We start from the raw sequence: 72,089 nt of genomic DNA on the forward strand, positions 1-72,089 counted from the left end.
TAAGTATTTAGAATAAATAATGTTCTCGAGATTGAATAGAAACTATCCAATTTTTAGAGGGAGAGATTTAAGTGTTAGAAAACTCAAATTTCAAATTTGCCTTTTGAGAGTAATCGTTTAGTGATTCTATGGTTACCAAAATTTCATATTGAAAAATCCTCCCTGGTTATGGGAGGAGGGGATAGAAGAAAACCATGCCCCCATAGTACATCCGTATTTTGTTGTCAAAATTGTATGCACCTGCAGGAGCATATCTTAGAACCTTAAAAAGTTAAAACCACCTCCTATGGAGACCATTGAATTTTTTAACTCTTTTCAAAAACTCATAATCTTTTTGAAACATATGGGATTCAAAAGTTGACCCTAAAATTTGATATAGGAAGAAACCTCCATCTTTCGCCGGAGGGGGCAAGTGTACAATTGGGTCCCGCGGAGCTATTTCTTTTATTTGTTTGGAATTCCATTGACTGTACTGACCCATGCTTTGTCGTACTCTGAGTGGACAGACCTCGCGTGGCCTTTTTCCATTGGATAGAAAAGCCTTTTCGTTGCTGTTTATTTAAATTTGTTCTACCATATTGTCTCTCTTTTCAAACTACCCTTCCTTTTCAAAATAATTGAAACAATAGCCATGCCCAGAAGAATAACGAAAGTACCCCTGCCGTTGAAATTGACAAAAATATCCTTGATGCTAATGTTTTGGGTGTGGTTTGCACGACCTTAAAAAATCAATTTGATGTGCACCTCTAAATTTTGTCACGAGATGTAATTTTAGTGTGAAAAATTCTCAAGATAGTGTGAGAATTTACTTTTATCTCTATTATAAGTTTTTAATTTTTTTATAAGGTTTCATTTAGGTATCAGAATATTAATAGGATTTATATTTTAGTAAGAAGATGATAGAACTTCCACGATGTGCGGGAAGCTTATAAATCTTTTCCTAAGCAAAAAACTAGCAGCACAATTTATTGGATCCACTTAACATCTATTGGATTATACTTGTAATACAAGAAAATATAAGGGAAATGTTTCTATGCTTCCCCTACATCGTAGAGGTTCTATCCTCCCTCTACCATCCAGCCGTCCAATTTTAATCAAGAGAGACACTCACCGTTTTATCTTAGATCCAACGTCTCAAAGTATTTTATTTTTAGTTTTTTTTACACAAATTGCATGAATATGAAATTTGATACGTGTCATCTTCTCATTGGGGCGCACCTATACAAAATTTTAAAAATAATTTTTCGATAAAATATAATGATCAAAATACCCTTTGAAAGTTTCAAAGATATTTTAGTCATTTTATTTCACTGAGAATATTGTTTTTATATTTTTTGCTAGTGCGAGTTTAATAGAGGAATGGACATCCAAAATTTAGCATCAAAATAGTTTATAGAAAAAAATTAAAAATAAAATAGTGTAGAGGCGTGACATTGTGATTGGAGCAATCTTAGCCCTCCATTCAGAATGGACGGTTGGATGAGGGGGAGGATAGAACTTCTATGCGGTAGGCAAAACCTTTTTTCTTATCCACCATTGGACCACGGCCATAGTATGGTCCACATGCTTTAAAAAGTGATGGACCCTGTGTGGGCCCCTTGGAAAATTTGACCTTCCTCGTATCGGAATGGGGCCAAATTTTGCAAATAGGCCATTTGAAGAAGTGCCTACCCTTGTACAAACTTTCACCAATTTCTAGGGCTGTGCTCCCTAAGTAATCTTCAACTTTACAAGCCCATATCTGAGTCAGGATGACTTTATTTTTGGAGGACACCTTTGGGGCACCTCAAATTAAAATTTACTTGAGCTTCAAATTTGACCATGTGTTCATTAGTTTGACGACGGCTTATTAACTTGTTCATCTTCATCCAGGGGGTCCCACATCCCATGCTGGTTATGTGGATCTCAATAGCCTGAGCTGAGTTTGTGGTCATTTTTTATAAGTTGTAGCAATTTCAACACATTTCCAATAGGTATGGCAGTGACATCACTAGTCAACTCTTGAGTTCCTCTTTTGACGGCCATCACATTCCCCACATTTATAGGGTAATATTTTTGTTTTTTACTATATACATGCAAGAAGTTTCATATTTCATGTATTTACAGACAATATGAAGCCTCTTGGATGTAAGGATCTCTAGGGTCAAAGCCCATCGGAGTGAAGCGGGACGTAGTCCATTTATATACTTCTTGCCTAGTGAAAATATTATACGCGTGATTTTCTTTAGACAAAAATATACCCAAACAATAAACTTAGAGGGAATTGAAATGTTGGTCCATTAGGACATTTCAAGATATATAATCATTAACATGGCTTTTTTCTAATTGATTGGGATCGTCTACACGAATTTTGGCACGCCATTCTGTTTTATTAAATGTCATATTATTAGTGAGGTCATAAGTCCTTGTATATTTTCAAATTACTTCCAACCACGTCTTTTTTGGCCTACTCCTTGCTCTTTTTTTATCATTCCATTTGAACTAACTCGCACTTCCTAACAGTTGTTGTACTGGATCTACACCATACATGGCTAACCCAGCTAAATCTAGTCTCTCTCATCTTATCGCCTATGAGTGCTATACCTAAATCTCCTGAATTGATTCATTTCAAATTATATCTTTTACTGTCTTGCTACTCATTCATCTCAGCATTCTCATCTTCGTTACACTTATTCTATGGGTATGTTGTTTTTTGTCTGTCCAACAATTCGCCCCATAAAGCAAAGCTGGTCTCATAACTATTATATAGAACTTGCCTTTCAACTTCATTGTTATGCGATGATCACATAAAATTCTAGTTGCACATCTCCATTTTGTCCACCCAGCTCTAATTCTATGTGCGACATCTTCTTTAATATTTTTATTTTCCTGGATTGTCGACCCAAGATATATAAAATACGGTATTTTTTTTACTTTATAGTTGTCAATCTCAACGATTTCTTTGTCTATAGTCTTATTATTACTAAATATGCATTTCATTTATTATGTCTTAGTTTGGCTAATTTTAAAATATTTAAATTTTAGAGCGTCCCTCCAAAGTTATAACTTTGTGTTGATGCTATTTTGGGTCTCATCGATCAAAATTATGTCATATGTGAACAACATGCATCACAATACCTCATCTTGTAGATGCCTAGTTAAGTCATCCATAACTGTGAACTAGAGGTACGGATTCAATGCTAATCGTTGATGTAGACCTATTGTCATTGAAACTCACATATTTCACCATTAGCTAACACTTCATTGCATATACCTCTCACCAAATCGATATAATGCCTGAAGACTTATTTTTTTTTTTCAACACCCACCAAATCAAATCTCGATGTATTCTATCATAAGTTTTTTCTAGATCAATAAACTACCACATGGAGGTATTTTCTCTTCGTCTTAAACTTCTCAATCAGTTCTCTAAGTAGGAAAATAGCCTCGGCTGTTGACCTTCCTGGCATAAAACCAAATTGATTTTCAGATACACACAATTCATGCCTCAGTTGTTATTCAATCACTCTCTCTCAGAGCTTCATAGTATGCTCATAAGCTTGATCCCTCAACTGTTCCCACATTCGAATATATATATATACATCTATTAATTTCCCATTGAAGCTTTAGATTTTATAGTTTTAATGTTTTCAATTATTTGTAGATTTACTCAATTTAAACCACTTTGAAGCTTTAGATTTTATAATTAGAAATAAAAATAAACTTTTAGGCATCACAACAATTTTTGTTACTGAAAAATCATCTTTTGACCCTATATAGAGGTACACCTCATTTTGATTATTTAGGGCCACAACCTTATACAAACCACAACATTTTTTATATTTTAAAATAAAAAAAGTTCTTTTATGAATGGGTGTGCCTTAAAAAATCAAATTAAGGTGAACCCCCAAACTTTATCATGATATGTAATTTTAATATAAAAAATTATTAAGATGGTATAAGAATCTATTTTTATCTCTATTTATAAAATATTAAAAATTTAAAATAGTCCAAATCACGTACATTTATAAATACATAAAAAACTCCTAAAAATAGATGGTCTAGATAATGTACTGCAAGATGTATTATTTTAAAGATTTAAAATCACGTTTTTATTTATACCTATACATCTGGATATTGAGATGATCAATTACATGTTTTTCCCACATTAAAACAACCTTTGTCGGAGGGCTTTTAGAGGTGCACCTTAATTCTATACTAATGTCTTTTCTATGTACAGTAAAAGACAAAGGTGCGGTTTGTGTAGAGCCGAGGCTCAAAACAATCAAATTAGAGCCTACCTTCAAATAGTATGGAGAAACATAGTTTCAATACTTAATATCTTTGTGATAGCCTTTAAATATATTTTCATCTTTAATTATAAAATTTAAGGGTGCAGTTTGTATAGAGCCGAGGCTCTAAACAATCAAATTAGAGCCCACATTCAAATAGTATCGATAAATACAGTTTCAATATTAGAAATCTTTGACTAGCCTTAAAATATATTTTCATCTTTAATTATAAAATTTAAAGCTTCAAAAATAATATAGATCGAGCAAATCTATGAAAACTTGGAAAATCTTGAAAATTGATGGTAAAAAAATGTGTTACAAGATGCACTATTTTCAAAATTTAAAATCCATTTTTTCTCATATCCATGCATCTTGATGTCGAGATGATCAATTTGAAGATATTTGGGCATCAAAACAACTTTCTCTAGTGAAACTCTAATTTGATTGTTTAGAGCCTCGGCTCTATATAAACTTTTTCGAAAGATAAAAAAAATTAAAATATAGGACTTTTGAGGAGATTGGGAATTCGTTTCTTTTTTTGTAGAAAATTTGTTGACCTTCGTCACCTTCATTTTGTGCTTTGACTTTTAAAGGGCAGAATACTCATAATCTAAAAAATGAGCACGAGGCAAGGTAGGTTAAGGGCAGAATGGTCATCTTTTCAAAATAAACCAAGGAGGCAAAGCATTAGTGCGATACTTATCGAATAACATTGGGGTAGTTTATGTCATTTCTCCTCAAAATCGGAGGGTATTTTCGTCACCCTCTACTAATAGGGGCATCTTCGCTAGTCAGTGTTAACAATCGGGCTATTTTAGAAATTCACTCGGATTCAAGATCCGAATTTCAAGCCGATCGCTCTCACGCATTTTGATTTTTCATCCGAGGAGAGAGAGGGCAGAACTTAGAGAGAGAAAGAGAGGAGTCGGCATTGGGTAGAGAGAGAAAGCGAGGGCGTACAAAGAGGAGAGAGCGAAGGGCCGGGCATCTAGAGAGAGAAAGGGAAGGGAGAGAGAATGTAGAGAGAGAAAGAGAAGGGAGAGCAGATAAAGATGAGATAGAAAGCGAGGGTCGGGCATCTAGAGAGAGAACGCGTGAGGGGTTTGCCATTTGGGCGAATAGAAGCAGAGGAGACGGCATTGGATAGAGAGAGAGTGAGAGGTCAGCCAAAGGGGAGAGGGGAGAGAGGAGAGAGGAGAGAGAAAGAGACTGGTTCGATTTTAGTGCATCTAAAGAGAAAGAGGAGTGAAAGAGGGTTTAGGGGAATATGAAACATTGAACAATTGTTTCATGCGGGTTGGACCGCATTTCTACAATACGTGCTCTAAAGGTATAAAGCATATATTTTAATGAGGGACGTAAATAGGTGATTTTTTTTTTTTAAAAAAAAAAACTTGTAAAAGTTTAAATATTTTTTTAAGAGAATTATTATTTTTAACTTTTGAAATTTATTTATTTTTTATGTTCATGATTTTTATGTTAAAAAATTATATATTACCTTAAAATTAAGATCAAATTATATTTAAAATAAAATTTTTTTTTAAGCTCGCATTTGTACATATTCGGCTTGGGCCACATGGTAACGGCGTCCTTTTCTATTTGTTTAGAGAGAGAGAGGGTTCAAGTATATATATAGAGAAAGGAGTTTCTGGCACGGAAAGCAACAGAGTATATATATTGAGTTCGGTATTTTGCCCTTCGAGGTTTAAGTTTTAAGTTTTAATCCTTGAGAGAGAGAGAGAGAGAGAGAGAAAGAGAGAGTTTGGTAGTTTTGCCCTTGCTTTGCTCCACTTTCCTATCATTTTCGGATCGATTACGTCAGTTTTCGCCTGAAAATTCACTCTCTCTGTTTAAAACTTGGCCTCTGCGGTGCTTTCCTGCAACTGTCGACCTCTGAATTCATGTCGAAATGTCACCGAAAAGTTGGGTTTTGGCAGGAGAAGGGTTTGTCTCTTAACTTCATAGAGAACGGTGCGTTGAAGCTATGAACCCTCCCATGCTTGGAAGATTTAGGGTTTCTGTGATCGACAGCCCTGATTTCGTCTCCATATGGAGCCAGGTAAGATCTCTGCCCCCTTTTACACATCTTCATATGCTTTTTATCTCAAAAACTAGCTCAAATGCAGTTCATTCTTTTCTCTTTCTAGGTTTTGGTCTTTATCGTCATGTTATGCTGGTTATTCTTTTCATTATCTTCACTGGTGTTGTTGTTAGTGATATTAGTGTTGTATATACTGATATTAGTATTATCATGTTGTGAATGGTGATATTCGAGTTTTTGCTTTGTATCACGCCTTATCTGGTAGTGTTTGAGTGGAAATTAAGTATATTGATATTGTGATTGAAAAATTGATTTTTTTGGAAGGAAATTAGGTTTTTTTTTAGAAGAAACACTTGTGTTATATTTGGGTTTCTGTGCTTTTTCCCTTTTTCTGAGAAGTGTAGAATACGTTATTTTACTTTGAAATATTTTAAAATGGGGTTTTGGTGTTATTTAATTATGGGTAAAAAAATGGGTTTTGTCTGTTGTAATTATGTACTATTTTAACTTATTTATTGATATGTATTTATTGTTTAACATTGTTCTTCTTTGTTGGTTATGTTTATCTACGTTCCATCAGTTTGTTATTTAATAGATGATTTGGGTATTTTCTACTTTTTATTAAATTCTTTTGCCTTCTTTCTTTCATTATAATGAAATTTTGTTTTTTTTTTTATTTGTTAGTTTTGGGAGTTTTCCCTTTCTTGTGACTGTAATGGTGCATGAAATGGGGAATAAATGAATGTACATCAGATAGAGTTAAGTATGATGTAAAGGAGTATACTTATTTATTTGTTAGAAAAGTTCTTCAGTTATTTAGTCTTCTCGTTACACTCTTTGTTTGATCTCTCTCTCTCTCTCTCTCTCTCTCTCTCTCTCTCTCCCCCCTCTCCCTCCCCCTCCCTCCCTCCTTCCCTTCCTCCTGCACAGCAGGCCCCCCCCCCTCTTCTTCTCTCTATCCCATTGGATAATTTGTTGTTTATTTTATTGCTGTACATGGCTTATATGTATATGAAATTTTTGGGGACAAGGATAGTTTTTCATAGCACCAACACATGCAATATAGAGGTGGTTATAACTTTCTATTTCTTCTAGTAATTGATTTATAATATTCAACAAGAAATATATTTGGCAATGTCTTAGAGACATTTCCATGAAATCTAAAATTCTTGCTATCACGTAATAATATCTGATTTAATTTACCTGGCTTATAACTTTATTATTATTATTATTTTCTTTTCTTTTCTATGGTATAACTTATGGATTAGTGAAAGGCCTTAAATATGAAAATTGTGTGTATGTGTGTGTCTATATATATAAGGCCTAGGCTATATGAAAACAAAGTAAAGTGTCACCTCAAATCCTCCTCCATAAAGTACTTTGGGTGTTGGAGACCTTCATTATGGCTCTAAAATCAATTTCAAAAACTGACAATGAAATTTGAAGTGCGAAAAATGGTATAGATCTTGCGGATTTGTGAACACTTATTTTTAGGGAAATAGGCGGTTTAGATAATGTGTTACAATATACACTATATGTAGGCTTGAAATCCTAATTTGTTCTCCCAACCATAATGGTCAAGGCCAAGATGATCGATTTCAAGGTTTTCCGATGCCTTTCTATGAGTTTTAAGGTGAGACTTTACTTTTTTTGATAGGCTGCAGCCCTATCAATATATTTGTCATATATATATGTATGTATGTATGTATGTATGTATGTATGTATGTATGTATGTATGTATGTATGTATGTATGTATGTATATATATTTGTATGCGTGTATGTTTGTGTGCAAGTATATATGTATGTATACCATGAAATGGAGATAGAGATGGAGATGGAGAGATAACTCTTTGGCTGTCCTGGAGAGGGTTTTGCTTGCTAGGCTGGCTCTAGACTTCCACAGGCTTTTGGTCTTTGAGTGCTTATGATAGGGTGAAGACATGAGGCGGGCAATGTGGGGAGGGAGCAGAGTGACTGCAGCAGTGTATTTTTTTTTTTTTTGTCCTTATGATTTCGGCCTGATGTGTGGTTGAGGTGGTGGGCCAGGGAAAATTCTACTCTTTCAGTTGTTTCTTTTATGCATGAACTTTTGATGCCTATTCTTTTCTATGATTACTTAAGCATTATTTGGAGCCCTTTTTATTATTCTCAAAGTTTTGTACTAGAAGTGCTGGTTGGAGAAGTTGACAAACTTGGATACAATATGTGTCTTGTTGAAGAGGGTGTGATGGAAATGGTTTTTTTTCCCGTTTCTTTTTGATACAGTTCTGGATTTTTTAAGAGTGAGTAATGAGTAATGTGCATGGTTTTTCTTTTCTCATCCTTTCCTGTTCGTTAATCAATTCTTTCCCGCATAGTTTCATGCTTCTTACTTTATATTTTCTATGTGCTGATAGTATGAGGGGCTTTGTCTTGTCCAATTTATTTTTGCTAATATTGTCTTAAGGTAGAGGATGCATTTGATGCTGTCTCATTTCATCTGATAGCCCTAAATGCCCATCTGGCTGTAAGGAGCATAACTGGGGGAAGCTCTATGTGATCCAATGATGTTCTTTTTTTCAGCAACATTTATTCATTTGCAGCACATGTTCGCATATATGCATGCACAAACGCACGAAGTAGTTATGGCTACATTGATACCAAAAGTTTTATGGGTGTTTTACTTATATTGTAGGGATACACTCATGGATTATGATGACAATGAATTTCAAAGCCAGGACATTGAACCTTTGAGTGACGATAACACCAAATTCCCTTCAGGCCTAAGATCTTATACTCTTCCTAAGTTTGATTTGGATGAGCCTCTTCATGTAAGATTTGATAGTCTTGGGGAAGCTGGTGTTCTTCTTGGTATTCAGAATCAGACAGAGGATCATTGGATTGAGGCTTTTCCTAGGGGGAATAGTGGCATTGTTCTTGATCCTGTTTCCCAAGGCATAGAGTTTAGTTCAGGCACCGCTGAATCTTGCCCCATTTCCAGGCATAACGATGTTTGGTCAGAGGCCACATCCTCAGAATCTGTTGAAATGCTATTGAACTCTGTTAAACAAGACGAGGTAATCACTAAAACACATATCGTCGACGAGTCAGATGCCTGTGATAAGCTTGGAATTTTAGAAAATAAAATGGATACTACTTTGAGCTGTGATGACTCCTCGCCCTCTAATCTCGGGGTTGTCTTGGATGCTGATCCCACTGATGGTGGGAAACATCCAAAAATGATTGCGGTAGACACTTTAGAAAATGCAGCTCATTTTGGAAGTTTGATGGAAACATGTAATGAGGAAAAATTTAAGGATGAAACTTCTACAGGAGAGGGTACAACATATGATTGTAAAAATGGTGACCATTTTGAAAATGTTAGAACTGTGGGTGAGAGTTCCGTGAAGAATGTTCAACCAGATAGTCTATACCCAAATTTAACAGATGTTCATGGTGAAATTGGAACTAAAGAGCAACAGAAGGATGATGTACCAAAAGATGACCAGAGGGAAAAACCCACCGGAATTCATAGTGTTGATAGCGCTAATGGTGCTGGAACTTCTTGTTTGGTGTCAAAAGCAGATTCTCCTAATAAACAAAAGACCCAAGAAGAGGAGGTACCCGTGTGCTTGAACGATAGTCATACAAGCACTTCAAATGATATAGTGGTGCGAGAGCAAATGAGAAGTGAGTGCTTAGAGAATATCAGTGGTGCTGATTTTATCCCAAATATACCTGAAACTATTGTGACAGGACATTCTTTGAGGTCATCTGAGATGCATGACTTGAGTGGTGTGGCAGTGGATGTATCAAACTCCATGCATGAGAAAGCTTTAGAAATGTTTGATAGAAGAGAAGCTGATGTAGGAATTGGAGCTGTTGTGGGTATTACTCATTTGGATGCTGTTGTCCGGGAAAGGGGGAGTGCACTGATGTCATCAAAAGTAATTGAGGGGGTTGATGATGATGGTGGGAGAGCTTACAATGAGGGGAGATCAGGCCAATGTGAAATCGAAATGGCGAATCCCCTAATTTCACAGAAGTCGGAGACTGATATCATTTCAACAGTATCGGGAAGAGTTATAGATGGTTTTATTTCCAAATCTTCAGGAGCCGTTGGTGGCTTATCAGAGACTGCAAGGGACTCAGCTACTGATAAAACCTCAGAGGAAGTTCAGCTGATGGTTCCTGAAAAAATCAACATCTCAGATAAGGATCCGTTGGAAAAGCAAGAGGTGGGATCTAGTCGCTCTCATAATGTTGGGAAAGAAATAAATGGAAAAGCCCAAGAAAGTTCTCCAATACCAGGACCTCCCAATTTGCAAGGCGATGATGTGAGACAGCAGATACAGCACTGTGATGGTACCGAGCCACCTGATTCAGTGGCTGCTCAGTTTTCATGTCCTGTACAGAATTCATCTATTATTGAATGCCAAAGTGAATTCAAGAGTACAGAAGCTAACACTGATACACAAGAAAACGAATCAGAAAAACAGGGGGCATCAGTTATTAATGCTGAAATTGTGGAAGAAAAAGATGGCCCAAGGATATCTGCAGAGTCTAGTTTGGGGCTTCATGAAGAAACGTCCCCAGAACCTCTAGGTAGTAAGCATTAGGGAAGTTTACCAAAAAAAAGAGAAGAGAATCCCATTTTATTTTCAAAATTTGAAACTAGTCCACTATATTTTATTCTTTACTCTCAAGTCCCATTTTTGAAGAGGGCATATTGCGTTTTAATATTATTTATATTCTACACATCTGATTGGGTTCAAATTTTGGGAGTTGGTGTATATCACCTTCTCACATTTGTAAAAATAGAAAAATAAAAAAATATTTTAAAATAAGGGAAATTTATCTAAATATCCATGAGAGATGAACTATTTAACGTACTACCCATATCTTTTGATTTAATTTCAAAATACCTATCAAAAGACATATGATCATTACTTGGAATAGTTAGAAATGGGTAAAATGTTAAATAATTCGGCTCTTGGGGATATTTTGATAAATTTCCCTTTCCAATAAATAAAATAACCAAAATACCCCTAAATTTTTGAAGTTTGTAGGGGAATTTTGGTCATTTATATTTAACTGAATTATATTTTTAATATTTTCCAAGTGCGTTATGGCATGAAGGATAGATGTCCAAAATTTGAGCTTAATCATATATATAGAAAAATGAAAAAAATTAAAATACAATATCCACTATAAAGACTGAAGTGAAAAATATAAAATATATGGAACTATTTTTAAATTTCCAAAATAAAAAGGTTGTTTCTGTTAATTTCCCAAAATATTATTATCCCCTAGTCTAATATCATTTGTGTTACGTGGTTAAAAAATAGTTACTTCTATTTTGTGGTACTACTTTTCCTTCTTGTTTTGTTTATGCAATTCATTTTGTGTATGTTGGATCCTTATTTCTTATTTGAGGAAATTTTTTCCAATTATACTTGGGAAAACCACAGTCCATTGGGTCATCACCATCCTCTGAAATCACAGATGATGATGGAGAAGGAGCAGGACCCATCGCTGCTGTGATTTCCTGTTCTTTTGGGCCCCACTCTTTCCATCATTGTCGATCACTTCAATGGACTGTGCTACCTTGAGAAACATGGGATGATCCACTGATAGTAATCCTCTTTGTTGAGTCTTTCTAGATGAACGGAAGTTTAACATGTCCCATCTTTCAGGGAAGGCAACTACTTGTGCAGAAGTGAGTGATAAAGGCCAAGGCATACATGAGAAACATGAATCCAACCCTACAGTGGCAAAATACAGCAATTTTTCTATCCTTAGTACAAGCACAGAGGGTAATGTGGTTTCTGCCACCTGTTCTGCGGTTGTTGAAGCACAAAGTGAGTTACAGGTTGAATCAGGAGGCTCTTCTGGAGCAGGTCTGACAAACCTAGTCCTGGCTGCAGGTAATCCAATAGAGAATTGTGCTGATTCTAGGGCTTAAGAGCGATGCTATGTGATTTCCTTCTCGTATGTCGAATTGGCCAAAGTCTATGGCTTTAACCTCCAAACTGCCGTGGAGTGAAGCAAACATCTATATTTTGGAAATATAGGTGACATTTCCAAAAAAATTGATATTATTTGAATATCATTAAATTTGAGAAATATTTTTAAAGATTGTATTTATACATTTTTTGAATTATTTTAGTTTTAAAAATAACTGAAGGCTTCCTTAAATCAGCAAAACGGCTAATTCAAATAGGCTCCAAAGCAATCTGATAAGACTGCATGACAAGTTCCTATTCTTTTGGAGAGGTGTACTATAATCGCATTGCCCATGGTTCTGCAGTGCATTCTACTATATTATAGTGTTGCATATTAATGATCCCCATGATCATGGGTCAGCTATTTTTGTGGCCTTTTGCTGTTTTCCCATGGAAATTTTTCATTTTCAGTCCTATGATTGATGAATGATGATGATTCCTGAATTGTTTCATTTCCATTGTTGAAGGGGTTAAGCCTACTGATGTCAAAGCACGATCTTCTGAACCTGATAATGCAATGAACGCTGAAGCAAAGGAATTGGAAGATGGTATAGACATCGGGGCTTCTCTTGAACGAGATTGCGGCTCCCCTATAGTTATTAGTTCCAATGAGCCTTGTCATAGTGAAATGGAGTGCCAAGAAGGTGACAAGGAATATTTAGATCAGAATGCTCGTCTCTCTGGGGATACCCCCGGGGTTTCAAATCGTGTTGATAGACAGGGCAGTAAAAATGAATTAAATTCGCAAAATGCAGGAGAAAACGATGCCTTGGAAACTGATAAAAGTTTCACATTCGAGTTGGGTTCATTGGCTTCACGGGAGACTAATAGTCCCATGAGTATTTCAGGTTCATTTGTGACTGATACAAATGGTAAAGGCTGGAAACCTTTTCCAAGTGTCCAACCAGTTGATTCTTATCAGGTATTGCCCCTTTGCTACCATAGTTCATTCTTATTAATGAAGCCGTACCTTTATACTTGGGCCAGCCATTAAAAATGAAAAGGAACTATTTCACTCTCAATCATATTTCCTTTTTGCCTATTTATCTGTATTTTTTACTGCAAATTAGTGGTAAAACAGCCATCTGAAAAAATTGACTGGTCCTGTCTACTTTGATATTCAAAATTTTGGACCACCTATGTGGTTTATGCAGTTGTTCCACAACTTTCCTGATGTTTTCCATTTTTTATTTGTATTTTGAAAATGTCCTTGTCCTTGACATTTCAAATTTCTGGACCACCTGTGTGGTTGATGCAAGTGTTCCAACTACTGTCCTGATGTTTTCTTTTTTTATTTGTATTTTGAAAATGTTATTAGTTATTAATATAAGAAAATCATGGAATACTTCTTTATATTATGATCTTTTTTTTCTCCCTTTTCCGATTGGATGGTGTTATATGCATCAGACTGAAAAAGTTTCGCAGGTAACACCTTTACCATCCCAAACCGAGCACAAAGTTTCGGATGGGAATTCTCGTGGGAAGCTTCCAATATCAGAAGGGCAGAAGGGGTCTAAAGTTAGTAAAGAATCAAATGTCACTGTAGATGGATCAGCTCTTAGAAGCAAAATTGAGAAGTCTGAAGGGCAACCTGTCAAGAGCACCACCACCTTAAAGAAGGCCCCACCAAGTACACCTGCCAAATCAGTGGGTGAGGCTTTCAGTAGAAGCGTGCAAGTTGAGGAGGTGCCTCGGCATGCTTCTCTAGAAGGTAGCAGTACAAAACTATCCTGTGTTACTACTGTCCAGGCATCTAATCTACCGGATTTGAATGCTTTAGCTGTTCCTGCATCAGCATTGTTTCAGCAGCCATTCACAGATTCCCAGCAAGTACAATTGCGTGCACAGATTTTTGTTTATGGGTCTCTCATGTGAGTGGAGTTTGTCATGTTCATCAATCCGTTTGTTTTTGTCGTTCTTTATTATTTTGATCTTCTTTGTGTTGTTGTTCATTGTTAGATTTGCGGGCCTTAATATTTTTTTTTTTTGGTGTGTCTATGCTTTAGTCAAGGCTTAGCACCAGATGAGGCATGTATGATATCTGCTTTTGCAGACTCCGGACGTGGTTTGTACACATCTCTGTCTATTTATTTAAGTACTTCTTTCGACTGTTTGCTCACTAAAGAGTTGATATTGTTTTGCTATGGAACATGCCAAAATGGCCAGCCAATAACCTTCATGCTCAATTTTCATTTGAGTTTTCTGTTTTCTTTTGGTTTTGCTCTCTGAAAGTTTAATCTTGTTGAAATGTGTTTGCTGTTGAGGAATCAGATGGTGGAAGGGGTGTATGGGAGAATGTATGGCGCACTGCTGTAGAAAGGTGTCAAAATCAGAAGTCACCTTCTAATAACCTTGAGACCCCTCTCAGCGCTCGTTCAGGTATGATATCACTATCTTTAATCTTATTAGGTTACGAGTAAGCAAGATTTTGAGTGGAATATTATGTTTGGGATAACTTTGGAGTTTGGACTTGAGCACACTAAATATGCTTTTTCGTTAGTATACACCTAATTATTCCTTTGGTGCTTATCCTCTTCCTGTTGAACTTGTGACATTTTTGGGTCCTCCACAATTCAAAACAAAAAGAAATCTGCCACTCCATACAAACTTTGACATCTTAGAGCTCCCATTTCATATAGGGAAAGCATATTTTAATCTATTAGAGTTCTTTCTTTCATCCTTTCATGCAACAATGGTCAAGATCTATTCATATGCAACAATGGGCAAGATATATGCTTATGCTGCATTGGCACATGATAAAAAAATGGATAGTAATGGATAGAGTGGTACCCTTCAGGACATGACAGAACCCCAGTGATGAGGGCTACTCTTCAGCACCATCTGCTGTTTTATTGGATGATGATGACCCCAAAGGGCAATGGTTTTCCATAGTCCTTTGGGTTGTAGTTTGCTGTCCCTTTTCTTTTGGTACTTTTGGCAACTATAGTTTGAGCTTTGGATTGTTTTAAAAAGAAAAAGAAATAAACTTTGAACTGATCTGAAGAATTGTATCATCGAAGGGTTTCGACCTAATGAACTCGTGTCGAGGTCCCCTATCCTCCAGAATAAAGCCTTGGGAACTCCAGCTGGAAGAAGCACTAGCAAGAGCAGCCCCCCATCTTCTATTTTAACCCCTTCAGTTTCCTTGTCTTCACCAGTTTGGAATATTTCTGCCCCTTCACGTGAAGGGCTTCAGGCTACTAATTTGCCAAGGGCCCAACACATGGACCCAATCCAAACAATTCCAGCAATGCATCTCTACCAATCTCCCCACATAAGGCATTTTGTTGGAAGCCCTTCTCCATGGTCCACACAGTCCCCATCTCCTGGTTCTTGGCTTGTACCCTCACAAACAAGCAATGTTGATTGTGCTGTGCAATACCCAACAGTGGAATCCATACAAATGACACCACCTAGAGATTTGCCATCTGGGGCTCGCTCCCAAGCCGTTCATCTTGCCCCACCTAGTCCACTGGGACCTACTGCTGCTTCTGCTCTTGTTACTTCGACTACAAGTATCTCAAGCGAAGCTCGAAGAAAAACAGCAAACTCACTCAAGAATACACCCCAAGAACCAAAGTCCAGAAAGAAGAAGAAGGGTTCGGTCCCTGATAGTCCCATTCAAGTTTCTATTGCTGAGTTGGGGGCTGATACAAGTGTCACCAAACAGTTACCATTTGCTATGGCATCACCACCTCTTCCATCAATAGTATCGACCAAGCCCCCTGTTTCTAAAGCTTCTTGTGCTCCGACAAGTTCTCCTGTACTCCCAACTAATTTTCAGGTGCTCTCTGGAGGGAATAATGAGCAGAGGGTTACCCTTTCGGAAGAGACGAGCACTCGACTTGAACAAGCCAAGCAACAGGCTGAAGAAGCTTCTGCTCAAGCTGCTTCAGCTGTGAGGCATAGCCAAGGCATATGGAATCAATTGGGTGTCCAAAAAAGCTTGGCATTGGTCTCAGATGCTGAAGTGAAAGTGGCTTCAGCAGCTGTTGCAGCAGCTGCCGCAGCTTCAGTTGCTAAGGCAGCAGCTGCAGCTGCAAAGGTTGCTTGTGAAGCTGCTCTCCAAGCAAAACTCATGGCTGATGAAGCTTTGACTGCTAATAAGACAGGTAATGTTGAAATTGGATTGCCTGAAAGTAAGAAGAATTCGAAGGGGAAGAAGGCAAGCACTTCTAGTTCAATTATTGCCCTTGCACGAGAGGCGGCTAGGAAGAGGGTGGAAGCAGCTTCTGCTGCTGCTAAGAGGGCAGAGAATTTGGATGCAGTGGTAAAGGCTGCAGAGCTAGCAGCTGAGGCTGTGTCACAAGCAGGGGCTGTTATTGCAATGGGAGACCCGATTCCATTGACATTGAGGGAATTGTTTGAAGCTGGGCCTGATGGGTATTGGAAGTTACAAAACCCAAGTGGGGATTTTACTAAGAAAGCAGCTAATTTACAAATAGAGTGTGGTGGCTCCGCTGAAATTTTGAATGAGCAGGTTTCTGGTAAGGATGGACTGGGTCAAGATAAAGAAGGAAGTGCACCTTCTGGGGAAGAGTTATCAGGGCAAGCAGTTGAGAAACAAGGTGAGGTAGGAAATGGGGTGCATCAAAATGCAGCAACTGTTGAAAATGGGTTTGGAGGGCAATGGCGACGTAAGAATTTGGATGTGTCTAAAACTCTCAGGGTTGCTCCTGAATTACAATCTGATTCCAGAGTTGTTTCTTCTGCCATGAAGAGTGCTGATGCTGAGAGGCCTCTAAAGTTGCCAGCTCTGAAGGAAAATAACATTAAGGAGGGATCTCTTGTTGAGGTTGGTGGCTTCTCTCTCATCTCATTCTCTCTCTCACCCCCCTCTCCCTTGCTACACATGGATATAATTGCTGATTATGTCAGTATCATGCAATACCATTATCCAACTCATGTGTCTAAATCCTCAATCAATACGCCAAAAAAAAGAAGAAAAGCTATTCTTTTCATCCTAGTGGTAAATGTCTATTTCTTTCTGTAATTGAGGGTCCTCTTTTTCTGCCAATCTTTTTTTCTTGTTTGCAGAAGTTAACGGGCTTCTTAATGATTTTCTCTTACCATTTCTCTTATGTTTTACTCATACCATTTCGCTAAATTTAGTTTGTTTTATATTTTTCGTGAATGTAATCTGAATATGTGTTTCCTCTCTCCCTCTCAAGAAATCAATATATATATATATATATATATATATATACTACTGTCTGTAATTGAAGGTCCTCTTGTTCTGCCAATCTTTGCTTCTTGTTTGTAGAAGTTAACAGGCTTATTAATGATTCTCCTTCTCAAGAAATCAATATATATATATATATATATATATATATATATATATATATACTACTTTCTGTAATTGAAGGTCCTCTTGTTCTGCCAATCTTTGCTTCTTGTTTGTAGAAGTTAACAGGCTTATTAATGATTGTCTCTTACCATTTCTCTTATATCTCACTCAAACCATTTCACTAAATTTTGTTTGTTTTATATTTTTTGCAAACGTAATCTGAATATGTATTTCCTCTCTCTTTCTCATAAAAAAAAAAAAAAATGTATATATATATATATATATATATATATATATAGGAGAAGTCTTCCTAATGCCTATAAGAAAAAATGAATAGTGATTTCGCCTATGTTCATCACCGTCTAAACTTCATCGCACGGTCACTATTGTCTGGTAGTGTTTGAATTTTCATTTTTTTTCTATAAATTGGTATGATCTGAAATTTGGAGTGCGTGTACATCTTAGCGAGGCCAACCGAATAAAAATATGAAAAAAAATATTTTGCAAAATATAAATTGACCAAAATACCCCCACAAATTTTAGGGGAATTTTTGTCAATTTATATTTTGCGAATTATTTGTTTTATATTTTTATTAGATTCTCCTATTTTTGCTGAACACACGCTCCAAATTTTAGATCATTCCGATTTGTAGAAAAAAAATGAAAGTTGAAACACTACCGGACAACCGTTTACTATGCGATAAACTTTAGACAATGATGAGCATAGGCGAAATCACTGTTCATTTTTGTCTATAGGCGTTGCGTAGTGTTTTCCACATATATATATATATTTGTTGCCTTTTTCTGTGTGATGTTTAAAATAGATTCTACATTGACACATTTGAAATAAGCAGGTTGTTTCTGACGAAGAGGGCCTTAGAGGGGTCTGGTTTTCTGCCAAGGTACAGAGCATAAAGGATGGAAAAGCTTTTATCTGCTACACTGAACTGCTTAATGATGAAGGTAAAATGTTAGACCTTAAATTGGTTCCCAAGTTCTCTGGCTGATTTACAAGTAAAACCAATCAAAAGGGGAATGCATGCGTTAATCGTTTGGTCAGAGGAAAACCATAGGGGTCATTAATGTGCAATAAATGATGGAAACTGGAGAGCAAATGGGATGGACCATTGGGTTCACATCCTTCCTTAAATGGGTCTCACTCTCTCATTCCATGGTCATCCATCATTTCATTGAGCAGTAATGAACCGAAGGAACTATAGTTTTTCATGTCCATTGGATTGTCATGCATTTTCCCTTAGGGATGGTATAGCATCCACATGATGTGAACACTTTAAGTGTGCACAAACACCCTTCAATGGCTTAGATTGAACCTGGTTTATCCAAGGGCCACAAAATGATTTTATTTTTTTATTTTTATTCTTTTTTAAGCTTCTATTTATATAAAAATTGGGGTATCCATACATCTAAAAATGACTGCATTAAAGATTAAAGAAATATCTGAATAAGAAAAAGCCAAAATCCCCCGAAACATTTTGGAGTATTTTGGTCAAAAATTTGTTTAAAATATCTTTTATTGGTGCGATCTTGGCCTTTTTTCAGGTAAATAGAATTCTACCAAAATAAAACATAAGAAATGACATTAATTTGTAGCCCTTGAATATTTCCAGATTAAATCTCAACCATTGGAAGGGTGCTTGTGCACCTGTCAAGCGTCTACATACCTTTCCTTCCCCCAAAAATATCTTTAAAAGAACTTGTTAGCTCACAGCCCAATTTAATGAGTAGTCCACTATTTGACACTTCTCTTATAAAATTATATACCATTCGATTTCAAAGTTTGAAAAAGTACACGACCTTTCTTTCTATACTCCAGTATTTATTGGGTGTTTTTTCTTTGAATTCTCTATTCTTTTCATTTTTAGCATATGAATACTTTTTAGGTTCTGATCATCTTAAGGAGTGGATAACTCTTGAAAGCGAAAGTGATAAACCTCCTAGAGTACGACTTGCCCATCCTGTGACTGCCTTGAAATTTGAGGGTACAAGGAAGAGGCGTCGAGCAGCAATGGGTAACTATGTCTGGACTGTTGGTGATCGGGTAGATGTATGGATGCGTGATGGGTGAGGATTTCTTCTTACATCATCTTTATTTTCCTTTCGTTACTTGTTTGGTAAATAACATGTATATATTTCTATTGAAATCGGAGTGTGGCTGTACCTGCAGCATGACCATAATGAGATGAAACACTTCATTCTAATGTTGTTTTCCTTCCACAAGAGACATCAAAATATCAGGAAAATAATGTAGTTTTCTCATTTTTTGTTGATTAGTTATCATATCCTTTGATGAAACTGGCTTTATCAAGCTTCATATGGATTGCACTACAGAGGAATGAAATTAGTTCTGTTTCCATTTTTTGCAGTTCCTGTGGCTTTATCATTCTTGATACTACCATTGTATGTTGTGATTTGGCCTCATTGCCTGAAAATATCCAGTCTTAGGTTTTCTTATCTGATTAAGAAATCTAGTCTTGGCTTGTTAGTGATTGGTACATCCCCATTCCTTAGGCATCCTGAAGCTTCATTATTGACAAAGAAAATTTTGGGGATTTGAGTGCAATATGCATTTTGTCAATGTCTCAGATGTTAGGAATTACATCCATCTTTTGTTAAAGGAGCAGGAAGACTGTTGAGTGCTTTGACATTGCTGCCACTGCTGATACTTGTTACTTGCCTTGCAACTACAGTGAGTAAAGTTATCACCTCTACTGTACTGTGGCCTTTGTCAATGTGTTACAAGGCTCCAGTCTTTGATTTCACCATTACTTTAGTTAAGGATCTGGGCAACGGAAAATGCAATGCACCTGGTGCAAATTGGTTTCAGTTATTCATCATCTAACAACAAGAATGGAGGGTCCTACTTCTCCATTAAAATGTCTTTATTCCTATGGTGGTTTTGTTGACGAACTTGTCTTGGGCTAACTACCCTGACCAATAAGGAAGCCTTGTCATTGTTGGGTGCCCTGCTTGAGTGTCAGATGCAATCGCCTGCCCTGTCCTCGGCCACAATGCTAATTTAATTGGATGAGGCTAGTTCAAGTTTGGATGCCATGACTCCAGAGAGCTTGCCATGAACAGTGGTCCATCCCATCAAAGAACGACCAACATGTCCTTAACGCCCCCCGCCCCCCCTCTCAAGCGCCTTTACACCTTCTCTTGACCCTAAATACATCTCAGAAAACCTGATCCCAAATCCTTAACAACTGAAAAAATCATTGAACACTGTAGCCCTATATTTTTATTTCATTCATTAAGCTTGTATCTGGCACCCACAAAAGCCCACCAGTACTTGAATTTCTGTAAAACTCAAACAAAAACCTTGGTTCTGGATGGCAAACTTTAGATTTCAGTTGGGGAAGACATCAGTACCAAAAGAGTGTCTTCATTTTGAGCAACCCTGGTGGAAGAGTTCAAGCCACCAAGAAAAGATATTAAAGGAATTACAAACCACAAATCGATTCTTTAATATTTATTTTTTTCGTTAATTTTAAACTTCATTTGGGTGTGCTTTGTTTAATCATGCTTTAGATATACTTTTCATATTTTATTAGATTTTTTTTGTATTTTCTTAACGCTCTTTGACTGCCCGGTTACCGGTTATACCGGTTGAACCGCTTTCGGTGTGTTGTCTGGTTGACCGTTCCGGTTTGATTTTTCCTACACTACTGCAGACACATTGTTGAGTCTTAAGTATTTTTTTCTCCCTTCCTCCTCAAAATGAAGCTTAGATAGTCCTCAGGCTGACAGAGTTAAGATTCATGGAACCATACTCAATTACAGGTCTTGGTCTCAATGTTTTGAAGTGAGAAAATCAAAGAAGCTTTGGGTTCAAGCTCATGGCGTTCTACTGCATTCATGGCTTCAGGGAAGTGTTTAGGGGGGCCAGTAATATGTGCAATGGCTTTATCAAGGTAGAGTTGAACTCTTTGGAAATCTTCTTCCCTTTTCCACCTACAAATGCTGGTTGAAAGTCTTGATCGTTCAGCAATTTCTGAAATCATCTCTCTTGGGGTCCCAATACCTGATTCAGGTTGTTAAGGAGTAGGCCACCCTCAAACCCAGTTGGAAGGATCACATATTGGATTACCCAACTTCAATGGATTTCCCAGACCACGAAAAGATTAAAAAACATGACTCTGATGGCTGAAAAATGGCAGTTCGCTAGAAAAATCGATGGAAAATAAAAAATTGAGTGTGTGCAGTGGAAATTGTAAAATGACAAGTTTCGGGAAAAGGGTGGACCCTGGCAAGCTCATCAGATCATCCACTTCTTCACATGGAAACTGTAGGACATGTGAGAATCAAATTATTGGGACCTCTTGAAGAACATGATTCAAAAGCTAAATTCAAATCCAATCCATATTCCAAATTGAAAATTTGAATTTTGAGAACCTTTTCACTTGCTGTACCCACTCGATCTCCATCCAATCAAGCCCCTACCATATCCTTGGCTATACATGTACCCACCAAAGCCAAGGCTCAAAGGCCTCCGCGTTGCCCAGAAACCCCTTCACGACTGGCTTTACAGCCAGTGGATAACACATGCCCACGTTGCCCATTACCATTTCCACCATGCATCTGATTGTCCATCTTTCGACAACTATGATCCAAGGTCAACACATTGGGGCGCAAGATCAAGTGATGGGGGAAGTTCAAGCCCATTCAATGGATCTGATATCAGATGTCAATCTGGATATTGCATGCCAAGCCTTATCAATGGCAGAGATTTCTTCCAATTTGATGGCCATTATCCCATCATAAAACCTTAAGTCTCTATCCCAAACAACTCACCTCCTTCAAACGGTTGATGGCAGGGACTGGTCACATGTCCTCCTGCCTTCATCCCTAATACAGTGATGGAAAGCACCTCAGCTCTCTCTCCTCTATCCTCTCTAGAAGCATACTGTTCTTATCTGGCCTTTTTTCTCTCCAGTCTCCAGTCTCCAGTCTCCACTCTCATTCTCCCCTTTCCTCTCTCTTTCCCTCTAAACCCCCAAAATACAATCGAATCTCTGCCTCCCAGAGCTCCAAAAGACTGACTTCGTCCAATAAAATAGATGGAGTAGTAGGCATTGGAGAATTTTTATTTTTTATTTATTTTTGTTGTTGGGTGGTGGGGGTAGCGGTTGATGTTGGCAGGGGCAAGGCTGGGGTTCAGAATCTTTTCATATGCTGCACTATCATTGATCATCATCCTTCCCGTACAAAACGGTTTGTTCCCAATCAGAAAATAGTCCATCATTGAGCCAGCATCCGAATTAAAGTCCTTTTTGTCATCTGAGATCCTTTTGAGCCCATGATTCACTCGAACTCAAGAAACCCCTTTACTTCCTTGTGCTTACCCCACAAAGGCTGCAATTTTTCTCTTTCTTTCACCTAAACTTTGCAAAAGGAGGATTGGGGTAATGGGCCATGACTGGGAGCATCCAAACACTGTTCTCATTGGGATCTTTTTGGAAACAAGATGAATCCTCAGCCAAGCATTCCGTTGAAGTATTTGTGGCTTTTGAGGGCACCCCTGGGGACAACTAAAATAAATTCAAGCAAACGCTATACATCTTTAAGATTCTGTGGTTCAAATCATTTCCCGTCCCCCGCTGAGTTAGCAGCTGCACAGCTACATGCTGCAACTAATCCTTAGAGCTCAGTGTCTCTCTGCTAACCTAGATCACCACAATCCACTCAAATCTCCTTCCTCTCTTCCTTGAACCCCTTCAGGGGCCAGTGAATGCACCTTTAGAGTTTCCATGTCCTCCACCTCTTCCCCATTTGCTCCAAAACAATCGGTACCTTGGTCTAGCTGTAGGCCGCTTGGTTTTGAGGTACACCTAAGCTCCTTAAGAAGGCTGCAGGCACATTCTCCCTCTCCTCCCACTAATAGTCTCCTCTCCAATACCTCAGTATAAGATAGACTGGAGGAACATATGAGCTCAAGCCACGCCACAAACACATCAATAATATTTTACAATATACGGGTCCTATACATATTGGACCTGTTAAAGCAGTTACTAATGTATTCTGATGTAACTCTATCAAGAGAAGGAGTTCCCCAGAGCTGAAGAATTTAGCTTCTTGCATCATTTGTGCCAAAACCATGTAGCTGGTGAGTGTACAAGATTTTGGAGGTCCTCAACACGCCCACACAGTACACAACCACCCTTCATAAGACGATTTGATGAAATGTGATGGGAGAAGTTTCCTTACCAATTTTGTTCGCTATAATGGATTGTCTATCTTTGCAGTTATAGAAATGAAGCAGGAAACAACTTCACTGTCCTCTATCACAGCAAGTTAATGCAGAAGCACAGCACAATGGCCTTTCATCATACCTATTAGCAGCTCTGGAGGAATATGGTTAATTTGGGACCCCTCTCAAGTGGTCGAAGAGGAAGAGAAGATTGCTTATTTCTCCATCTTATTCTAAGCAAAGACACTATCACCAGTGATGCAAATTTGAGAGTAACAGAAAGAAATCAAATAATTAACGTTTGGCTTGAAATATTGTTGGAAGCCAACATGCCTAGCTCAAATGGCTATTACATATTCAACTCAAAGTCTCAAATAACATAGTTTTGAATAATAATTAAGTCTAAATAAGAAATCTAATACAGCCTCTATTTATAAATTTATTTTGGATCCCCGTAATCGTAATTCTAACTTAAATGGAACTCCTATTCAAAAAAATAACATTTATAGCCCAATACAAAATAAGAACAACTATTTGTTTAAACTGACGCAACAACTTTCGATGGGCATAACTTTTCATTCCGATGTCGGAATTATTATTATGACCCCATTTTGGTTACGACAGCATGACCCCGATAACTTGAATACCTACTTGATCAGTTTTCTCCATCAAACATGGCTAAGAAACACCTTTAAAGCCATGAACTTGGTCGTTGAAGTTCTGTTATGGGAAGTACGCGTACATCTGTCTCCCTTGGTTGGAGCGAACTCACCCTTTGAGTTTTAATCAATTGTGAACTTCTTCCGTTCTTCTTCGACTTGCTTTAGGTCTTCCTTGGGATTCCGCAAATTCTTTGATTTGGGTTATCTTTCCACTGGATCAAATATTGAGTATAGTAACCATGACTGTTAGTAATGGTCCTCATGTCAAGAACCCTGAATATCGCTTTAGCATCCTCCTTAGGCATTAGAACCTCCTCAGCAACCTCCATATCATCAGTTCCCTATGATACTCATATTGATAAAAAACATTGAAGATATGGAGTATTCCAGGCCCATTTGGATGCTCAATTTTTTAAAAAGTGATCACTGTTGGAGCACTTGACAACGACCAAATCTTCTTATACTTGAGCTTTGTGGTAAGTGCCACTGGAAACGCTCTCGTTTTGTATAAAATATCACTAAATCATTTTCAGTAAACTCTTCATCAGTGTTTCAAAAAGCGCCTAGGCGGCTCAAAAAACAAGGACTTTATAGTCTCTAACAGTATAAGTATAATTGTATATTGAATAAAATATAAGAATTAGGGATTTAGGGCACATCAGAATTCAAAAGTATACTATACATTAGCACGCACTCCATAAGCATAACCACAAGTCGGTCCATATCCAATTAAAACTTAAAATTTACCAACCAAATTACCAAACCAAATACCAAACCAAAGTTACCAAATACCAAACCAGTGGAACTACAAATCCACTATTCACAATACACAAACAAGAGGAAGAAAATAAAAATGAAAATAATACTTGAAGTCTCAAAAGAATCTTCAATCAATTTCAAAATTTAATCATCATTCATTATTAGAAAAAGTAGGGTCAGCTACGTTTGCATCATATGCATCGAAGTCGTCACCCTCCTCGACATATTGGTCGTCCTCCTCTGTCTCTTCTTCCTCCTGTTCCTCCACCTTCGTCCTTTGTGCAGAAGATCTAGTGGCCTTAGGAGGGTCAGCTGATGTGCCTGAGCATCCATGACCATGTCCCATGTCAATCCTTCATGTCCCTTGACCTCATCGTCATCAACCAACCACTCCATAGCATCTCCCATATTTTTTGATATGAGGGGGTCTCTCTTATCTCTCTTAGCAAACCTGTCCTTCAATAATCGATTATACTTGACATAGACTAGGTCATTGAGCCTCTTTGATTCTGTTCATTTTCTTTGTATGAATCTAACAAAATCAAATGAAACTAATTAATATAAATATTAAATAATTTTTTTTTTGAGAAAAGTGAACTTTTTTATTGCTATAAAGGGTTGGAGTACAATTTTGGGTTAATTTGAGAGTACCCACTAGACGGGTCTCTTGATAAAAAATAGGTCAACCGATCGTGTACAAAAAATTGGCATATAGATCTACCCAATTGCAATAAATTTACAATGAGGTTACAAAAAATGGGCTTATAGGTTTACCCGTTTACAAAGAGATGTTCTACTACGTGTACCCTTTGTGGTCTAGAGCAAAAAAGGAGATGGGCTGGGTTTGGTCTTCTACTTGGGCCCTAGCCCCGTCCTTCGCCAGGGGTCGGCGAACTCGTTTGACGTCCTCGAGGTATGCTTCCAGAAGACGCCATATCCTTGCAAATGTAAGTAATCTCATCAAAGAGGTGAGATGGTGGCTATAAATGAAATTCGTAATTGACTTTGCCTTCTTCACTACACCCGATATCTCGGTTAAACCGCCAAGCGCCTCAAGGATGAGGTCCATACAATGTGCTGCCCATGGTGTCCAAAAGATTCTAGGGTAAGCTGTGCACAACAAATTAGCAGTAGCAACATTGGGAGCAGTATTGTCTGTGACAACCTGTACAACAAGATGCTCCTCAACCTCCTTGATTCCTTTCTCTATAACTTGGAATATGTAATGGGCATCATGGTTATAATCAGAATCATCAATAGACCTAAAAAACAGTCCCTAAAGGACAATTCACCAGCAAATTCATTTGACTTCTTCTCTTCCTATCACTCCAAGCATCAGTCTTAATAGAAACTCTATATTGAGCCCATGCATCCTTCTTAGCTCAACAACATCTCTTGTGATGCTCACCGTTTTTTTCAAAAGAGGCTTTGAAAGCCCATATTTGGTTGGGGATTTCTTCCCAGGCCCAAATTGGTTAATTGCCTCTACTAAGGCATAGAAACTGCATAGGCGAGTGGTATTGAAAGGAATGCTCGCTTCATAAAACCATGTAGCAATGTAAAAAGCAGCTCTATCTCTCTTTTCCTTCTTCATTCTATTTTCAATGGTGGTTTGCTTCTTTGTTTTCTCTCCTGCAACCTCAGGGTCAGGCCGGAGCAAAAACTATCCATGGGGCCTCTAACCCGAGGCTTCTTACTCTCAGAACTAGAAGCAATTACAACTCCCTTTCCCAACCCCCTAATAATGGATTGTTCTACCTCTTGACATCCCTCCCCGTCCTCATCACTATCATCATAATCATAACTAATGTGTGGGGCTCACATAAGGGCATTACATGGGATGCACTAGGGGCCACATGTCCCCCATTAAGTGGTACGGCCACTTTTCTGTGCACATTTTTTTGTTTAAGAAAAGAAAATATCCTATTAAGTATTTGAAACTGAAATATTTTCTTAGTGGAAATACTTTGGATAATTTTTTTTAAGATCATCTTAAGTGATTTTCTTGTCATGTGGACTATTTGACCACGTCCTATTTTAATTTGAATTTCCTTATTATCCCTTTGTGAGAGAAAATGAATTCTAGATAGTTCTAGAATCTAGAATATTATGTTTTGACTAGTCAAAGTTCTAGATGGATTAGATCACCTAACACGTAATAATCCTAGATAATGTTGAACTCCTAATCTGTTTGGGACTCCCTAGGCCCTAGAGGTCTCTAAATAGGGGGGATCTCTCCCTCATTCAGCACATCTAGCATCTTTTCTTTCTCTCTCTCCTCCTCACCCCTCTGTGACTTCTTTCCCCTCTCTCTCTCTCTCTCTAGTCCTCTCTCTAATAGGGCCACACCACACTCCCCAAGTGTCTAGGGTGGCACACCCAACATAAAAGGGAGAGAAAAGGAGAGGGCACTCCAGCCCTAGCTCTAGTTTGAGGGGAAGTGCTAATTGTGGCATGCCCCAGGGTTGAAAATAGGGTTCTTAGTGAAACCCTAATTTTGACCCTACCTCTCTTGCCCCACAAGTTTCACTAAGGGAGTCCTAAAGGTGCTTCTCAGTTTCAGAATAGTAGATTCAGCAGCTTCTAGGATCAAGTGAGCCATTGCTCAGGTGATTGGATATGGGGTGTGCTAGGCCCTAAAGGGGTAACCCTAAGCAAAAAGTCCGTAAGTCTTCCCTTATTTAGTTGTATTTGCTGCTGTTTTTGTCTTATTGTTCGTCCTAAAGTCTGAGTATTGTATTCAATTATGAATAAAGTTTATTTGGCAACAACTTTTTGTAAAGAACCTAGATTGTAGTAGGCTGATTTTATTGTATTTGTGGTAAGCAATTAATAAAGGGTGCAGTTTGTATAAGGCCAGGGCTCTAAACAATCAAAGTAAAGCGCACCTTCAAATAGTATTGAAAATGTGGTTTCAATAGTGGTAATCTTTGTGATAGCTTTAAAATATATTTTCATCTATAATTATAATTTTAAAGCTTAAAAAATAGTGTAGATCAAGTAGATCTATGAAAGCTTGAAAAATCTTGAAAATTGAGGGTCCAAAAATGCATTACAAGATGCACTATTTCCAAAACTTGAAATCCATTTTTTTTTCTCATGTCCATACATGTTGAGGTCGAGATAATCAATTTGAGGATATTTGGGCATCAAAACAACCTCTTCTAGTGAAATTTGTTAGGTGCGCTCTAATTTGATTGTTTAGAGCTTTTGCACTTATATAAACTTTTTCCATTAATAAAAGTTATTTTTTTCAATTTATATCCTGGAGTTCTTCATAACCACCTTTCAGATTTCAGTGGAATTATTGGTGTCCAGATTGCAAGAGGTATTAGACAATACCATATGCACACCACAAGGAGCTGGGAGGGAGACAAATTGTGAACAGAGCTTTGATTGCCAATGAATGTATTTGTGGCATGCCATAATCTAAAGACCCTAGGAATTGTTTTAAGTTAAATCTTTGAAAAGCTTACAACTGAGTAGATTGGAAAATCATTGACAAAATTATGAATCAAATGGAATTTGGAATCAAGTGGTAGGTTTGGATTTCAGTTGTCTCTCCACCGCGAGATTCTTAGCACTTATAAATGGCAGTTCAAAGGCTTTATCCCATGAACTAGGGGCATTCAATAGCGTGACCCTCTGTCACCTTTCTTGTCTGAGATAGTGGTGGAACCATTAACAATAACTGTTAGCAGTATATATGAGGAAGGGGTTCTGAGAGGTTTCAAAGGTTCCTCGAGTGGACCACCTGTCTTACACTTGCTACCTTGCTGCTTTGCGATCTGACCGCCCAACAAACCTGTTCTTTATGGTTGTCCTTCAGTTTCTCTGAATATGCCTCTGGTTTATGAGTGAACATGTGGAAAGACTACTATATAGGGGATCAAGGTTAGTGGTGAAAAATTGAAACAACTTCCAGGTACCCTAGGATGTGGAATAGAAGCCATTCCCAATACATACTGGGGCCTTGCACTGTTGTGTTCAGGTCACCCTATCTGTGTTTGCAGGCCACACAAGATATGGTGAGATACAGTGGCTTAATGCTTTGAGAGGAGACTAGCTTCATGGAAGGCGTGGTATCTCTCATTTGGAAGCCGTATAACTCTTAATCAAGGTAACTCTCTGTCAAATCTGCCTATTAACTGCTGTGGCGAACAGATTCGAGAGGCTCCTACTTATATGGAGAAGGTTATAAATGTCATTTTGTTAAACAGGAGCAGTGCTTCTTGAATGGGCTCGTGCCAAGGACTCGGCTCTTCCCGAGCCAAGTTAAATAAAAAAAAAGAGAGGGAGGTGCCTTTGACCTTGTGCCCAGGAGAGAGAGAAGGTCATGGGCATGGCCACATCTCTTCCTCTCTCTCTCCCTCACAGATATCAAGATCAATGTTCGAAAATTCGCCCTCCCAGCCGCCTAGAAGGAAAAATTTCCAAACTGTCTAGGCGCTAGTTAGGTGGGACTATTAGGCATCCTGTGTCTAGGCGGCCGCCTAGGCGCCACCTTGTGCAGTTTGTCAAATGTCGGAAAAACCCTTGGTGAGGGTCAAAATTTGCCTTTTTTCCCCCGAAAAAGTCGGAAAAGGTCTTGGGGAATATTCTAAACCCCCAAAACTGATACCATGCCTTTTAGAGAGAGAAAAACTCCTCAAAAACCTTTCTTTTGTGATTTATTGAAAGATCGATAAATTTTCGATTTCTTCCCAAAACAAAGGCAATAGTTCATGGGTGTTCTTCGATTTCAAGATCTCTCTTCGATTTCCTCCTCTCTCAGCTCTCTCTTTCTCTCTCTCTCTGATTTCTCCCTCTTTCATCTTCCTTCAATTTCTCTCTCTCTGCTCTCTACCCCCCTCATGATTTCTCCATCTCTCTCTTGCTCCCCCTTGATTTCTCCCTCTCAGCTCTCTCTCTGATCCCTCTCCCGTTGATTCTTTTTCTCTCTCTCTCAGCTCGCTCTCTCTATCTTTGATTTCTCCCTCTGTTTGACCTCTCTCTCACAGATCTCTTCCCCTAATAGAGAGAGATGACAATGGGGACAGACTTCTACCCCCTTTTAGAGGGAGGGAGAAAGAAAGAAAGATAGGGAGGGAGTAAGGAAGAGAACGAGGAATGAAAAGGGCAGTGGAAATCACCCCCCTTAAGAGAGAGAGAGAGAGAGAGAGAGAGAGAGAGAGAGTACCTGTTTAGAGTAGAAAGAGGGCGCTCTGCCAAGTAGAGTGATGAAAGGAGGGTGGTGCCCCACATTTGAGAGAGAGAGAGAGAGAGAGAGAGAGAGAGAGAGAGCGAGAGTAAGGGGGGCGATGTGCCTCTTTTATTTTTTATATGAGTTGTACCGATGTGGTACAACTTGCCTTGGCACAAGGTTGAGGCCGAGTAGTCTCAAAATACTGAACTGGAGAGTACTTGTAAACCTGGGAGAGTTGGGGGGATGGATATCAGACTGTTGAAGGAGATGTACCTCGCAGTCTTAAGCAAATGGTTGTTTAGGTTTGGTGTGGCTGAAACCAACTCTGGAAACAAGTAATTTGGATAAGTGTAAATTCGGTGGTTTTGATCGCCTAGGCATCCTGCGTCTAGGCGGCCGCCTAGGCGCCACCTTGTGACAGTTTGTCAAATGTCAGAAAATCCCTTGGTGAGGGTCACAATTTGTCATTTTTCCCCTGAAAAAGTAGGAAAAGGTCTTGGGGAATATTCTAAACCCCAAAACCAATACCATGCCTTTTAGAGAGAGAAAAACTTCTCAAAAACCATTCTTTTGTGATTTATTGAAAGATCGATAAATTTTCGATTTCTTCCCAAAACAAAGGCAATAGTTCGTAGGTGTTTTTCGATTTCAAGATCTCTCTCTCCGATTTCCTTCTCTCTCAGCTCTCTCTTTCTCTCTCTCTCTGATTTCTCCCTCTCTTTCATCTCTCTTCAATTTCTCTCTCTCTGCTCTCTGCCCCCCTCGTGATTTCTCCATCTCTCTCTCTCCCCCCCTTGATTTCTCCCTCTGATCCCTCTCCCGTTGATTCTTTCTCTCTCTCTCTCAGCTCGCTCTCTCTATCTTTGATTTCTCCCTCTGTTTGACCTCTCTCTCACAGATCTCTTTCCCTAATAGAGAGAGATGACAATGGGGACAGACTTCTGCCCCCTTTTAGAGAGAGGGAGAAAGAAAGAAAGATAGGGAGGGAGTAAGGAAGAGAGCGAGGAATGAAAAGGGCAGTGGAAATCACCCCCCTTTAAGAGAGAGAGAGAGAGAGAGGAGAGAGTACCTGTTTAGAGTAGAAAGAGGGCGCTCTGCCAAGTAGAGTGTGATGAAAGGAGGGTGGTGCCCCACATTTGAGAGAGAGAGAGAGAGAGAGAGAGAGAGAGCGAGAGTAAGGGGGGCGATGCGCCTCTTTTATTTTTTATATGAGTTGTACCGATGTGGTACAACTTGCCTTGGCACAAGGTTGAGGCCGAGTAGTCTCAAAATACTGAACTGGAGAGTGCTTGTAAACCTGGGAGAGTTGGGGGGATGGATATCAGACTGTTGAAGGAGATGTACCTCGCAGTCTTAAGCAAATGGTTGTTTAGGTTTGGTGTGGCTGAAACCAACTCTGGAAACAAGTAATTTGGATAAGTGTAAATTCGGTGGTTTCAATCGCCTAGGCATCCTGCGTCTAGGCGGCTGCCTAGGCGCCACCTTGTGACAGTTTGTCAAATGTCAGAAAATCCCTTGGTGAGGGTCACAATTTGTCATTTTTCCCCTGAAAAAGTAGGAAAAGGTCTTGGGGAATATTCTAAACCCCCAAAACCAATACCATGCCTTTTAGAGAGAGAAAAACTTCTCAAAAACCATTCTTTTGTGATTTATTGAAAGATCGATAAATTTTCGATTTCTTCCCAAAACAAAGGCAATAGTTCGTAGGTGTTTTTCGATTTCAAGATCTCTCTCTCCGATTTCCTTCTCTCTCAGCTCTCTCTTTCTCTCTCTCTCTGATTTCTCCCTCTCTTTCATCTCTCTTCAATTTCTCTCTCTCTGCTCTCTGCCCCCCTCGTGATTTCTCCATCTCTCTCTCTCCCCCCCTTGATTTCTCCCTCTGATCCCTCTCCCGTTGATTCTTTCTCTCTCTCTCTCAGCTCGCTCTCTCTATCTTTGATTTCTCCCTCTGTTTGACCTCTCTCTCACAGATCTCTTTCCCTAATAGAGAGAGATGACAATGGGGACAGACTTCTGCCCCCTTTTAGAGAGAGGGAGAAAGAAAGAAAGATAGGGAGGGAGTAAGGAAGAGAACGAGGAATGAAAAGGGCAGTGGAAATCACCCCCCTTTAAGAGAGAGAGAGAGAGAGAGAGAGAGAGAGAGAGAGAGAGAGAGTACCTGTTTAGAGTAGAAAGAGGGTGCTCTGCCAAGTAGAGTGTGATGAGAAGGTGGTGCCCCACATTTGAGAGAGAGAGAGAGAGTAAGGGGGGCGATGTGCCTCTTTTATTTTGTATATGAGTTGTACCGAGGTGGTACAACTTGCCTTGGCACAAGGCCAAGGCTGAGGCCGAGTAGTCTCGAAATACTGAACTGGAGAGTGCTTGTAAACCTGGGAGAGTTGGGGGGATGGATATCAGACTGTTGAAGGAGATGTACCTCGCAGTCTTAAGCAAATGGTTGTTTAGGTTTGGTGTGGCTGAAACCAACTCTGGAAACAAGTAATTTGGATAAGTGTAAATTCGGTGGTTTCAATCGGCTTGCCAACCCTCCATGACATAGGGTTTCAGGCTTGGAAGGATGTGTGCACAATCTGCAGGGCATTAGTTAACAGTAAGAGGTTCATGATGGGTAATGGAACCAGAATACACTTCTCGATCAACCTCTGGGCGGGGTGCCACTTCGGGGGGGGGGGGTGGGTGGTGTGGAGAGCCATTATAAAGGTGCTTTGACAAACTAGTACAGATTGCCACAGACCAGAATGCAGCCATCTCAGACTGCAGAAGAACTGGGCGGTGAGAGGATTTGGTGCTCCAGAATCGTGAAGGAACTTACCAGACTTTGAGATCAGCGAGTTAACATTGTTATCAAGTTGTTTGCAGCAAGTCTACTTACACGGAAGTGGGGGGTATAACATCCTTCGGGCCCGCACTTGTTAGGGGGAATTCTTGGTTATCTTTTTACTATGCGCTCACCCAATTGCAGCAATCAGGCAGTAGTTAGAAAAGTGTGGGGAGAATTGAGCCCCTTGTAGTTTTTCTGCTTTCCTGGGGTTGGCTGTGCTCAACAAATTACTTACCATAGACCACCTACAATCAAGGGGGTTGCCCATTCCTGATAGATGTATGCTCTGCAAGGAGCAATTGCAGTCAGTCTTGCTCCAACACTGCGACATGGATGTTTTGCTCATTAGTAGATGGAAAGTTCGTCGTATAAGGTTTTACAGACACCATGCATTGAAGATGATAATTTCTAATTCGAACTAGGATGTGTATTAATGTGGTGCAAATCAGAGTCTGTTGTCTGGTTTTGTGTTAAATTCTGCATGGTTGTTTTTTTTTAAAAATAAATACAATCTGCATGATTGTTTTAGTAAAATGTGTATATAGAGGAATTACAAATATATGCAGTTCTTTAAATGCTGGTATATGTAGTCTTTTACATGTACAAATCAAATTATGACACAGATGTTTAGTTTCCTTCTTTATTCTCAGATATTTCTTTCTATATATCTTCCCAATTTTGCAAAATGAATTTTAGAATATGAAATGCATGTACTAATCCGAAATTAAATACAGGGATGTAAAATGACTAGTCATCTCTCCACCATTCATTGTTGTGTTTTTTCGTTTAGCATCAGCACTTTACCGGCATTCAATGAACCTCGAAAGTGCCAGTTTGTCTTTTTGTTAGAATGCTACCTATATTTTTTTTAATGCATTTTTTAAGCTTCTTTGTGTCAAATTTATGGAAAATTTGTTTGTCAAAGTCGGGAATCTTTGTTATGACAGAACTAAGAATTTTCCTGTAAATCTTATAATGAATTACATGTAGAATTAGTTTTGACTTTGAATGCTATATTTTCCCATTTTTCTCATCCATTCCCTAATGCATTGCCTCCAAAAAAAAAATGTAAAGTTGTTGTAAACATATTGCTTTTTTAATGGGGTATTATTAAATTCTCAGATGGTGGGAAGGAATTGTCACTGAGAAGTTCAAGGAGGATGAAAGCAAATTGAGTGTTCATTTTCCAGGTATGGACAGTTGACTTATTTTGCTGCATTTGAGCAATTCCATGCTCTTTTCTTTTTAAATGCTCTGATTATCATGGTCTTTTGGTTTGCTAACAGTATTTTGTCATATTTTTTCATGTTTTCTTATGACTGGTATTTTCAGTGGACTTCGAACAGAGGGTGCTTATGAGTTTTTATTGTAGGAAATCTTCTATAACCAAATGATATTATTTCTAGTTCTTTTTAGTTTTAGCATGGAAATAGCTGATTATTTGAGATTGTTTCTCTACTTGCAGCTGAAGGAGATTCATCAGTTGTGAAAACTTGGAACCTCAGGCCATCACTGGTTTGGAAGGATAGCCATTGGGTTGAATGGTCACACTCTAATGAAGATGAGCAATGGACAAAAGAGGTAGGGTTATGTAGTTTTAAGCAATTGATGAGCTTTTTTAATGGAATTGCACATTTCGCAATCATTCCTCCTGCTTTTTGGATTGTTCCATTTACTTACTATGATATTCATGTTGACAGGATGTGACACAAATACGGGTATGGGATACAACACAAATATGGCTGGATACTTTGTCGGTCATACCGTAGTTTTTCATGCAAGATTACTGATATCCTTCATATTTTGATGATAAAAAATGCACACACCCACATATATATTTAACTTGAATAAAGGAAAGTATACCCACAAAATTTATGGTATAAAATACACATCTGGGGCATAGACTGTCCTGTCTCAAGAAAGCCAGTGGGGATAAACCTTAGTTGTGAGGATCGCCATTCTTGCCAGAGGGTATGGCTCATCTCTAATGTCTGTCTTGAGAATGGATGCATAGGTCAGATGTTTGTGTGTGGTACAATATTCCTTTTTGTAATGCTAGTGTGATGCTTCAAACTTATTGACATCTATATATTCACACTGTATATATGCATGTGTGTCTGCATGCATGTGCGTGTGCGTGTGTGTGTGTGTGTGTGTGTGAGAGAGAGAGAGAGAGAGAGAGAGAGAGAGAGAGAGAGATGAGGCTGAGCCCAATTTTTTGTAGCAGAAAAGAAATGGGCTTAATCATGGTTTGTGATTCTCATTTTTGAAATCATCTGTGATGCATCATAGGAAAAACGACAAAAACTTGGGCACCCTGAACTAGATCCTGAAACTGAGGCCAGAGGGACTGAAAAGGCACCAAACTATTTGTACACCGAGGACCCTAAGAAACCTCAAAACCTTAGATCATTGCCACTATCTGCAAAGGATAAATTATTTGATGTTGGAAAGAGCTCCAGAGAGGGAAATCCCTCTGGTGAAATGAGAGTCAAACGGAAAGGGTTGCAAAAGGAAGGGTCAAAAGTGGTTTTTGGGGTTCCGAAGCCAGGAAAGAAAAGGAAATTCATGGATGTTAGCAAGCATTATGTCTCAGAAAGAAGTGGTAAATTACCCGAGAGAAATGATTCTGTTAAGTTCTTGAAATATTTGATCCCACAAGGTTCACGAGGGGCTACCAGGGGCTCCTCAAAAGTAGATGTTAAAGCTAAACAAGCAGTCGATCCTAAGTCTAAGGAGGTTAAGATTGAGAAAGCACAGAGGATCCCAAATAGGAACAGATCTGAGAAAAATGGTTCTTCTCTCTCTACTTCTACTGAGACCACAAGTGTGGATCCCTTACTGAATTCAAGAGGTCCTCTGACCACTGATAATAATAACAAGGTCGACAAGCAGCAAACTCCTGAAGTTGGGTCTTTACCTAATGTTACAAGGGATGTTCCTGTTTTATTTTCATCCATGGAACACTCATTGCAAGCACCCTCGAGAAGTAAATCTTCTACTATTATGGAGAGAGAACAGGTCCCTAAAGGAAAACATCTACCTAGTGCAGATAAGTTAAATGCAGAGGAAGATAAGTCTGCGGATGCTAGTGCTCATGGAAAGCCAGCTTCTGATTTAGAGCCTAGGAGATCAAACCGCAGAATTCAGCCTACGTCAAGGGTAAACCTGCGACTCTCTCTCTCTCTCTCCTTCTCTTTTTCTCTCTTATATATAGGGAGGTATATAATGAGACCATTTACCTTTGGTACAAGGTGGTCACAATTAATCTTGACCATTGGATATAAAATTGGGTGTTTGCATTTATTTCACTGACCAAGCTCAATGTTCAAAAGAAATTTTCTTGAACTTTGTGACACCCATTATCAGATTTCACATCAAATGGTTGTAAGTAATTGTAACGTCTCTGTACCAAAGGTAAATGGTCTCATTGTATACAATCTATATATATATATATATGGGATTGTATACAATGAGACCATTTACCTTTGGTACAAGGTGGTCACAATTGATCTTGACCATTGGATGTGAAATTGAGTGGCTGCATTTATTCTATTGATCAAACTCAAACTTCAAAAGAAATTTTCTCGAACTTTGTGACACACCCAAACTATCAAATTTCACATCGGATGGTTGTAAGTAATTGTGACTACCTTGTATCAAAGGTAAATGGTCTCATTGTATACAATCTCATATATATATATATATATATATATATATATATATATATAGGAATTGTCTGCCAAGAGACTATTTATCTTTTGTACATAGAGGCCACAATTATTCTTGTTTTAAAATGGGTGGTTGTAAGAGTGTCATTCGATAGACCCAAGATTCCAAAAGAAAAATTCACCGAAAACGGTGGGGCACATTTGGCCCACCTTTTTGGTTTGTGCCTTTTTTCCATCATTTTTATTTTGGAGTGCCTAGAGGAGTACAAATGCAAAATTTGGAGTTCATCGCAATCCTATTATTTTCAAAAAAAAAAAAGAACAGAAAAATTGTAACATGCAATGCTGGCCCATCATACACACACATATGTAGGTATGTATGTATGTATGTATGTATGTATGTTTGGAAATTAGTGGAACAATAACTCAAATTGAATGATCTAAATTTGAATGGCCTACATTGTGTATTTGATTTTTTATTTATGAGGAAGTAGGGTCTGATGGACCATAAATATTGCACACTTGTACTCCTCATCTAGATGCTTCTAATTAAAATAAAAAAAGTTACACGTTTGAAGACGGTTGGGCAGATGTGTCTGCCATTCTTGGTTGTCTAGATCGCCCCCTCCCTTCATTCTGGGTCATTAGGCATATGTTATAGTATAAGCTCTTCAGCCTATTGAATTTTTATCGTCTATATAGATATATGGGGAGTGATGTCATATAGTAATATTATAATGATACGACCTTTAAAAGACATGATAGAGTCATTTGTTTAACCCCAGTTTTTAAATATATACCTCTTTCATTCTAAATGACAATCACCAAAAAAACAAAGTTTGAGACCCTAGAAGGTGTTTTTTTAATCCAATTAACATAGGCCGTCCATTTTGATGACATGCTTAGATCTCGGCCTTGGAAGGATTTTTTCCCTGTCTAAATGTTTTAGATGGCTTTTTTTATTATTAGACGAATAATTTTAATAAAGAAAAAAATGATTTTTAGTTTTTAACGGTCTAGATCTTGAAGTTCACCAAATAGAGGGTCTATATTTATTGTTAGAGGGGGATTTTTTTTTACTCTATATAGGGTGCAAATTGAATTTCATTTTTTTGGGGATTGATTATTGAGATGAAAAGAGGGTGTGTACAGTTTTTGGTGTCATACAAATGCTGCAAAAACACACACACACACACACACACACACACATATATATATATATATATATATATATGGAAGATGCTGCGGTATGCCGATTCGTGTACCGCTACAGTAAACGCAGAATGGCCCAGATCGAATTTGGCCGATCTGACGATCACAGATGTCCGGTCGTGTTTTATTTTTCATTGTTTTTCTACAAATCGGAATGATACGAAAAATATCAAAAAATATTTTACATGAAATAAATTGACCAAAATACTCCCAAAACGTTTCAGGGGTATTTTGGTCTTTTTTTTTTTATATTACGAGGTGCGCTTCACTAAGATGTACACGCACTCCAAATTTCAGATCATTTCAATTTGTAGAAAAAAAAATAAAATTCAAACACTCTCGAACAACCGTGGCCGTCAGATCGGCCCAGATTTGATCGGAGCTGTTGGGCCTTAACTATAGTGGTACACATATGGGCGTACAGGAAAATTTTCCTACATATATATATATAGAAAACTCTTCTCAATGCCTATAGGCGAAAATGAACAGTGATTTCGCCTACCCTCATCACCATCTAAACTTCATCGCATAGTCACAGTTGTGGTAGTATTTCAATTTCATTTTTTTTCTATAAATCCAAATTACTTGAAATTTGGAGCTTGTGTACATCTTAGTGATGCGCATGTAATAAAAATATAAAAAAAATAATTCGTAAAATATAAATGGACTAAAATACCCCCAAAAATTTATGGGGGTATTTTAGTCAATTTATATTTGACGAATCGGTTTTTTCATATTTTTAGTAGGTGTGCCTCACTAAGATGTACACACGCTCTTAATTTCAGATCATTCCGATTGGTAAAAAAAAGAAATTGAAACACTACCGAACAACTGTGATCATGCGATGAACTTTGGATGGTGATGATGGTAGGCGAAATCACTGTTCATTTTCGTCTATAGGCGTTTTGTAGTATCTTCCTATATATATATATGTGTGTGTGTGTGTGTGCACGTGTGGATTTCACTCTATACACTAGCTCACACACGGAATAGTGTATGCCCAACATTTGGTCAAATCGGATGGCATGTTGCATTGTTTGTATTTTTTTTACAAAGCTGTTTGACTTGAAAATTTGAGCCTCAACTGTTCTAAATGAGGCACACATAAAAAAAAAGAGAAATAGCTAGAAAAAATAAAATGACCAAATACCCATGAGATGTTAGGGTAATGTTGGTTAATTTATTTTTGGAATTGTTATTATTTGTATTTTTCTTAGGTGTTACTCTAGTGAGATACACACACCTTCAAATTTTCAAAACATTAGATGACATACGAACACACTCAAATATTATATGCTCCCTTGGAGCAAAAGAAGTACATTTCTTTCGCACATAAAACCCTATCTAGGATAAAATTTCAAGGCCAAAAATATCGGTATGTGACCTCGACCTAGTGATCCGCTAAAATAAAGAAACTTATTTATGTACTTGGAACTGCATTGGAGGGAATAATGCGCTGGAATTGCACACTAGCTGTCCAATTTATGGACAGTCATAGCTATGAATTTTTGTTACTCAAAATCTTCTCTTCCTTTTTTTTTTTCTTTTCTTTTATTGAAATACTCATAGGTTATCTTCTCAAAAAAAAAAAAAACTCAAGGTTATTTCTGAAGTGTAACCAAAAATTTCAGATCAAGATGATCTTCCTAAGTAGCTCATTTACCTTGAGGGACTAAAAGAAAAATTTGCTTCTGTGGGTACATAGTACACACGTTTGTGTGTGTGATTAGTATTTTGGAAATGATGTGCATGTTAATGCATGCAGTTATTGGAGGGACTTCAGAGCACCCCAAGCATCCCAAAAGCTCCCACAACTGCTTCACATGACAGGGGTCATAAGAATCACAATCGACCTGCATCTTCATCTTTGAAAGGTATGTCGTTATTTACAGGCTTTATGTTTTAGAAAAGTGTACAGCAAGACCAATTATGTCTGGTATATGGAGATCTCCAGTGTTCAAAAAATTGACTCGGCCAAGTTACTCGGGCCCTGGCCTAGGCGATTTACTTGGGCGAGTCCAAGTAACTCGCTTGATTCCAGTGCATATTTTTTAAAGAAAATGAAGAAAAATACATAATATGTACATTTAGTGCGAAGTTTTTTAACATCAAATAGTCAATGGCGTGTTGGTTATGTCGTGGGACATTAGTGGCCTCCCTAACAGAAGTTGCGGTTCGATTCCTGATGGCCTGTGATTTTTTTAAAGCTTCTATGGAATAAAAAAAGTGACAAATTTTTACAAAAATGGGAAGGTCTTTTGGGATTCGGACCCTAACCATGTGAAATCTGCGAAATTTTACGCGTAAACAATAACCAGGGAGACTTCACGACTTATGTGACTTAAATGTGACGTATAAATATAAATGTAGTTTATAAAATTGTTGTACAACCAACTCGCCTTCAACTCGCCTCGCCAATAGAGCGGAGCCGAGTTACTCGGTCGAGTCCAAGTGGCCTCGGCCAAGTTTCAAAACCATGGAGGTTGCAATTACACTTTGTTGTTAGATTTGAAATGGAGCCCTTGGATTGTGCCATCGACTAAGCTTAAAGTTCAAAAGACAATTTCTTGAACTTTGTGACACACCCCAAGCTATCAGATTCGACATCTGACAGCTAAGGGTAAATGTTACAGTGTACCACAGGGAAATGATCTGAAAGCATACAATGACATGTTTTTGGCAAATCCTCTCCCTTGATACAACAATTTCCGCTTTGCATATTTTCAGTTCTGAACTTAGCATAGTTTTCTTGACAAATTTTGACCAAACATACCCCTCCCTAGTATTATAAATCATCTTCAGATAGGGGCATTCACTTTCCCTGAAGGAAATGACAGATTTATCAATGTGGCAATGGTTGATATTTAGTGCCTAAATATGTGCATTCACTTCTTACTTGTAAGAAAAAGATTTATATAAGGCCTTTTAGCTGCACTTCAAAACCTTGCTGGAAGCTGCACTTCAAAACCCTGCTGGAAAGCTCTCAAACTGATCATCTCCTCCTCGGCAATTAGTGATCTGAACAGCAAATGGATTTCGAGCCTTAAAGTTGTGGAGCTTATGTTTTCCAAATGGGTTTTTGAATTGCAGCGTTACTTTTTAACATAAAGCCTAGGCTTTATGCAGCCACACCCTATCTGCAATTGTCTCAGGGAAATCACGCTATAAAGGAATATTCTGCAAGTAGTTTTTCCCCTCATCAATGAGGCATTCCAGTGAAAAGGTGTAAAGTACACTTGGTTGATTTTGTGGCATAGTTAAAAACTAACTTTTACTCTGTTATATAACCAGGGACTGGCCATGGTTGACAAGAGGATGACGAGGGGTTCGATTCACCCTGTTGGGTCAGGTGTATTTTGGTAGGTTAGGCAAAATATGGATCCATTGACAGTCCCAGTTATACGTTTAGTGTACATATTGTAGTTGAAGAAGATCATGATGCCCTGCTCTCTCTCTCTCTCTCTCTCTCTCTCTCTCTAACACTTGTATTTTACAGGGCAGGTCCAACTCATAATTCCTCACGATTGTGAGTTTTTACAATTCCTTTGTATGATATATGTGTCTGTGTTATAGCTTAGAAATCGACATGCTGTTGAACAGTTTTCCCTTATTGAATGGTTTGCACTGATCGCTTCTTGTCATGGCAACTATCAGGAATGATCTCTTTCTCTCCTCTCTCTCTCTCTGTGAGTACGTGACCCTCTGTGTGTGTACGAGTGCGCAGGCATTCGCACGAATGTGAACTGGATAATGGTCTTTTGTAAGTGGCAGTTTGCGGCATGGTCCATGCAGTATACAAACATTAATATGCTGTAGCACACTGTTGCTTTACTTGCGTGGAAAATGTTGTTGAGAATGGATTTATATGTGGTTTGTTTGTATGCAGCATATAGCCTTCAAATAAATATATGCGTTAATTGTATTGTGGATTATATATAATGGGCGCTGGTACTTTTCAAGTGGAAGGCTAACAATACAACAAGAAACTGGATGGTTGGATGGTGTCGGTCCTCTACGAGGGAGAGAGAGAGTGGGGAGGGGACTGTAAAGTATGCATTCTACTCATGTATTGGGAAATATATTGCAAGTTTATTTTCTTTGGTCATTTACGATAGGCACTAAATAAAATTTTCCTAAAGCATTGTACACAGTCAGCATGTATATGATTTTTTATGGCTAGCACGGTTTACTTTGAGGCTCCATTTGGATGTCTTGGTGGCCATACCTTAGCACTTTACCTGCATGTACGGATGAGCGAAACTACGTCTTCGATATCAAAGTTTGCCAGAAGTAGTAAAACATGTCTCTTTTGAGAAAATGTCATTCAAGGGGTTAAAATGCCTTAGTCAATTATTAAGAGATTAAAAGATTCTAATTAATATTATTTATTTTTTAATTTCATTTCAATAGTTAGTTGTTTTATGAAATCACCATCATCATTATCAGAGTTTTTTTTAAAAAATAATTTTTGGTTTGTCATTCTGTTTTATCGAGGGTCACACTCTTAATTTTTATAAAATTCCTTTTGAAAATGTCTAATTTGGGCGTTGTTCAGGGTGAACAAGGGCTCAGTATTTGATCCACCTTGAAGGAGCAGTGGTACGCTCACTATTTTCTTAGGCCCTCTTGAGTCATCCAAACTGTGCGTTGATTGTTACCAACTATCAAGTTAAAGACCTTTTTGTATCATTACAAATGCAGCTGTGGTTTTTGTTAAATTTGTCCTGGGTATAAGATCAGATCAGTCACTCTCTTTCTTCCTCGAGCCACTGTTTTCCCTGTTATGAAAAGCAAAAGATTCTTCCTGTTATTTGCAGTAAGAGGAAAGGAAAAGACGGGAGGCAAAGTTGGGTGACACCTCAGGGTTAAGAATAAAGCCTAATTTGATCTCATCTCTCTATAGTTCTACCTTTATAAAAAGAGGCTATTTGAGAGAGTAGAGAATAAAAGTTTTTGATCTTAATATCTAGGGGTGGCAATGGGTCCGGCAGCTTGGATCCGGACCCCAAAAAAATGACATGGGATCTGGACCTGAAATCACCGGACCTTGACCCAAATCCAAAAATATATTGTGGGACCCATAACCAGATTTGAAAAAATATTGTGGGACTTGGACCTAGTCCCGGTCTTAGATCCGGACCCAGACACGATCGGACTTGATCCAAAAATTAAAATATCTATGTATTTAACTATATTCAAATATATTTCATATATTGGGACTCAAAAAATTATTACTTGAATAGTGTTCATGTAAGATTTGGACTCAGGCGTGACCCGCCAGGTCCAACTTTTTGACCCCTGGACCCGGACTAGCCCTTGGGTCCCAGGTAGGGTCAGGGTCCATTGCTACCCCTGATATCTCTCTTTTTCTTCGAAGGAAAAGATTTATAAGACGATTTACGGCTAGTACTTACAAAGAAAAGAATAAGTTTAGTTTGGGTGATCTCTCTCTCCTAATGGAAGTTAACTAGGCGTGATCTCTCTACACTACTGCTACCCCGGCTGTAAACTGTAAATCGTACACTATCGTTGTTTATAAATGAGACAAATTGAATTTAAACTGGGTGGTGTTTCACAAAAAGGTTACAGTGTTCAGTGTTTAGTTCAAATTGCACTGGATTGAGGGAACGAGAACTTCGCAAGAGTTCGACAGGAGTTTGGGACTGTTTCAAACTGATTTCATTTGAAACTATGAACATTGATCAGAGATTACCCTGTTTCTGAGGAATAAAAGAATTCGATCGAGGTGAGCTCTCCTTCTAAAGGTCGGCATAAAATTTGAGAAGAAACATGGAGTCCGACCCTTCCTACGAATTTTCGCGGTGGTTAACTGAGTTCACTTAATCATGGCTGCGGTTTTGCAGACATTCATGCAACTTCGGCTTTGGTTCGGCAAAGACTTGATTCTCTCTATCAGAGGCAATGCAAGTTTCAATGGTTTTGCCTGCAGTTTTAGCCAACTCTCGTTTTCCGCCACAGTTACATAGTGTCGAGTGATCTTTCATTCCCTGTCGCCACGGTTATATACTGATTTTGCTAGCACATATGAAGTTTCAAGGGATCTCTTGTTTCTATATTAGAGAGAGAGAGAGAGAGCGGAGGTTGGGTGGGTGGTCTTTCTTTAATTATGCATGGAGAGAGAGATTATGCATGAAGGCTACATAAGGACATTCAAAAACTCATCATCATCTAAGTATTATCCCAACTATTTAGGGTTTATTCATTTACTTCTATTGAAATCATAACTGATTACTTCTATTAAAATCAACAACATTTGATAAATGATGTGCAAGGCCTTGAGGAGTTGATGGAATTACAGCGCTCAGAAAGTTTACCATCCTCTGTAAATGACCCCAAAAAAAAGAGGAATTTTCACAACAGATACACCTTTCTTAAAAGGGAATAAAGAATGCATGGTATTCATTGACTTTAGCCTTTGAATCAGAATGACTTGGCGTATGGTTCTCTCTCTCTCTCACTCTCTTTGTCTCTTTCTGTGCGTGTAAAGGTAAACACGCCACCTTTCCATCTTCTTCGAGCAGTAGAGAAATGTAATGATTTTGGTGCGAAACTGGCAAAATAAATTGTTGTTCAACTTGTTGAGCTGGTTGATCTCGGATAAAATCAGTGTTTGAAAATTTGGTCGAGTCCACTCCTAGTAATGGCTAATATCCTGTTGAGTTTCCAGAGGCTTTTATCCTACTTGTGGTCATGGACTCTCCTTCCAAATGCTTTGACGTTTATCAAAAGTTTAACCACTTCTCCAAAGCAACCTATTCGAGTTTTAGTGACTGGTGCTACTGGCATGTAAATTAAGAGAGAGAGAGAGAGAGAGAGAGAGAGAGAGAGAGAGTGATTCTAAATGGTGATGAGCACTGAAGCTGTATTTAATTAAATGGATTTGCAGGACAAATAGGTTATGCCCTTGTCCCAATGATAGCCAGAGGGGAAATGCTAGGCCCTGATCAACCTGTGATCCTTCATTTACTTGACATTCCTCAAACTGCAGAGGTCTTAGATGCTGTAAGAATGGAATTGGTTGATGCTGCATTTCCACTCCTCAAAGGTCCACATTTTTCTTCATGTCTTAGCAAAATCATCAAGTTTTTCCCATGTACTCTGTTTTATTTTAACATCAGGTGGTTTCTTACAAGGAAAAATTACGTACGGATAGGAAATAATCTGCAGAATTAGTACATGGTCCAAAAATTTCCTAAAATTAAGATTAATATAGGGAATGAACACAATTGGTTTAGTTGTTGCCCAAGTATCAGAGCATGGAATAGTGGATACTGAAAACACTGTTTCCATGCATAGGGCTAAGGTGAAAGAGTGATCCCTCTTGCGTACATATTACACCACCCCAAATTGATGCTTTTTTCTTCGCTGGGTAGCAAGGGGTTCACCCTTTTTATTAATATGTGAAATTAGTTCAAGATGCATATAAGAAGTGCATACGATATTTATTAGCCCATGGGCTCATAGCTAGAATATGAGCCAAGCTCTAAATACATAGTGGAGGGATATCCTTGGGCTGAAACTTTTTCACAATTTCATTTGAAAAGTGGATGATTTCAAGAAAAAAAAAATGATTTCGAGTTCTTGCAACCAAAGGGACAACTTGTGTGCAAATTTGAGGTAGACTAGATGAATTCATTTTATACAAACCCATTAGGCCTGCATAATCTTTTTCCATGCATATCTCATGCATCTTTCTCATGAGTTAGTTGCTTGGAATCTTACAGGTATTGTTGCTACTTCAGATCTTGTTAAGGCTTGCACTGATGTAAATATTGTGGTGATGCTTGGAGGTTTTCCCAGAAAAGAGGGAATGGAAAGGAAAGATGTGATGTCCAAAAATGTGTCCATTTACAGGACTCAGGCATTCTGTATTGGAAAAGCATGCTGCCCCAAATTGCAAGGTGATCTTCAGTGATTCCAAAAACTCATTAATATGTTGATTGTGAAAATAACCTCAAATTAATCTTTTTTATCGAATCGTATGAGTTCTCCTAACACGTTCACATGTGAGGCTTGTGAACAAAAGATGAACGACCATGGAATGGCCTCTAGGCTTTCGTGGTCAGGATGGTGAGGTGCCACATCATGACGTTTAGAGTTACATTCATACTAAGGTAGAAAGATAACATTCAAAAAAGGCAGAAAAAGCGAAAAGAGATGAATGGCCCAGGTACCAATTCACAGAATTAGGGTTATGGAGAAGTAAGGATCCATTGGACCTTTACTCACCAGGTCTCATGGGACTCAAAAAAAAAAAAAACATTGGATTCACACAAAATTTTGGTGTAAAATTAGTTCGCCCTTCTTGTTTTCTGTTTCGTCTCTTCTCCTTGAGTCTTGGATTTCGAGTCTACATTATGCTTTAGGCGATTCCGCTCATAGAATCATCATCCAAATGTAAAACTTTGCAACATGGTGACGAAAGACTTTTTCTTTTTTTCATATGCTATGACACTATGTTCCAGAAAGAAGGCTTCAGAATGGCAGGATAATTTACTGCATAACTTAGTACATCAAGAAAATTCTCATGATACTCTGAGTTTTTTGTGTGTACTCATAGAGAGAGAGAGAGAGAGAGAGAGAGTTATGTGCTTCATTGAATTCTGTTATAATTAGTGGACTCCATAAGTATCACTTCTGTCTTTGAAGATTTCCTTTTACCTATTGTTGTTACATGATCAGGTGCTTGTAGTGGCTAATCCAGCAAATACTACTGCACTCATCTTGAAAGAGTCTGCGCCATTCATCTCAGAGAAGAACATTAGATGCCTCACACGCCTAGATCACAACCAAGCTCTCGGCCATATCGCCGAAAGGCTAAACTTGCATGTCAGTGATGTGAAGAATGCCTTCATATGGGGAAATCATTCTTCTTCTCAATATCCTGATGCCAACCATGCAACAGTAAACACCACTGAGGGAGGACCTGTTAGAGAGCTTGTAGCGAATGATGAATGGCATGCATTTAAGTATGTATCTATATATGTATGTATAGATAGGCATAAGCGTAAATACAAACAGAGAGAAGGATGTATATATGCGTATATGTACATTTAGAGTTCATAGGATCATGTGTATTGGTTTCATGATAGGTTAAAGGGTGAGTTCATCACCATCATACAACAACGAGGAGCCGTGATCATCAAAGCTCGCAAGCTCTCGAGAGCATTGTCTGCAGCCAGTGCTGCTTGTGATCACATACATGATGGGATCCTAGGCACCCGAAAGGTGTGTTGATTCTTTTCCACCATAGGTTTTCCTCAATGAAGATAGTTATTTTATTTTCATCAAATCATACATTCATTTCTTTTTGAATTTCTATGGGAGTGTACTCTGACGGGTCTTGTGGGATTCCTGCTGGTCTAATTTATTCCTTTCCTGTTACTTGTAAGAGAGGAGAGTGGTCAATTGTACAAGGTATATGATTCTCTTTTTTCTTTTTTTTTCCTTCTGTCTTCTCTTCCCATATCCTCATTTTATTTTCCTAAATGCATAAAGTGACTTTGTTTTTCAAGAAACTGTGTTAACATCAAAAGGCATTGTGTAGTGTTATTTCCATGAAGGTAACTGCTTACCTTCATTGCGAGCATAACTCGACAAGGTACATAGCCTCCTTTTTTTATGGAACTTAAGCACTTAATTAGAAAACCAATTGTGAGCATCTGGTTTATATTGAGGAGGTCTTATGGTGAGTATTTTCAGCACTTTATAAAAATGATAACATAATAGGGCCATGCTGTGGCCATTTATGTTTTACTACTTCAGTTGTGTTCTATGGTAATTCAATTTGATACCCGAAAACAAAAGGAGTGCATATTGTAAGACTTTTGTACATAGGGGTGGCAATTAGGTTGGTTCTACCTGACACGGATCCAAGTCTAGACCAAATGTTGGACACAATGGGTTCTAGGTCCAAATGACTTGGACCTGACATAGGTTGGTTCTGGGTCCATCTTGGACCTGATATTTGTATATAATATTTATGTGTATATACAACATCATTTGTATGTTTTTAAAATATTTATAATAAAATTTATTTTTTCTTAAATCAACCTAGATCCCTCACGACCTAACATGTTAGGACCGAGTCCATTGACCTAGACTTGACATGGGTTTGAATCGGGTCTAGGTCTAGCTAGGACCCAGTCGGGTCAAGGTTGAACCAGAACCCACCCGACCCGACCCATTAACACCCCTAATTGTACTCCACCTAGGATCCGACACGACCCATTAACACCCCTAATTGTGCCAAAGCTAACCAATATTATTGCATACTTAACCATAAACAAATAGGCATCCTTGCAACTTATTGAGTTCTTACAATAGTCTACAACTGTCCATCTCTTTAGTCGTAAAATTTTAATGAACTCATGTTCTAGATTTCTAAATTTTCTTCAATTTGATGCTAGGATTGGAAATTGATGAGTTTTCTCAGGCAAAGATGGATGCAGCTGCAGCTGAACTCATTTAAGAAAGAACTCTTGCCTACAGTTCCCTAAATTAGTGGCAAACATGCACTTCTTAGCATATATGTATTTAATTATGAGCCAATTAACAATAATATTTGTACATGCATGTGTACCATAATAAAAAATGATTAGCCTTTCTCTCTCTCTCTCTCTCTCTCTCTCTCTCTCTCTCTCTCTCTGTGTTAGGATCTATTTAAAGTGGCTACTAATATGGATTAATACAAAATCAGATTTGGATGAAAATCTATTTTTGAACCTTACTTGAAAATATAATAAAATACTTTACATACATGTAATCCGCTCACACAAATGTATAAGCATATATCTACAGCTAAGGACTCCTCAAAACTTAGAATCAAATGTCTAATCTATCATCCTCCATTCTATATTTTGCCTTAATCATAAATCATAACAAGATAAGCGAATACGAAATATAGAACGAACTCACTAATATGCTCCATCTAGGGCTTGTAGGGAATAAGCAAATCCATACCTTGACCTCAAAAGCATCCCAATACCTGGGTGGAAATTCTAAGGCATGAAGAGATTAGTGGCAACGTGGAGAGAGAAAGTTGAGGATAATGGTGCATGAAATTAAGCTCAGTAGTGGCTTATCTCAGGGTGACCTTACAAGGCTTTTTGGGTGCTCCGTTCAGACCAAGATACCTCTGAAATTTGTCCAGAGAGAGGACTTATGGGTAGTGAGAGAGACTAGAACACTATCGCTTTCTCTTTTTTTAAGCTTCAAAATTTCAATGGGTGAATTTTTTGGGAGTAAATTTTTTTTTTTACTTATCAGAAAAGATATATGCAAAATACATTATAATAAGGCTAGAGGTATTTTGGTCATAAAAAAAAATCGGTTAGGAAAACAAAAAAAATGGAGAGAAGAAACTCAAGCTCAATTTGTTGACTTTAGTTTCTTTTCACTTGTTTTCCTAACAGACTTTTTTTTTATGACCAAAATACCTCTAGCCTTATTATAATGTATTTTGCATGTATCTTTTTTGACAAGTAAAAAGAAAAACTCATTCCTCTCATTATATATCTATATATCTTTTTGTTGGAATTTTGAGTCTTAAAAGAGATATAAGTTTGGAGAGAAAGCTATGGTGTTCTAGTCTCTCTCACCATCCATAATTCCTCTCCCTTTCTCTACCCTATAATTCCTCTCCCTCTTTACAAATTCCAGAGGCCATAAGTTCTCTCCCTCTCTCTACAAATTTTAGAGGTGTCTTGATCACAATAAGCACCCAAAAAGCATTGCAAGGTCACCCTGAGACAAGCCACCTAATTTCATGCACCATCATCTGCCACCTAATTTCATGCACCATTATCTTTAACTTTCTCTCTCTACATTGCTACTAATTTCTTCATGCTCCAGAATTTCCAATAAGACATTGGGATGCTTTTGATGTTCTAAAGGTGTGGATTTGCTTATTCTCCACAAGCCCTAGTTGGAGCATATTGGTGAATTCGTTCCATACTTCGTATTTGCTCATTTTGTTATGATTTATGATTTAGGAAAAACATCAAATGGATTATGATAGATTGGACATTTGATTCTAAATTTTGAGGAGCCCTTAGTTGATATATGTTTATACTTCTAATGTAATTGGATTACATGCATGTGAAGTGCTTGATTATATTTTCAAGCAAGGTTTAAACAGAGACTTTGATCTATATTTGATTTTGTATAAATCCTTATTAGTAGCCACTTTAAATCGATCCTTATACAATTCAACGTTACAGAATTAAGGTTACATGATTCTCTCAGGTTCCCAAAGTAACCATTAAAAGAAATGTAACAAGCCCTTAAGAGAGAGTCAACCAAGAGGGACTAGATCATCTCTCCCCCAAGAAAAAATAAAGGAAGATCATGGCTCATAAATTGACTTAGTACTCCTACAAGAGAGAGAGAGAGACAGAGAGAGAGGAGGAGAGAGAGAGCCATAACCAAATATTTGGGCAACATCAGAGAGACCAAGAAACTAAGAGACTGTTTGTCAGGACCACACAATTGGCAAATGGATTCAATCATCTCCCTAAGACAAAAAAACAGATGCCCCAATTGCACCTCAGCCTTTTTCACACGCACACAGCTTGTAAGGGATGTATGCAACTCATGTAGTGTTTAGGTGTATTTGTTAGAGTTGCTTTTCATTCTACATTTACAAAAGGAATTTAACAAAAGTGTCCCAAAAGTATGGTACACTTGTGATTTATTGCATATTTTAAATTATTGTCTAGCAAGTTCTCTAGGTGGTTAGACTGGTTTTGACTAGCACTATACGACACTTCTCACTAGTTTAATGGTCTGTTTGATCCTAATAACTTGTGATTTGTACTATTTATTAGTTGGGGGGGATGGATTTTGGCACTAGTGCAGATGCATATGACAACACCTCAAAGCTAGCCAAAAGGATCCATAAATGCTCGAAAATCTAATTTCACCTTATTTATAAAATTTAAAGCTCCAAAAATGGTGCAGATCTATAAACACTAGAAAATCTTGAATGATCAATATAATGTGTTACAAGATGCATTATTTTAAGGATTTAAAATCTTTTAGTCCGTATCCATTCAACATGAGGTTTAGAACATCAATTGAAGGCCTTCCCAGTGTCGAAACAACCTTTCCGATGGATTTTGAGGTGCACCATATATCTAAGTTTGTACAAGGTTGACACCATTTATAATATTTTTCCTTGTTTTTGGGTTGTTATAACTTTTTCACCAAAATTACCAAAGTAGTTTTATCTTTCAGAAATGAGGACAATAAGATCATTTCTTTTGGTACAAGGAAATCACAGTCATTATTGTCCCTTATATATGTAACTAGGTGGTTGAAGACAATGTCTTGACTGCCCACAAAATCCAAAATAAGAGTTTCTGAATATTGTCACACTTCAGTATGTAAGATTTTACATCCAACGGCTAAGAGTCATTATGATCTCTTTGTGTCCAAAGTAAATGGTCCTATAGTATATAATCCCTTTTCTTTTTACTGTTATCAGCAAAAACTAGGCCATCCAAAGTGTGCCTTCAGCAAATAGCAAGCTCAGTGTTCTCTTTATTATTCACCATGTGGTTTTGTGGTTAAGGAAAATGGTTTGATAGGGCTACAACCCTATCAAAAATAAGTAAAGTCTCACCTCAAAACTCACATAAACTTGCAATTTTGGCATGGGAAAACCTTCAAATCAATCATCGTGGACCACTATGGTTACGAAAAAAAATTTAGGATTTTAAGCCCTATTCATAGTTTATATTGTAACAAATTATCTATAGACCATCCATTTCACCCTAAAGATAAGGGTTCTCGGATCTGCAAGATTTATACCAATTTTTTAGCTCCAAATTTTATAGCCGGTGTTGGAAATTGATTTTAGAGCCATCATGGAGATTTCTGATGCCTAAAGTGCGTTCTGGATGAGGATTGGAGGTGAGGCTTTACTTTGTTTTCATAAAGCTCAGGCCTTATAGAAACTGCACCCCTTTGTTTAATTTATCTTGGATTTAGGATCAGATCATTCACTCACTCCTCAAATTACAAAACCTATAGTTCTCTATAGTTTTTTTCCTTCTATGTAAAGCAAAATATTTTTCCTGTTATTTGCAGGGGCTAACTTGGGTGAAACCTAAGACTAAACACTAAGGCTTTACTTGATCCCCCATCTCTCTCTAGTTTTAACTTTTAAGAAAAGATACTTTTGAGAGCAGAGAATAAAGGTAAGTTGTTGATCTGCCTCTCTCTCTTTTTCTTCTCCTTTGGAGGAAAATATTGTTATGATGATTTTAGAAATCAGTTCATACAAAGAAAAGAATGAAGTTTACCTTGATGATCTCTCTCTCTCCCAATAAAGGTTAACTCAGGTAATCACTCTACACTACTGCGACAAAACTACAAAACCTGTGAATTGTATTTTCTACACTGTCTTTGTTTATATATGAGACAAGTTCAAACTGGGTGGTGTTCAAAACAATTTCAGAATTCAGAGAGCTCTAGTTGCAAACTGCAATGGACTGAAGGAATGTGAACTTCATGTGTCAGATCAACATACAAGATTAACCAGAGCTAATGGTTAACAATGAGTTTACTGTTTCAAAAATCAAACTGATTTTCTTTCATGTTTCCCGCCCAAACCCATTAGCACCCATTTAATCGATCTTCCACGGCTTTTCACCACAGTTAAAGTGGAAAGTGCAAAGCTCGTGTTTTGGCTATGGTTGGCTTAACTGCTCCTTACCACTCTGCGTTTCATTTCTCTGAAAACTGGCATGTTTCATCCTTTCACATGCTCCCACTTGAACAATGAATTTGAGATTTATGAAAACCCCCAATTTGGATTAAAGAATTAGCTTTTCAATACCTAGAAAAAAAAAAGGAGGGAAACTATGTCCCAGCAAGTTTTGCTCACAGTTTAAACATAGATTTTTCCCTACTTCTGAATTGTTCTTGTCAAATTTGATTCACAGAATTCACAACTATCCATGACGTTTCCAGCCAAAAGGAAAATCATATTTGGCCAAAGTATTCCCAAGAAAGTTCAACTCTGAGAATTCTCTAACAAGTGTTTTATTCGGCTCAGTTTCATCTGAAGTGAATGTTTGGCCAAACTTCATTATTCACAGAAACTTTGTGCCGACGGTGTTAATGCGCCAAACACAGCAGGAGCATCTCATTGTTGCGTTTATGTAGCCTTCAAAGGCCTTATGAGTGCTTGTAAAATGAAATGATATAGTGAAACATGAACTCAGTGGGAGTGTGGTCCCTCATGAACCATACCATGCAAATGATGTTCGCAGATACCGGACTGTGCTTGACGATCTAGGCCAGTCAGTTGGGAAAACCCATGTTACTTGATAAGGTCAGAGAACATGCCCGGATGAGTGAGCCGAGGGACTGTATGACCCTTCTGTGTGATGGTGGCTTACAGAGACGGGAGCCAAAACCTCATCCATGTGCCATCACACGACATGCATATAGATAGATCTTTCGAAAAAGCCAGAAATCCACCTTTTAGGGTGAAACGTATGCAAGTGCGAGAGATCCCCCTATGCGTCATAGAGCTGTGGTCTCATCAGGTCTTAGTGACCTGGACTCGTCTCTAGGGAAGGACCTATAATCCACAGATTGGGATTGTGACCCCTTGGCTCATCGGCCAGACCTCGGTGACCCACTAATGAGCCCCTGCTTGGACTCTGGATCATGAAAAATATTGGGTGGGTCTGATAAAGCAAGTGTGGTCCGTAGTCCATAGTTGAAGGTGAAGTGCCTCATGATTGTTGATTCAATTCCTAAACGATATGGATCCATTTCCCATCAAATTAATTTAATTGTGTTTGTTTTATGATAATGATTATTTTAGAATTATTATTTGAATTTTTATGAACATTTGGATATTTTATTTATAATTTTTGGATTTATAAAATTAAATATATTGATTTTATAATGTTTTAATATTCACTAAAAATTATTTGGTTAATTTTAAATGCAAAAAAAAATAATCATGGGGGCCTATTGTGCACATGGGCCCACCATGTTTCTAGAAGGTGGAGCCCACATGTGTCTCCTATGGGTGGCACGTCCCACCTCTTACTACGTTCTATTTTATGGAAAGTTTTGCTTTGTGGCTTACGTGACCTTATGTTTTGGTAACTTTAAATTGTGACATGTGGTCAAATTATGGATTGAGTATGTATTGACCATATATTGACTTAATATGGAAGTAGATATTGACTTGATATATCTTTGATAGATTTTATGAAAAATATGTGTAGAGATGTGCTATTTTATGAAATGCACAATATTTAATTAAAATTAATTTAACTTAGTTTCTATTGATGGGAAAATGGTTTAGGAAAGGGGGATAAGGGTTCATGCACCTTCCATAATGTTGATGGCCCATCTATGAAATGGATGGTTCAGATCTTTCACCCCACAAATCACCCTTGATCGACGGTCCATGTTCAATCTCATAAGAAGAGGCAAGCCAAGGAAAACCCTAAGAAACCTTAATCTTGTTCAGGCCTATAAAAAAGAGATTGTCTCTACCAAAAATCTCTACACCTTATCTTTATATGTCTCTCTCATGTTTGATCTCTATCTCTTGCACATTGTGAAAAGGGGCTAAGGGATTAGGCTATGGAGTTCTTCTCTCTCCCATCTCTCAACTATGGATTTATGGCTGAGGGTTTTTAGTGTTACTAAAAAGAGAATTCATCTCTCTCAAACTAGGTTGGTAAGGGAATTCAGTTAGGGTTTGAGTTTGTGATCAAAGGGGTTCACGTTCAATTGGTGTGGCTTGGCCTAAACTTGCTTTCCCTGTTTGAGATTGAAGCAAGATCGTCAATCCCGTGCTATCGGATGGTGGTGACTCGGTATGAGATGTAATAAGCCTAGTTGAGGTAATCTGCGGCACTTTTCTCTTTTATTTCTTACAATCTTATTTTTTATTCTCAAGCATAGTGCATAGTTATTTCAATGGCATAAAATTTTAAGATCTTAGTTTTATTGTCATGTTGATTTTATTTTGAAGTATATGTTGTTGTAATAAGACCACTTGTAAGTGATCTTTTACCAAAACAAAAAAAGTGATATAAAAACATATATATATTATTCCCCGGTAAAAGATCACATAGGTCTTTCTTTCATTGGTATCAGAGCTATTGATACTTGATGCCATTAGTTGTCTTTTCTCTTTATTAAGTTTAGATCAAGCTTGGGAATGAGATATAAGAAAGCTAATGACCTTTGTGGTCAAGAAATACACTCACGGTTAAGAATTATAGACATATTTCAACACCGAAAAGGCACTCTGCATAATGAGTATTCTAGGCTATTTTGGAGTAGTGATATGAAGAATATAATGAGGTATTTTTCTATTACATACTGCAGTGATATTTTGTATCTTTAAGAGTAGGATCTACTTGCAAAATTTCAGTGGGAGATCCTATAGGAATTGAGAGTTATGGACTCAACAATGAAAGGTGTCAGTTCTAACCCTGCAAAATCCAGGAACTGTCCATTGAGTTTCATGATTTTTCTCACTAACTATAGGATTTTATTTCTAGCTAAAATTGGATTGTGACTCATAAAATTGAGTCTACTTTCAAACTTAAAAAGTTTCATCAAGAAATTCCTTGTGGTTTAAAAGATATGATCAATTTGTTGAAGGATGCGCAAGTGCTGTTTTCTGCAACGAAAACTATTTCTATGACTTGGAAGTCATGATTTTATTTCTGTACTTAACAAAACGTTTTATGGTCCACACTAAATTTTTAGACCTCCATTCTGAGTCTATTTTCTAATAAAATTTATTTGAAAGAGAAATATCTACGGGAAGAGAGGAATAAAAGTTTTGGATTGAAGAGAGGTCATCCTGAATTTTCTGCAATTTGGTATGATCTTCATTAAGACATGAATAACTATATTTATCAAGCCTACTTAACAGAGTCATATGAGGCTTGTGGAAATATATATATTATGATTATGTGCCTAATTTCAAACAAAATTGGTTTGAAATGGAAACTCCTTGAGAGTAGAGAGCAAAGACAATTTTACTAGATAGTGTTCATCCTAGAATTCTATAGTATGATTTATTTTGTGATATGAATGTCACTTGTTTATTTCTTTGAAGAAAAGTATTTTTTGGGATTCAAACTATGATGTTGTGATTTGATTTTGAGTCTAGTTTTCAACACTAAAGATTTCAGGAAGAAATTCTTTGAGAATTGAGAGAAACAAATTTTTTATTGAGAGGTGCTCAACCTGATTTTCTGCTGAGAAAATTGCATTGTGACCTAAATGTCACTAAAACAAAGACTCACTAAATGGTATGATTTAGGAATGGAACTGAACGTTATTTTATATTTTTTAGTCTATTTCAATACTCAAAAGGATTCGGAGATAAACTTTTTATGAGTCGACAGATATCATATTTTTATCGTGGGATGCTCATGTTCTATTATACAGTAAATTGAAAGATGTGGCATGTTAAGACACATCTTTGGATTCCTAATTTTGGAGACCCTTTTAGGGCTCATTCAAAAAGGTTTTTGTAGTGTGCCATGAGTATGGTTTATTATAGTAAAACTTTAGAGAGATGTAATACAGAGTTGGCGAGATATGACACTCTATATAAAGAATATTCTATCTGGGAATATAAGAAAGAAGAAAAAAAAAAATGATACCTATAAAAGCATCTTAGCTTCTTCGAGATGAAGGGATATATAGTGAGACTTGGTGGTTGTAAAGAAACGCTGAAGATTAGTGGGTGAATCGAATTTGTGATGTTTGAAATGATGGGATGAAGAACGTATTTCTTCGCGGTGTGAGAAATGAAGAATCCAACTGCTGAAGAGATGGACACTTCGTGACATGTAAAACTAATGATCAATATATTCTCCATCAGTTGTATGCTCTTCCAAGATCGCAAAAGTAAGTAAGAGCAAAGAATCAAGAAAGCTTAGGTACCACACTACACGGTTTTGAGGTATGAAATTTATCCTATATTACTTGGTAAGATCATATAAGAAAAGGGGATTCAGTAACCTTTTTATTTTTAGTTTCATATACTTCTTTGGTTTTTGGCTATTTGTTTTATGAATATGTATGGAGTGTATGGACATTAGATGATAGGTGCTAATAAATTTGAAAGAGCTGGTTTTGAAGACCTTGTGTTTTTTGTGCCTCCTTGTGCTTGAGTATGAACTACTTAAGGTAGTGATATACATGGAGATGTGGTTTGATCGAGGGCTTTAAGCCGAAGTATGAAACACGAGAGATGGGTGTCGCTCATTCAAATATGTAAGCACGAAGGGAGTATTCTGATGGAACGTTGTCTTAGTGACCATCCTCCTAATAATGTCTATAATATGATGTAGTTGATAAAATCTCTGTATTTGCCAAAAAAGAAGTATTTTGTGAAGGCTTTAATAACCACTCTTTAGTCATGCTTTATTTTGGATAAAATTATAAGATGTTATTTATGATTTGTTTTTTGTGGCCATGAATTTGACTTGGTAGGAAATTAAAGGTGAATGTGGTAAAATGATTTATGAAGGCTAAGCATGTATTTTAAAATTAAATGGATGATTTGAGAAAAACCTAACTCTATGAATATGGTTTTAAAAAAACCACATAGTCTTGCATGGTCTACTAAGTTTTTATGAAAAATCATTTTAAACCGCCATACTTATCTAACTATTGCTTGTGTGTGTGTTTGTGTGTATATATACCAAGTCAATTTTTTTTATTAAAGAGAAAAACATTGTGTTTTGATGGTATTTATAAAATTAGGAGAAAAAAACTATCATACACTGTTTTTTTTAAATACCCATATACCTTAACCTAAGTTTCTAATTATTTAGAATCCTCGATTACCTAAGACCTTGAACCATAGGAAGTACTGAAAGAAAGTCATCTTGTTAGGCTTCTTTGAGACATGTTGTATTGATTAGATAACTTTGTAATGATTTACTACCAAGACAACTAGTGTGGTTGAACCTTTGTAGTTCAGGAAAGTTTTGCATATTGTGAAACCAACGGGCACTAAATTACATATATCATGAAACTTGCAATGCTACCTCATAATATAGGCATAAGAATGTTGAGAATATATATATGTTATATGTGCAATAATTGAGTGGGAGCTGTTACAGTCTCACGTTTCTTTTAGCTGCTTAGATATTCAGATATACAGGTGCAAGCTATCTCACAGATCCAGATGATGGGAACTCTACATCTGGATATGTGTTCATGCTTGGAGGGGGTACAATTTCTTGGAAATCAAAGAAACATGATGTGGTGGAATTGTCCACTATGGAGGCAGAGTACGTGGCGTGCTGTTTGGCGGCCAAGGAGGCCGTAATTTCTTAATCGACTTGACCTTCACCCTATACGTTGTGAGGCAGTAAGGATTTTCTACGATAACACGACGGTGATATGCGTGTCAAAAGAGCCACGCTTCCATAAGAGCTCCTAACATATAAAACTATGTTTCTATCACCTGAGGAATGAGGTGAGATTGAGAAAGATCGAGATCTAGATAAACTAAATATTTCAGTGGGAGCACCTTCTAGTATTTGGCAGGCCAGCTGGAACAACAGACTATAATGTTGTTTACCCATGGAACCCGAATGTGTGGCGCTGGTTGTATGGCTACAAAAGGGAGCAGTTTGTTTGAAGAACTTCTTTGAGCCCATAAACATACGACCCTATGCGATGAGGGTACATGAAGATCTTCTGCGACAATAGGTCCACGATTCGCGATGCGATATGAAAGATGGACTAAAACCATTTTTGCGATGAGATCCGAGCAGCAAAGAAAAAAAAATCGTTACCTCTATGAGTCCTTTTGTGAAAGGATTGGTGGCAAAAGCCATGATTAATTTATTGAGAGAGAATAAGTGAAAAATGCTTGAGAGAGATATTGTAATTGGAAGAGAGAGATGGGAATGAGAAAAAGTGAGGAAGAGAGAATATAAGGTCTTCAAAGATCAAGGGGGAGATGTTGGGTTTATATGGCCTTTAAAGGCCTTATGAGTGCTTGTAAAATGAAATGATATAGTGGAATATGAACTCAGTGGGAGTGTGGTCCCTCGTGAAAAACCCATCGGACTGTGCTTGACGATCTAGACCAGTCAGTTAGGAAAAACCCATGTTACTTGGGCATGAAGAACAAACCGAGGAGGGTTCATGGGTTAGCCCTTGATGAGGTCGGAGAACATGCCCGGATGAATGAGCCGAGGGACTGTGTGACCCTTCTGTGTGATGGTGGCTTACAGAGACGGGGGCCAAAACGTCATCCATGTGCCATCACATGACATGCATATTGATAGATCGTTCGGGAAAGCCATAAATCCACCTTTTAGGGTGAAACGTATGGATGTGCGAGAGATCCCCCTATGCGTCATAGAGTTGTGGTCGCATCAAGTCTTGGTGATCTGGACTCGTCTCTAGGGGAGGACCTATAATCCACAGACTGGGATTGCGACCCCTTGGCTCATCGGCCAGATTTCGGTGACCCACTAATGAGCCCATGATGGAATTCTGGGTCATGGGAAACACTGAGTCGGTCTGATAAAGCAAATGTGGTCCATAGTCTACAGTTGAAGGTGGAGTGCCCCATGATTGTTGATTCAATTCTTAAACGATATGGATCCATTTCTCATCAAATTAATTTAATTGTGTTTGTTTTATGATGATGATTATTTTATAATTATTATTGAATTTTTATAAACATTTGGATATTTTATTTATAATTTTTGGATTTATAAAATTAAATATATTGATTTTACAATGTTTTAATATTCACTAGAAATTATTTTGTTAATTTTAAATGCATAAAACAAATAATCATAGGGGCCCATTGTGCACATGGGCCCACCATGTTTCTAGAAGATGGAGCCCACATGTGCCTCCCATGGGTGGCACCTCTCACTTCTTACTACGTTCTATTTTATGGAAAGTTTTGTTTTGTGGCTCATGTGACCTTATGTTTTGGTAACTTTAAATTGTGATATGTGATCAAATTATGGATTGAGTATGTATTGACTATATATTGACTTAATATTGAAGTAGATATTGACTTGATATATCTTTGATAGATTTTATAGAAAATATGTGTAGAGATGTGTTATTTTATAGAATGCACAATATTTAATTAAAATTAATTTAACTTATTTTATAGTGATGGGAAAATAGTTTAGGAAAGGGGGATAAGGGTTCATGCACTTTCCATAATGTTGATGGCCCATCTATGGAATGGATGGTTCAGATCTCTCACCCCACAAGTCACCCTTGATCGACAGTCCTAGTTCAATCTCACAAGAAAAGGCAAACCAAGGAAAAACCTAAGAAATCCTAATCTATTTCAAGCCTATAAAAAATGGATTATCTTTACCCAAAATCTCTACACCTTATCTTTCTATCTCTCTCATGTTTGATCTCTCTGTCCCACATTGTGAAAAGGGGCTAAGGGATTACGCTATGGAGTTTTTCTCTCACCCATCTCTCAACTATAGATTTATGGCTCAGGGCTTTTACGATTAGCAAAAAGAGAATTCATCTCTCTCAAACTAGGTTGCTACGAGAACTCACTTAGGGTTTGAGTTTGTGAGCAAAAGGGTTCATGTTCCATTGTTATGACTTGGCTTAAACTTGCTTTCCCAGTTTGAGATTAAAGTAAGATCGTTAATCCCGTACCATCGGATAGTGATGACTCGGTGTGGGATGTAATAAGCCCGGTTGAGGTAATCTCCGGCACTCTTCTCTTTCATTTCTTGCAATCTTATTTTTTATTCTCAAACATAGTGCATAGTTATTTCAATGGCATCAAGTTTTAAGATCTTGGTTTTATTGCCATGTTGATTTTATTTTGAAATATATGTTGTTGTAATAAGACCACCTGTAAGTGATCTTTTACCAAAACAAAAGGGGTGATATAAAAAAATATATATATTATTCCCCGGTAAAAGATCACATAGGGCTTTCTTTACCCCATGACTCAGGGTCCAACCAAAACACAGTCAAATTGTTGGTGATTTTTCACCAAAGTAGGAAATTTCTCAAATTTATAGGTTATCTGACTAGCCAAGGTTCACAGGTGAAACGATGATCATAGTCTAGAGATTACCCTGTGTTTTAGGAGCGAAAGCGTTCCAAAAAGGTGACATAAGAACATAGAGCTCTCTTCCCAAAAAACCGGCATCAAATTTTAGAAGATATCCGGAGCCTTGTCACCATGAGTTCTTGCTAACAGAACCTTTGGTTCGGCAAAATGTTGGTTCCCTCCATAAGAGGCAAAGCAAGTTTCAAAGTTTTGACTCGAGGTTTAGCCAAATATGATTTTTGCCACAGTTGCATAGTTTGGGGTTATCTTCCACTCCCTGTTTCTGGTGATTCTGACCTTCTTAAAGACTGCTGTCTGAAGATTATTCAATAGGTTTAGGATTTAAAAGTCCCTAAAGTGAAACAACAGAAATTGACGGTACCACAGAAAGGGACTGTAAATGGAAATACTATTATTGTGGGCAACTTAGAGACTTGTTTCTATGTGCATGCAGACTACATAAGCACATTCATCAACTGATTAACCGACATTTTATAATTGATGTGCAAGGCCATGAAGAGTTAAGGGGTTGCCAGGCTCGGAGAGAACATTCTACTCTGAATGACTTGGAATGTGACTCTCTCTCTCGCTCTGTCTCCTGGATTTCACAACATGACATGCCTTTCTTAGTAGGAAGCAAAGAACCCGTATTCATCAAGTCTAGCCTTTGAATCAGAATGACTTTGGGGTATGGGGCTCTCTCTCTCTCTCTCTCTCTCTCTCTCTCCACCCCTTACGGATTTTCACAACAGATATATACCTTTCTTACTAGGAAGTAAGGACCAGGTGTTCATCAAGTCTAGTCTTTGAATCAGAATGATTTTGGGGTATGGTTCTCTCTCTCTCTCTCTCGCTAACATAAAAGGCCCTACCTTTCCATCTCTTTCGAGCAGTTAAGTATCCAACAATTGTGCTGCTAAACTGAAAAAATAAATTGTTGTTCGACTTACCGAGCTGGTTGATATCTGATCAAATCACTGTTTGAAAACTTGGCCGAGTCCACTCCTAGTAATGGCTAATATCCTTTGAAGATCACAGAGGCTTGTATCCTACTTGTTGGCGTCGACTCTCCTTCCAAATGCTTTGAGGTTTCCGAAAAGTTTAACCATTTCTCCAAAGCAAGCTATTCGAGTTTTGGTGGTTGGTGCTGGAGGCATGTGAATTATGACTTGTGTGTGTCTGTGTGTGTGAGAGAGAGTGAGAGAGAGAAGGACAGATTGATTCTGGTTAACTGTTGATCATTATTTAACCTCTATTTAATTAAGTGAATTTGCAGGAGAATTGTCCCAATGTTAGCCAGAGGGGCATTGAGGCCCTGATCAACCTGTGATCCTTCATTTGATTGACTATCCTCAAGCTAGTGAGGTCTTAGATGCAGTGAGAATGGAATTGGTTGATGCTGCATTTCCACTCCTCAAAGGTCCATATATTTCTTCATTTCTTCGCAAAAACGTCAAGTTTTTGTCATGGATTCTTTTATTGTAACGTCAGGTAGTTTCTTACAAGGAACACTTATGTACGTATCATAAATAAGTTGCGGAATTAATGCATGGTGCAAATTTTCCCCAACTGTGAGAGAGACAAAGAAACCATTTCTCATGACCAAACTGTAGGAAATTTTGGAAGCTCTGATGCCACTTGTAGAATACATAAAATTTATGCTCACAGCATACACAATTTTTGGAGAGACTGAACTTCAAAATTTTATTCTAATAAAATATAGATATACAAAAGCACCTCTCTCTACAATTTTGCTCTTTGCTTGTACAACTCATGTATATGCCACATGTGAAAGGAAAATATATATTGCGTATAAGGTTTCTATATTTCCACATGTGAAGAGTCTCATATTTTTTTGAAGAGACTCTTGTGTCCATTAATAATACGAATGTAAAGTCTTGTTTTTTATAAATAAATGACAATCATAGAAACTAAATCATAAAAGTACATATACTCTATCAACTATTCTCGTAAATACTGATTGCCATATATACTTTCTATATTAACCCTATACACAATATATATTTTCTTTTAACAATGCCACACCAAGTCCCTACACACAATTAACACCCTCACCCCCACCACTCTCTCTCTCTCTCTCTCTTTACACCCCTCTCTCTCACACACACGATTCTCTCTCCTTTCTTCTCAACTTTTCACTCGTCTTTATTTCTCCTCCTCTCTCTCTCTCTCTTCCATCTCACACGAACACACTGTTTTATTTTCAAGCACTTGGCACACGAAGTAAATATTGCGCGCACCTAAAGTATCCCCACCAAAGGTTGACCTTACAAAAACAATGTCCAAATGATTTCAATCATCTCCCTAAGACACAAAAACAGATGACCCAATTGCACCTCGGCCTTCATACACACACAGCTTCAAGGAATGTGTAACTCATGTATTGCTAAGGTGTATTTGTTAGAGTCGCTTTTCATTCGTCAACTACCTCGAGCATTTAACAAAAATGTCCCAAAAATTGTAGGAATCTTGAGAACTCTTTAGCTCGTGGAATCGGGAATCTCAAATGTCGGAATCCCATCCAAGATCGTATACATGATTGACTAAATCTTAAGTAGATGAATACAATTATAAATCGAGCGAGAAATAAAGCACACCACAACGACACACGATTCGTATGGTTCATCCCGTAGGGCTACATCCACGGCCTCGGTAATTAAAAATCCACCATCACAATGAAGATTATAGTTTTTTTGCTACAAGAGATAATACATATCTCTAAACATCAGTAAAAAACCATCACCGATCTTCCCTTCTAAACCTGCTCTCCCGACCGAGTAACACCGTCGATCAACATCATCTTTCTCACTACAATACCGTTACTGGAAAATAACCTTGAATAGAGATTTTAACTCTCTAGAAGTGGAAGTTAACCAATCCAAAACTCATAGGAATACCGCCCTTCTCTCAAAGGTAAAGTCTCTCTCTTGGAGACCCATCTCCATATTGGAGATCCATTCCCATAATCCCTAAAGGGGTGACCATCAAAAGATGCGCATACTCTAATCTTTAGAAGAAAATATGGGTATAGTGATTTAGCTATCACCAAACCCAACAAAAATATGGCACACTTGAAACATATTTCATATTTTTAAACTATTATTTAACGAGTTTCTCAAGTGGTTAGACTGGTTTTGACTAACAGACACCTCACGCAAGTTTAATAGCCTCAGCCTCATAATTGTGATTCATACTATTTATTTGTTAAAGGGATAGATTTTCGCATCAGTGCAATTGCATACAACGGCACCTCAAAGCTAGCCAAAATGATCCACAAACACTCAAAATTTTAATTTCAGCTTCTTTATAAAATTTAAAGTTCCAAAAATAGTGTAGATCTATAAATACTTGAGAATCTTGAATGATCAATATAATGTGTTACAAGATATATTATTTTAAGGACTTAAAACCTTTTTTGGATACGGTTTGTATAGAGCCTAGCTTTAAATAGTGTCAAGAAATATGGTTTCAATACTAGAAATGTTTGTGAAAGCCTTAAAATATATTTTCATATTTAGTTATAAAGTTTAAAGCTTCATAAATAGCGTAGATCGACAAATCTATGAAAACTTGAAAATCTTGAAAATTGACGGTCCAAAAATGTGTTACAAAATACACAATTTCTAAAACTTAAAATCCATTTTTTTTTCTAATTTCCATGCATCCAAATATCGAGATGATCAATTTGAGGATATTTGGGCATCAAAACAACCTCTTCTAGTGAAAATTTTTAGATAGGTTCAAATTTGATTGTTTAAAGCCTCGGCTCTATATAAACTTTTCCCATCTTTTTTTTCACATCCATTGGACATGAGGTTGAGAAGATCAATTGAAGGGCCTTCCCATGTTAAGACAACCTTTTCTGATGGATTTATGAGGTGTACCTTATATCGAAGTATGTACAAGGTTGACAACTTATATAATCTTCTTCCTTATTATTGGGTTGATATAATTTTCTTGCGGAAAGAAACAAATTAATTTAATTTTTTGGAAATGCGTGCAATAAGATCATTCATTTTGATATAAGGAAATCACAATCATGATTGTCCGTTAGTTATGAAACTAGGTGGTTGAAGACAACATCATTAACTGCCCACAAAGTCCAAAATAAGAGTTTTCAAATATTGTGACACACTTCAATTTGTAAGATATCAGCTAAAAATCATTATAACATCTTTATACTTAAGGTCAATGGTTTTGTAATATACAATCCCATCTTTTTTTTCTTTTGTTTTTTTTATTAGCAAGATTGTCATTTTGCCCATAAGCTGCGTTCCAGTTCTCTAAAGGAGTATTATCGTTGTCATAAAAAACTAGGCCATCCAAAGCGTGCCTTTAATTGTTACCAAAACCTTAAAACCAATTATATCGGCATTGACCAATATGGTTGTGCAAAAATTTAGATGTTTAAGCATTAAAAATAATGTATATAGTAACAATTTATCTATAGATAGTCTATTTCACCTTTAAAATAAGTGTTCACGGATCTGTAAGATCTGTACCAAACTTTAGTTTTAAATTTCATAGTTTGTGTTGGAAATTGATCCTAGAGCCATCATAGATATTTATGATGCCTAAAGTGCTTTCCAAACAAGGATTACAGGTGAGACTTTACTTCTTCTTTTTTTTATAAAGCCTAGGCCTTATAAAAATTTCACCCTTTTGTTAAACTTATCTTAGATTTAAGTTTGGATTACTCACTCTCTCCCTCAAACCACAAAACCTATAGTTCTCTTTAAGTTTTTCGCTTTTCTGTAAGGAAAAAGTTTATATAAGGGTGAGGCCCCAAACCATCAAATTAAAGCACACCACAAAATTTATTGGAAGAGGTTTTGATGATGAAAACCTTTGATATGATCATCTCGACATCAAGGTGTATGGACTTGAGAAAAAAAATAGATTTCAAAGTCTTAGAAATAGTGCATCTTGTAATATATTATCTAGACCATCAATTTTTAAGTTTTTCAAGTGTTCATAGATCTACTCGATCTGCACTATTTTCGAATCTTTACATTTTACAATTAAAGATGAAAATGAATTTTCAGACCATCGAAAAGATTTATGATACTGGAATAATATATGTTGATACTATTTAAGGGTGCACCATACTTTGATTGTTTAGGGCCTCAGCCTTATACAAACCACACCCTTTTTGTAAAGCAAACAATTTTTCCTTTTATTTGCAGTAAGAAGAAAGAAAAGGATGAGAAGCTAACTTGGGTGAGGCCAGAGAGTTAAGAATAAGGTTTAACTTGATCTCCCCATCTCTCTCAAGTTTTCCCCTTTAAGAAGAGATACTTTTGAAAGCAGAAAATAAAGTAAGAAAATAAAGCTTTGTTGATGTGCCTATCTCTCTTTTTCTTCTCCTTTTTCTTTGGAGGAAAATATTGTAATGATGATTTTTACAATGAATGAAGTTTCCCTTGATGATCTCTCTCTCCTGATAAAGGTTGACTCAATTAATCTCTCTACTACAAAACTTGTGAACTGTAAGTTCTACACTATCGTGGTTTAAGAACAGTGAGGAACTGAAACTTTCTGGTAACCCGTCTCAAGCCAAGTTAAAAGAGGTGGGTTGTGTTAGGTAGGAAGCCAATATAATACTTTTCCCAAACTTTTTATGAATCTTGAATCCACATTAGCCTATAGTTGGGAAAAAGCTCTCATGATGATGATGACACTATAGTTGTTTATATATGAGACAGACTGGGTGGTGTTTCAAAACAAGTTCAGACTTCGGAGAGCTCTAGTTCCAAACTACAATGGACCGAAAAAATGCGGACTTCATGTGTCAGATCAACTTACAAGATTAACCAGAGCTACTGAGTTTACTGTTTCAAACTTTAAACTGGTTGTCTTTCATGTTTCCAGCCTAAACTCATTAGCACCCATTCAATCGATCTTCCACAATTTTTCACCGCAGTTAAAGTGGGAAGTGTTGAACCCCTCGTTTTGGCAATGGTTGGCTTAACTACTCATTGCTACTCTGCATTTTCATTTCTCTGAAAACTGGTATGTTTCATCCTTTCACATGCTCCCACTTGAACAATGAATTTAAGATTTATGAGACCTCAAATTGGATTGAAGAATTAGCTTTTCAATATAGAGAAAGATAAACAAAGGAGGGAAATACTGTCCCAGAAAGCTTTGCGCACAATTTTTGGTCAAAGATAGATTCTTCCCTACTTCTCAACTGTTTTTGTCAAATTTGATTCACAGGGTTCACAACTATCCCTGACGTTTCCAGCCAAAAGGAAAATCATATTTGGCCAAAGTATTCCCAAGAAAGTTCCATCTCTGAAAATAATTCTCTAACGAATGTTTTAGTCTGCTTAGTTTCATCTCAAGTAAATACTTGTCCAAACTCCGGAAAATAATTCTCGAATGAGTGTTTTAGTCCGCTCAGTTTCATCTCAAGTGAATACTTGTCCAAACTCCATTATTCACAGAAACTTTGTGCCGAAGGTGCTAATGCTTCAAACACAGTAGGAGCATCCCATGACTCGGGGTCCAACCAAAACAACAGTCAAATTGTTGGTGATTTTTCACCAAGTAGAAAATTCCTTGAAATTATAGGTTAATTGACTAGCCAAGGTTCACAGGTGAAATGATGATCATAGTTTAGAGATTACCCTGTGTTTTGGAGCGAAAGCATTCCAACAAGGTGACATAAGAAATAGACCTCTCTTCCCAAAGATCAGCATCACATTTGAGAAGAAATCTTGAGCCTTGTCTCCATGAGTTCTGGCCACCATTGACAGAGGCTTTGGTTCGGCAAAGCATTGGTTCCCTCCATCAGATGAAATATGATTTTTGCCACAGTTGCATAGTTTGGAGTTATCTTCTACTCCCCGTTTCTGGTGATTCTCACATTGTTAAAGACTGCTGTCTGAAGATCATCTCAGATGTTTAGGCTTTAAAAGACCCTAAAGTGAACAACAGAAATAGACTGAACCACAGAAAGGGACTGTATATGCAAATTCTACTGTTGTTGACAAATTAGAGACTTGTTTCTATATGTGAGAGACAGAGAGAGAGAGATTGTGCATGCAGACTACATTCATCAACTGATTACTTCTCTTGAGATTGCCGGGCTCAGAGAGAACATTCTACTCTGAATGACTTGGAATGTGACTCTCTCTCTCTCTCTCTCTCTCTCTCTCCCCGGATTTGCACAACAGATATGCCTTTCTTACAAGGAAGCAAAGAATCCGTATTCCTCAAGACTAGTCTTTGAATCAGAATGACTTGGGTTGTGGTTCTCTCTCTCTCTCTCTCTGAAGTTAAAGACCCCACCTTTCCATCTCCTTTGAGCAGTTAAGAATCCAACCATCGTGCCGCTAAACTGAGGAAATAAATTGAGCTGTTTGATCTCTGATCAACTCAGTGTTTGAAATTCGGCTGAGTCCACTCCTGGTAATGGCTAATATCCTTTTTAGATCACAGAGGCTTAGATCCTACTTGTTGCCATCGACTCTCCTTCCAAATGCTTTGAGGTTTCCAACAAGTTTAACCATTTCTCCAAAGCAAGCTATTCGAGTTTTGGTGACTGGTGCTGCAGGCATGTGAATGATGGCTTGTGTTTGTGTGTGTGTGTGTGAGAGAGAGAGAGAGAGAGAGGCTGATTCTGGTTAAATGTTGATGAGTATTAAACATCCATTTAGTTATATGGATTTGCAGGACAAACAGGTCATGCCCTTGTCCCAATGATAGCCAGAGGGGCAATGCTAGGCCCTGATCAACCTGTGATCCTTCATTTGCTTGACAATCCTCAAACTATAGAAGTCTTAGATGCATTGAGAATGGAATTGGTTGATGCTGCATTTCCACTCCTCAAAGGTCCATATTTTTCTTCATGTCCTATCAAAAACATCAAGTTTTGTCATGGACTCTTTTATTGTAACATCATGTAGTTTCTTACAAGGAAAAATTACGTACGGATTGGAAATAAATTAATGCATGGTCCAAAATTTCCCAAGGTTAAGATTAATATGGGGAGTGAACACAATTAGTTTAGTTGTTCCCCAAGTATCTAAGCAGGGAACAGTGGATACTGAAAACACTGTTTCTATGCACAGTACTAAGGTGAAAGAGTTATCCCCCTTGTCTACATATTAGACCATTCCAAATTGATGTTTCATAATTCACCGAGTTAGAAAGGGGTTTGAGAAGGTACTCACCCTTTGTAATACATGTGAAATTAGTACAAATATACGAAGTGCATACAATATGTAGAAGTTAATGAGCTCTTAGCTACTGTACAATCCCACCTCTAAACACATAGCCCGAGGGATACTTTTGGGCTGAATATTTTCACAATTCAATTTGGAAAATAGATGACATCAAGAAAAAAATTGATTTCGAGTTCTTGAAAGCCTAGATCCAACAGTCACCAAATGAAGAACTTGCACCCATAAAAAGTGGCGGACACTTTTCCCCAAGTTCTTTTGTGAGTCTTTTTCTTTTTTTTTCTCTTTTTAATTTCGATCATGTAGATGAGATCTACATGTGTGCAAAATTTGAGGTCACCTAGATGAATTCAATTTTATATAACCCATTAAGCCTGCATAATCTTTTTCCATGCATTTCTCAAGCATTTTCTCATGAGTTAGTTACTTGGAATTTTACAGGTGTTGTTGCTACTTCAGATCTTTTTAGGGCTTGCACTGATGTAAATATAGTGGTGATGCTTTGGGGTTTCCTCAGGAAGGATGGAATGGATAGGAGAGAAATGATTTCCAAAAATGTGTCCCTTCACACGGCTCAAGCATCTGCAATAGAAAAGCATGCTGCCCCAAATTGCAAGGTGATCGTTAGTGGATTCTGACGACTCATTAATAGATTCATACGCTTTGATTGTGAAAATAACCTCAAATTAATCTTTTTTATCGAGCGTATTAGTTCTGCTAGCACTCACATGTTGTGAGGCTTGTGAACCCTCAAATAGAAAAGTTAAATCATTGTACGAGCTGCTGGCCGATAGCACAGAATGCAGCAGACAGCTAAGATAGAAGGAGAAAAAGATAAATGGTCAAGGAATGGTTTCTAGGCTTGGGTGGTCAGAATGATGGCGGGGGACGTTTAGAGTTCCATTCATATTGAGGTCCCAAGTTAGCATTCAAAAAAGACAAAGAAAAAGGGAAATGAGAGGAAACAGGTAGTCCCATTAATAAAATTAAGATTTTGGAGAAGGATCCACTGGATCAATCTACCCAAAAAAAAAAAAGGATCCATTGGACCTTTACTCACCAGGACTCATAGGACTCAAAAAAAATTCAAGTTAGCACAAAAATTTTGGCGTAAAATGAGTTTGCCCCTCTTATCCATCTGTTTAGTCCGTTCTCCTTTAATCTTCATTGTGAAGCCTATATTCTGCTTTAGGTCAGTCAGCTCATGTATCATCTTCCAAAAGTAAAAACACGTTCTCATTCTTTCGAATGTTATGTAAACACTAGCTTCCTAGAAGAAGGTGTCCATGAATATGTAGTCTTTGATCAACATTTCAGAATTGCAGGATGATTTAATTCAATAATTTAGAGAAACAAAAACATTCCCCAACTAATAAATGAGCAAATACATAATGATAACTCTCATGATATTCTAAGTTTTTTATGTGTATTCAAAGAGAGCGAGAGAGAGAGAGAGAGAGAGAGAGAGATGAGTTCTGTACTTGATCATTGAATTTCTGTTATATTTTAGTGGTGATCACTTCTATTTTTCAAGATTTGATCTAACCTGTTTTTGTTACATGATCAGGTGCTTGTTGTGGCTAATCCAGCAAACACTAATGCACTCATCTTCAAAGAGTTTGCACCATCCATCGCAGAGAAGAACGTCACATGCCTCACACGCCTAGAACACAATCGAGTTCTCGGCCAAATCGCCCAAAGGTTATACGTGCATGTTAGTGATGTGAAGAATGTCATCATATGGGGAAACCACTCCTCTTCACAATATCCTGATGCCAACCATGCAACAGTGACCACCGCTACGGGAGAGAGACCTGTTAGAGAGCTTGTATCAAATGATCAATGGTATGCATTTATGATTTATGTATGTGCCTATTTATGTATGTATGGACAGGCATAAGCACAGACGGACAGAGAGAGACGTATATATTCATATATGTACATTTAGAATTCATAGGATCATGTGTGTTGATTTCATAATAGGCTAAAGGGTGAGTTCATCACCACCATGCAACAACCAGGAGCCACGATCATCAAGGCCCGCAAGCTCGTGAGTGCATTTTCCGAAGCTAGTGCTGTTTGTGATCACATACGCGATTGGATCCTTGGCACCCCGAAGGTGTGGTGTTACTTTTCCACTGTAGTTTTTCCTCAATGAATACAATTACTTTCATTTGATTAAATAATATTATTCATTTCTTTTTTACTTTTAGGATACATGGGTATCCATGGGGGTGTATTCTGATGGGTCTTATGGGATTCCTGCTAGTCTGATTTATTCATTTCCAGTTACTTGTAATGGAGGAGAGTGGTCAATTGTTCAAGGTATGATATTCTCATTTTTTTTCCTTCTTCTCTTCCCTCTTCAAATTGGCCCCATATGCTCATTTTATTTTCCTAAATGCATAAAGTGACTGTTTTTCAAGAAAATAGAAAACACCTGCTTACCTTCATTGAGAGCGTAACTCAAGACTATATCTCAAGTTTCTTTCATAACAACTGAGCTACCCAACCAAAAAAACAAAAAATTAAGTATACCTTAACAAGCCATTTTGCTACTTTTCTAATGCAACTAATACTATTGATTATACAACCAACTGTGACCATCTGGTTTATATTGAGGAGGTTTTAATGGAGAATATTTTCATCACTTTGATCAAAATCATAACA

At 37.6% G+C, this 72,089-nt stretch overlaps 2 protein-coding genes and 1 pseudogene across 17 annotated transcripts in view; all 3 read left to right on the forward strand.

Annotated features, from left to right (window-relative positions):
• The first annotated feature begins 5,979 nt into the window (after nucleotides 1-5,979).
• On the forward strand, nucleotides 5,980-41,743 carry G2484-1 (protein). Of its 14 annotated transcripts, none has more exons than XM_088856320.1 (17): nucleotides 5,980-6,330; nucleotides 8,988-10,897; nucleotides 11,989-12,219; nucleotides 12,765-13,219; nucleotides 13,705-14,008; nucleotides 14,078-14,168; nucleotides 14,304-14,362; nucleotides 14,569-14,676; nucleotides 15,318-17,092; nucleotides 18,439-18,547; nucleotides 19,486-19,666; nucleotides 34,342-34,409; nucleotides 34,685-34,800; nucleotides 34,920-34,937; nucleotides 35,512-36,381; nucleotides 39,868-39,976; nucleotides 41,394-41,743. In XM_088856320.1, the coding sequence occupies exons 2-17, from the start codon at nucleotides 8,998-9,000 to the stop codon at nucleotides 41,408-41,410; spliced, it is 6,411 nt and encodes a 2,136-aa protein (XP_088712446.1). In that variant the 5' UTR covers nucleotides 5,980-6,330; nucleotides 8,988-8,997; the 3' UTR covers nucleotides 41,411-41,743. The 14 variants fall into 14 exon arrangements, with proteins under 14 accessions (XP_088712446.1, XP_088712447.1, XP_020519628.1 ...); XM_088856321.1 differs by having other exon boundaries at nucleotides 14,093-14,168; XM_020663969.2 differs by having other exon boundaries at nucleotides 13,723-14,008.
• Nucleotides 41,744-44,671: 2,928 nt separating this feature from the next.
• Nucleotides 44,672-48,735, forward strand: LOC18428845 (malate dehydrogenase, cytoplasmic-like; annotated as a pseudogene). Its single transcript, XR_016048037.1, has 6 exons — nucleotides 44,672-44,896; nucleotides 45,010-45,168; nucleotides 45,848-46,024; nucleotides 46,806-47,092; nucleotides 47,216-47,351; nucleotides 48,533-48,735. The product of XR_016048037.1 is annotated as a malate dehydrogenase, cytoplasmic-like (transcript).
• Nucleotides 48,736-68,638: 19,903 nt separating this feature from the next.
• LOC18428843 (malate dehydrogenase, cytoplasmic) overlaps nucleotides 68,639-72,089 on the forward strand; it is a 4,450-nt gene continuing 999 nt past the window's right edge. The window contains exons 1-6 of one of the 2 annotated variants that reach the window (XM_011623097.3): nucleotides 68,639-68,791; nucleotides 68,911-69,069; nucleotides 69,861-70,036; nucleotides 70,987-71,264; nucleotides 71,403-71,538; nucleotides 71,633-71,744. In XM_011623097.3, the coding sequence (XP_011621399.2) occupies nucleotides 68,650-68,791; nucleotides 68,911-69,069; nucleotides 69,861-70,036; nucleotides 70,987-71,264; nucleotides 71,403-71,538; nucleotides 71,633-71,744 (1,003 nt within the window). In that variant the 5' untranslated portion in view covers nucleotides 68,639-68,649. Of the gene's footprint in view, nucleotides 68,792-68,910; nucleotides 69,070-69,467; nucleotides 69,680-69,860; nucleotides 70,037-70,986; nucleotides 71,265-71,402; nucleotides 71,539-71,632; nucleotides 71,745-72,089 lie in introns of those variants that run through there. The other variant, XM_088856330.1, reaches the window with a different exon arrangement.

This window comes from Amborella trichopoda, chromosome 13, assembly GCF_054954075.1.
Source record: "Amborella trichopoda isolate Santa Cruz 75 chromosome 13, AtrichopodaSantaCruz75HAP2 v2.0, whole genome shotgun sequence".
Taxonomy (NCBI): domain Eukaryota; kingdom Viridiplantae; phylum Streptophyta; class Magnoliopsida; order Amborellales; family Amborellaceae; genus Amborella; species Amborella trichopoda.

What these genes read in the sequence shown, in the direction of transcription:
- G2484-1 (XM_088856319.1), top strand. Translation starts at nt 8,998, where the DNA reads ATGGATTATGATGACAATGAATTTCAAAGCCAGGACATTGAACCTTTG. An exon ending in AACGTCCCCAGAACCTCTAG is followed by an intron (nt 10,898 to 11,988) that starts GTAGTAAGCATT and finishes CCCATCTTTCAG; the next exon opens with GGAAGGCAACTACTTGTGCA. An exon ending in TTTTGCAGACTCCGGACGTG is followed by an intron (nt 14,363 to 14,568) that starts GTTTGTACACAT and finishes TTGAGGAATCAG; the next exon opens with ATGGTGGAAGGGGTGTATGG.